General features: G+C 35.0%; 5 protein-coding genes across 6 annotated transcripts; 3 read left to right on the top strand and 2 right to left on the bottom strand.

Annotated features, from left to right (window-relative positions):
- Positions 1 to 23,742: 23,742 nt before the first annotated feature.
- On the top strand, positions 23,743 to 29,108 carry LOC129904251 (alcohol dehydrogenase-like 1). 2 transcript variants are annotated; one of them, XM_055979792.1, is made up of 10 exons: positions 23,743 to 23,915; positions 23,996 to 24,135; positions 24,221 to 24,267; positions 25,408 to 25,733; positions 26,304 to 26,389; positions 27,321 to 27,396; positions 27,529 to 27,593; positions 27,682 to 27,777; positions 27,975 to 28,136; positions 28,806 to 29,108. In XM_055979792.1, the coding sequence occupies exons 1-10, from the start codon at positions 23,864 to 23,866 to the stop codon at positions 28,920 to 28,922; spliced, it is 1,167 nt and encodes a 388-aa protein (XP_055835767.1). In that variant the 5' UTR covers positions 23,743 to 23,863; the 3' UTR covers positions 28,923 to 29,108. The 2 variants fall into 2 exon arrangements, with proteins under 2 accessions (XP_055835767.1, XP_055835768.1); XM_055979793.1 differs by having other exon boundaries at positions 23,745 to 23,915; positions 26,307 to 26,389.
- Positions 29,109 to 36,632: 7,524 nt separating this feature from the next.
- LOC129903366 (cytochrome c oxidase subunit 6b-1-like) lies at positions 36,633 to 41,420 on the top strand. The gene is made up of 5 exons (XM_055978902.1): positions 36,633 to 36,836; positions 38,239 to 38,526; positions 38,623 to 38,705; positions 38,818 to 38,899; positions 41,067 to 41,420. The coding sequence occupies exons 1-5, from the start codon at positions 36,795 to 36,797 to the stop codon at positions 41,118 to 41,120; spliced, it is 549 nt and encodes a 182-aa protein (XP_055834877.1). The 5' UTR covers positions 36,633 to 36,794; the 3' UTR covers positions 41,121 to 41,420.
- A 2,875-nt stretch (positions 41,421 to 44,295) lies between these two features.
- Positions 44,296 to 45,739, bottom strand: LOC129903148 (probable transcription factor At1g61730). The gene has a single exon (XM_055978651.1). The coding sequence runs from the start codon at positions 45,648 to 45,650 to the stop codon at positions 44,472 to 44,474; it is 1,179 nt and encodes a 392-aa protein (XP_055834626.1). The 5' UTR covers positions 45,651 to 45,739; the 3' UTR covers positions 44,296 to 44,471.
- A 5,724-nt stretch (positions 45,740 to 51,463) lies between these two features.
- Positions 51,464 to 52,386, bottom strand: LOC129902592 (histone H3.3). The gene is made up of 2 exons (XM_055977919.1): positions 52,284 to 52,386; positions 51,464 to 52,027 (listed from the first exon to the last, which is right to left on the bottom strand). The coding sequence occupies exon 2, from the start codon at positions 52,025 to 52,027 to the stop codon at positions 51,617 to 51,619; it is 411 nt and encodes a 136-aa protein (XP_055833894.1). The 5' UTR covers positions 52,284 to 52,386; the 3' UTR covers positions 51,464 to 51,616.
- An 8,303-nt stretch (positions 52,387 to 60,689) lies between these two features.
- On the top strand, positions 60,690 to 68,363 carry LOC129902857 (serine--tRNA ligase, chloroplastic/mitochondrial). Its single transcript, XM_055978289.1, has 10 exons — positions 60,690 to 60,967; positions 61,033 to 61,181; positions 62,116 to 62,209; positions 62,288 to 62,436; positions 62,521 to 62,613; positions 63,042 to 63,221; positions 63,873 to 64,039; positions 67,289 to 67,423; positions 67,557 to 67,650; positions 67,864 to 68,363. The coding sequence occupies exons 1-10, from the start codon at positions 60,778 to 60,780 to the stop codon at positions 68,140 to 68,142; spliced, it is 1,530 nt and encodes a 509-aa protein (XP_055834264.1). The 5' UTR covers positions 60,690 to 60,777; the 3' UTR covers positions 68,143 to 68,363.
- The last annotated feature ends 3,726 nt before the right edge of the window (positions 68,364 to 72,089 follow it).

Here is a 72,089-nt window from a genome sequence, read left to right as displayed (position 1 = left end):
TCTAGACCAAAATCAACATTCCGGACCTAACCGCGCTGTCAGAATTTTTATTCGAGCGCATTTTCCAAGAATGTTGACCAAAGTCAACTATAGGCTAAGTTTCAAAGTCAAAAGTGCCAAATAGCCCCAAACTCGTATTGATTGACTCGATAGTCATTCCAACAGTGCTACTAGCCTAATTTGGTCATTCCGGAGCTGATGGAACCATCAGAATTTGAATTCGAGATTTCGTTAGCCCAAAACTCAAAAAGTCGCAACTAAACTAACTTAGGCCTTTAAAATACCAAAATGGACTCGGGACTTCTAAAAATTCAACCAACACTTCTTCTAGACCAAAAACCATCTCCTGAATCCAGCGGAGTTGTCGGAATTCCATTCCGAGCATCGAAACTCCAAAAGTTGACCAAAGTCAAACCTTGGCTTAAAGTTCCTCAAATTCTCAATTCAAGGCCTCAAATCTTCGTTACAGCTCCAAAACTGATTCCGTAAAGTCTCCTAACCCAATTTAGACATTTCAGAGCTGCTGGAATCGACGGAATTCCGTTCTGAGATCTGTAGCTCCGATTGACCCCAAATACCACTTTTTAACACTTAAAACTTATGAAACTCAAAATTTCCAAGGACTTAACTTTTCATAGGATTTTCTAAAAATCAACACCCGATAACAATTAGAAATGACTCGGGGCATCTAAAGGGATGGGTAAAATGGTCATTTTACAAAAATTTCAAAAAAATGACCTTGAGGGTCATTACAATATCCACTACTAAAAGAACTTTCGTCCGCGAAAGTAAGGACAAGAGTATACCTGGAGGGTCCAATAAGTTGGGGAATTGCTCCCGCATCTCCTGTTCGGTCTCCCATGTAGCCTCCTCGATCGGACGATGGCGCCACTGGACCTTAATCACAGGGATGGACTTAGAACGAAGCTGGCGAACATCTCTGGCTAGAATAGCAACTGGCTCCTCAACAAAAGTCAGGCGATCATCTAACTCAACAGAGTCATACTGAAGCACATGAGACTCATCTGGAATGTACCGGCGCAACATAGAAACGTGAAAAACAGGGTGTATAGCTGAAAATGCTGGTGGCAAAGCCAACTCATAAGCAACCTCTCTAACTCTCCTCAGAATCTCAAACGGCCCGATATACCTAGGGCTAAGCTTACCCCGCCTGCCGAATCTCATCACGCCCTTCAAGGGCGACACCCGCAAGAACACCTGATCTCCTACCTCGAAGCGCAAGGGCCAACGCCTGCGATCAGCATAACTCTGGTGCCTACTCTGAGCTGTCCTTAACCTATCCTGAATAACCCGAACTTTGGTTATGGCATCCTGAAGTAAATCGGTACTGTGCGGCCTAGGCTCTGAAGACTCAAACCAACCAACCGGAGTACGACAACGCCTACCATATAAGGCTTCAAATGGGGCCATCTGAATGCTAGAGTGGTAGCTGTTGTTGTACGCAAACTCTGCCAAAGCTAAGTACTGCTCCCAATGACCCTTGAACTCTAATACACAAGCTCGCAACATATCCTCCAGAACCTGAATAGTACGCTCTGACTGACCGTCGGTTTGTGGATGAAATGCCGTACTAAGATCAACCCGGGTGCCCAACTCTCTCTGAAAGGCTCTCCAGAAATTGGAAGTAAATTGAGATCCCCTATCTGATATAATGGATATTGGTACCCCGTGCAGACGGACCACCTCCTGAATATAAATTCGAGCTAGACGATCTGCAGTAAAAGTGGACCGTACTGGTAAGAAATGCGCTGACTTGGTCAATCGATCAACGATGACCCAAATACCATCATTACCCCTGGATGATCGAGGCAATCCCATCACGAAGTCCATGGTAATTCGTTCCCATTTCCACTCGGGAATGGGTAATCTCTGAAAGAGTCCACCAGGCCTTTGATGCTCCGCCTTAACCTGCTGGCAACTTAAACAATGGGATACATACTCAGCTATATCTCTCTTCATACCGCTCCACCAGTAATGTTGTCTCAAATCTCGATACATCTTTGCGGTGCCTGGATGGATAGAATATTTAGAATCGTGGGCCTCGTGAAGGATCAACTGAATGAAGTCTCCAACTCTGGGAACACAAAGGCGACCATCGAACCGTAGTATGTCATCCGAATCTATAGAAGCCTGGCCACCCTCGCCTCGTAATACTAACTCTCGAAGCTTTACCAATTCTCCATCCTCAAACTGTCGACCACGAATCTGGTCCAATAAAGACGATCGTGCTCCCACAAAAGCCAAAATCGGTCCGGAATCTAAGATTTCCAACCTGACCATCCGATTAGCCAAATACTGGATGTCCAAGGCTAAGGGTCGCTTTGTAGCAGACAAGTAAGCTAAACTACCCATACTCTCCGTCTTCCGGCTCAAGGCATCCGCTACTACATTTGCCTTGCCCGGGTGGTAAAGAATAGAGATGTCATAATCGGCTAGTAGCTCAATCCAACGCCGCTGTCTAGAATTAAGATCTTTTTGACTCATAATGTACTGTAAGCTACGGTGATCTGTATATATCTCGCAATGGACTCCATATAAGTAGTGCCTCCATATCTTGAGTGCGAAAACTACCGCCGCTAGTTCCAAGTCATGGGTGGGGTAGTTGCGCTCGTGCACTTTCAACTGTCTGGAAGCATAAGCAATAACCCGGCCATGCTGCATTAGTACACACCCAAGACCTATACCAGAAGCATCACAATATACCGAAAAGATCTCTCCCTCAACTGGCAGAGTCAGAACAGGAGTGGTGGTAAGCAAATCCTTAAGCTTTCGAAAGCTCGACTCACACTCCTCGGACCACACAAAGGGAACATCCTGGCGGGTCAAACGGGTCAATGGGGCTGCAATGGTAGAGAAACCCTCAATGAATCGTCTATAATACCCAGCCAATCCAACAAAACTCCGAATCTCCGTAACAGATGTGGGCCTAGCCCAACCACGAATAGCCTCAATCTTCGCTGGATCCACTCTGATACCCTCTCTGGATACCACATGTCCCAGAAATGCCACAGACTCCAACCAAAACTCGCATTTTGAGAATTTAGCATAAAGCTGCTGATCTCTCAAAGTCTGGAGCACAACCCTCAAGTGTTGCTCGTGCTCCTTCCTACTCCTTGAGTATACCAGTATTTCATCGATGAATACAATCACGAAGGAGTCAATATAAGGTCTGAATACTCGAGTCATAAGGTCCATAAAAGCTGCGGGGGCATTAGTAAGCCCAAACGACATCACAAGAAACTCATAGTGGCCATAACGAGTGCGAAAAGCAGTCTTAGGAATGTCAGCTGCTCTAATCTGCAACTGATGGTAGCCAGACCTCAAGTCAATCTTAGAAAACATGATCGCACCCTGAAGCTGATCAAATAGATCATCGATACGGGGCATGGGGTAACGGTTTTTCACCGTCACCTTATTCAACTGCCTGTAATCAACACACATCCGCATAGTCCCATCCTTCTTCTTAACAAATAAGACAGGCGCACCCCACGGCGACACACTCGGGCGAATAAATCCCTTACCTAGAAGATCCTCAAGCTGCACGCTGAGCTCCTTGAGCTCTGCAGGGGCCATACGATAAGGTGGTATAGAAATAGGCTTAGTTCCCGGCTCCAAATCTATGGCAAAGTCAATATCTCTCTCTGGGGGTAGACCAGGTAGGTCAGTAGGGAAGACATCAGTATACTCCCTAACCACAGGAACTGAATCAATAGTAGGGGCCATGCTGGACACATCACGGACATAAGCTAAGTATGCTAAGCACCCGGATGCAATTAGCCGTCGGGCTCGCATAAAGGATATGATACCAGTCGGTGAGCGACTATAAACACCCTGCCACAAGACCGGGGGAATACCAGGAATGGCTAATGTAACGGTCTTGGCATAACAGTCCAAAACCGCATGATGAGGGGATAGCCAATCCATGCCCAGAATAACATCGAAGTCCAGCATATCAAGTAAAATAAGATCTGCCCGAGTCTCATGCCCCTGTATAATCACCACACAGGATCTACAAACCTGATCCACTACTAAAGAATCCCCTACCGGGGTCGAAACATGTAATGGGACCTCAAGTGACTCATAAGGAATACCCAAACGTGGAGCAAAATATATAGACACATAGGAATACGTGGAACCTGGATCAAATAAAGCTGAAGCAGTCTGCTGACAAATAAGGATAGTACCTGTGATAACATCATCTGATGCCTCAGCCTCTGCCCTCGCCGGAGCAGCATAGAAGTGGCCCTGTCGGCCTCCCCCACGAACATTCACCCTACCACCTGACCTGCCTCCCCGGGAACCTCCCCGAATACCCTGCTGACCATCGCCATGGCCGTGACCCCGATCTATACCTCCTGGTGGAGGTGGTACTACTGCCAACGGTCTAGCCCGGCCGGGACACTCTCTAGCCCAGTGCTCTAGTGAGCCACAATCGAAACATCCTGAAGCTGAGCGACCCGTGATAACTCGTCCGCGGTAGGAAGAAAGTGGACTCAATCCCCTCAAGCTCTGCCCTGCGATGGAACCCCCCGAACGGGGCTGACTACTCTCAACTGCTGGTAGAGCGGCCTGAATCGGCCGACTGGATTGACCCTGCTGGTACCTATCCTGCTGAAACCGCTGGCGGGGCCTGTCATAACTATCATGGCCTCTAGAATGTGACCCACTGAAGCTACCCTGATGCCTGGGTCTCTTATCGCTTCCCCCTTGGGCCTGGCGATGAATAATTTCGATCGTACGGGCATGATCCACCACATCCAGAAAAGAGCGGCCCGCAGAAACAAGGTGCTCGGTCCCCAATCTCAGGTAAGGTCTTAATCCACGTACAAAACATCGTACCCACTCCTCCTCAGTAGGTAGAATCATAGTGGCATGTCGGGAAAGCTGATGAAATCTAGCCTCGTACTCTGCAATCGTCATGTGGCCCTGCTCCAACCGAGTAAACTGATCCCGAAGTCGGTCCCGAACACTCCTAGGGATGTATCGAGCTAAGTAAGCCTCTGAGAACTGGGCCCATGTCAATGGTGGTGACCCAGCTGGTCTGGACTGCAAATAAGAGCGCCACCACTGTCTGGCTGCCCCTCTAAACTGGTGAGCAGTGAAGTCGGCGCCTCTGGACTCCACAAGACCCAAGGAATGGAGCTGCTCTTGACAGGTAGTCAAGAACTCCATGGCATCCTCGCCAGTGGCTCCAGAAAATATCGGGGGCGATAGCCTTTGAAATATCCCTAACATCTTCTGATCTTGTAATGACATCATACCCTCTGGAACTGCTGGCGGGGGTGCAACAACTGGTGGAGGCAGTTGAACCTCAGGTACTGGCTGAAAAAGCGGATCCCGCGGTGCTAGTATGCCTGATACTGGGGTTGGGGCCTGTGGTACAACTCCAATAGCCGTGAGGAGCTGCACAATCGCTGCCTGTAGTGCAGGGGTCATAACTGGTGCAGCTGGAGGCTGTGCTGGTGGTGGTGGTCCCTCTGGCTGAGTAGGAATAGGAGCGTCCTGATGATCCTCTACCAGCTCTGGCTCTATCTCTGGGTTGGGAGCTGGTGCTGCTCTCCTACCTGTCCCACGAGGACGACCTCTAGGCATGCCGGGCCTTGGTGCGTTATCATTACCGGTGGTACCCGCGCGTACGAACCATTCCTGTGAAAGAGTGAGTGGAACAAATGAGATTTCACAGAATTAATAAGACACAACACTGCACGAAATGATACAACATAGAGAATGTTCCTAATGACATCATGTAGCCTCCCGAAGATAAGTTACGGACGTCTCCGCACCTATCCGCGAGACTCTACTAGACGTTAGCTCTGTACAAGTGAGACCAACGAACCTGGGGCTCTGATACCAACTTGTCACGACCCAATTTCGTAGGTCATGATGGCACCTACTATAACCCTCTAGTAGGTAAGCCAACCCGTCAACCCGGAACTTCAAGTAATGTGTTTGAAGGCAAAAACTATATAAGAGCATTGAATTATAAAAGTAAACAGAATGAATAAGCGGAAGTAAACCAAAACATGTTTTAAACAACTAAAGATCCCTCCCAGAACCTGGAAGTCACAAGTACAGAGCTGCTACAAAATAAAATACGAGTACAAGTCCCGAAAGTGGACCAAAAAGATATAAAACAACTGGCTAGTCTCAGAAGGCAAAAGACGGGCCATCCATGCTGAAGGAGACAAGAATGATCTAAAAACGCCAAGTACTCACCCTAGTCTCCGAAGTTGACTGCAACAGGCTTGATTTATCCACGGCGATAACTGGTGCTCGGTCCTGCATCACGAAAGTAGATGCAGAGTGTAGTATGAGTACCAAGACAACAGGTACCCAGTAGGCATCATAGGCCGACTGAGCAGAAAAGGTAAAAACAATATGAAAAAGAAGAATAGCCTAAATAGGAGTCAACATAAGCATCAAAAGGAAAAAAAAGTACTACCTATGAAAGCTACAGCTAACTATACCCAACTGGGCCCCCATAAGCCCAACCGGGACACTCGTGCGCAAGTTAAATAAAAACTCGGACGAACCCCCATAAGCCCGCCGAGTACACAGAATAGCTACAACTACCAAGGCTAGGAACCAAGAATCTGCGATGTTAGGAGCCGAAGTATTATATCATTTCCAAACCCAGAATCTCTAAGAGTCAATCGATCTAGTGGTGACTTAGGGGTCGAGGCTGGGACTGAGACCCAGAGGCTCACCCGTATGTTCAAAGTGGTCAAGGCCAGGACTGGGTACCCGGATGCTTGCCATAATACATAAGTACGGTCGAGGCCGGGACTGGGTACCCGGATGCTCGCCATAACACATCGATATGATCGAGGCCAGGACTGGATACCAAGATGCTCGTCATACTACCAAGTCGACGGAGGCCGGGGCTGGGTACCCGGATGCTCCTCGATAATTCAGAATGGAGGCCGGGACTGGGTACCCGGATACTCACAGATATTTTATCTTATGGTGCCGAATATTCTCCTTTCCAACTAAACAATAATAGTACCGAGAATCTCATTTCCAATGAGTCAACCAATATGCCATCAAAACTAAAACCGGAGCCAAAGTCAACGATCACGAAATCTAGTGCTGCCGACGCCTTACAAAAGTCAAGATTATATCGAGTTATGGATGATGGTATTTTTAAGAGCAAGAGTAACGCCTAGCTAAGGCCAAACTACTAGGCACTAGCCCGCTACACCATTCTACAAGGATCTAAGTCTACCGGAGCGACGCCGGGACATCTAAAGCAAGTTTACATCCTATACTAAGGCCAACATACCCCACTGTATCAATAACATGCTCATTCAACTCTACTTATAAAACTTAACAAATAACGACAAGATACACATGCTTCTAAATATCCGAAAACCCGATAATAAGCCTAAAGCATGATTTCTAACGCCTAAGATATACAATCAAACTACCCAACCCAAATTCCAACTATTTCAACATGCTTTCACACATTTCGGCTCAATCTAAAGAAAGGTAAACCGTAGCCTACCTGTAGGCCAAACACGCGGGCTCCAAATCACTGTGCTGGAGTTTTTCCCTTTCGAACGACCTCGGAACGCTGCCAAGCTGTCAAAAATAGAACCACAACGTCGATACGGTCGTTTAGACACTAATTTCATAATTTTTGGAAATGGACCAATTTTGGGGTCGAAAACGGGAATTGTGGGGCCCACATACGAAATTCCAGATTTGACCCCCAAAACAGGTTCTAAACGTCACCCCAATCACACAAATCAGATTTATAACATAATTCGGGGTGGGAAATTACGTAAGACGATCAAAAATCAATTCCCACATTTTTAAACTAAGAAAACGATATAAGGCAGCCTCTTTACACGTCGATTTCTCAAAAACGACATACTGTCAATCAAAACAAATTATACCATGTCGTTCCTTGCGAAAAACCCCACTATCTAGCCTCAAGAATCACTCAAAACGGAGTTATATTGACCAAGATACACTCTTTCAAATTTCAACAAAATTTCATTCCGAAAATGACTAAATCTGCTGCTTAAAATCAATTTATTACCTCGAACGACGTGCCAAAAATAGATTCTGAAACTTCCACGATGTTCTCCTTAAATTTCCACGCAAGATAGCCTCTGGAATCACCCAAATCGGATTTATATTGGTCAAGATATAACTTGTCAAAGTTCTTCAAAAATCCATTCCGAAAATGGATACTGCTGCAAATAAAATCACGATTTTTACCAGAATCGAATACTCCAAATCAGTTTTCAATTTCTCCAATGCATTCTCCACGAAAAACCTCACAATTTTGCCTTTTGAATCACCCAATTTGGAGCTCTAGAACTCAAGAAATGAGGGTTCAAAGTTGAGGAGAAAATCTGAAAATATTCTGCACTGCTGCAGATTTTTTTCTGGTTTTTACCACAATTTAAAGTCTCCGAATGGACCCTCGGAATTCGTTCGGAATCCGATAAAAATAAACCAGATATGCTACCCTACTAAATTCGATATTCCGGACTCAATGGCGCATTCAGAATTTCCATACGAGATCATTTTAATAAAAAGTGGGTCCCACACCCAAGAGTCATTTTAAGTCATATTCCACAACATGCCTCGATATTAGTCCGGAAGCCTCAAAAAGCGAACGAAGGGTCGTTCTAGACCAAAATCAACATTCCGGACCTAACCGCGCTGTCAGAATTTTTATTCGAGCGCATTTTCCAAGAATGTTGACCAAAGTCAACTATAGGCTAAGTTTCAAAGTCAAAAGTGCCAAATAGCCCCAAACTCGTATTGATTGACTCGATAGTCATTCCAACAGTGCTACTAGCCTAATTTGGTCATTCCGGAGCTGATGGAACCATCAGAATTTGAATTCGAGATTTCGTTAGCCCAAAACTCAAAAAGTCGCAACTAAACTAACTTAGGCCTTTAAAATACCAAAATGGACTCGGGACTTCTAAAAATTCAACCAACACTTCTTCTAGACCAAAAACCATCTCCTGAATCCAGCGGAGTTGTCGGAATTCCATTCCGAGCATCGAAACTCCAAAAGTTGACCAAAGTCAAACCTTGGCTTAAAGTTCCTCAAATTCTCAATTTAAGGCCTCAAATCTTCGTTACAGCTCCAAAACTGATTCCGTAAAGTCTCCTAACCCAATTTAGACATTTCAGAGCTGCTGGAATCGACGGAATTCCGTTCTGAGATCTGTAGCTCCGATTGACCCCAAATACCACTTTTTAACACTTAAAACTTATGAAACTCAAAATTTCCAAGGACTTAACTTTTCATAGGATTTTCTAAAAATCAACACCCGATAACAATTAGAAATGACTCGGGGCATCTAAAGGGATGGGTAAAATGGTCATTTTACAAAAATTTCAAAAAAATGACCTTGAGGGTCATTACAACCAAGCACCAGCTATCGCCGTGGATAAATCGAGCCTGTTGCAGTCAACTTCGGAGACTAGGGTGAATACTTGGCATTTTTAGATCATTTTTGTCTCCTTCAGCATGGATGACCCGTCTTTTGCCTTCTGAGACTAGCCAGTTATTTTATATCTTTTTGGTCCACTTTCGGGACTTGTACTCGTATTTTATTTTGTAGCAGCTCTGTACTTGTGACTTCCAGGTTATAGAAGGGATCTTTAGTTGTTTAAAACATGTTTTGGTTTACTTCTGCTTATTCATTCTGTTTACTTTTATAATTCAATGCTCTTATATAGTTTTTGCCTTCAAACACATTACTTGAAGTTCTGAGTTGACAGGTTGGCTTACCTACTAGAGGGTTATAGTAGGTGTCATCATGACCTATAAAATTGGGTCGTGACAATAATATATCAGCATAGAGTGGAGTTTGTGACTTTCCAGCTATAGGGAGAGGCCAAGCAGCGGTGGAGGGCCTATTTAGAGTGTCGTTCGTCTGTGTTGCATCCACTCACTTGAATTCAGTTCCTTGCTCTATTTTTAGAAAAGTATGTGCCCCACACCTTGAGGGACAAGAAGAAGGATGAGTTTATGGCCCTTGAGCAGGGAGGGCTATCAGTGGTTGTTTATGAGGTCAAATTTCATACACTGTCCAGGTATGCTACTCAGCTGGTCACTACTGAGAAGGAGAGGATCAGGTTGTTTATGAAGGAGTTGAACCCTGAGTTGCAGGTACTCTCTGTCTATATGACTTCGTCTGGAAGAAGCTTCAAAGAGTTCACAGATTTTGTTAAGAAAGTTGAAAGTGTGAGAAAGAATAGGCAAGCTAAGACTTTGGCTGAAAGGCCCAAAAGTACAGGTAACTTCCAAGGGTCTTATTCCAGAGGGTCAGGCAGGTTGGTGATTGCTGCCCGACTAATTCAGTTAGCATTGCTTGCTTCTATTGGCAGCTTTTCAGATACTCTGTTGTAGCATTAAGCCCATGAGGGCCAGGAGCATCATTTTTAGGTAGCTGTCCGTCTTTTAATCGCGGTTGTTTTAACTGTGAAGATCTAGGCCATGTACGGAGGGAGGGCCATCACCGCCATAGGACAGTTTCAGCACCCTAGCAAACCAGAGCAGTGGTTCCAGCAGCTGGAGGAAACGGTGGCAGAGGACGTCCACAAAATGGGTGAGAAGGAAATTTGAGAGGTTATGGGGGCCAAGACAGTAGTAGTGCAAGTCAGAAAGAAGTCCAGCCAGGTAGGGAGGTAGGCGGTCAAGATGACCGGGCTCGGTTTTATGCATTCCCAGGCATGATCGAGGTAGAGGCATTTGACGCGGTTAGCACAGGTACTATTCTTATCTGTGATCAGATGACTGCCGTTTTATTTTATCCGAGTTCTACTTATACCTATGTGTCTGTAAGATATGCCTTGGATTTTGATGTATTGTGTGATATATTGGATATCCTTGTTCATATTTCTAACCCTGTTGAAGAGTTAGTCATAGTCACTCATGTATATCGTTCTTTTTTTGTTGATCTTAGGCATGACTTGATTGTCTTCCTACTTTGTTGTACTTAATTGCAATGTAAAGACTGTGGCTCTAGAGATCCGGGAGGAAAAGGTTAGAGTGGGAAGGGATGTTTGGCCTATTTGGTCATATTCTTTCTCCAGGCTAGAAAAATGGTAGGGCAGGGTTGTTTGGCCTATTTGGCCCATATCTAAAATATGGAGGTAGAGTCTCCTTCTATTGAGTCTATTTTAGTAGTGTGTGAATTTTCAGAAGTTTTTCCTTCATACTTATCTAGTATGCCTCCTGACCGAGACATAGACTTCTGCATTGATTTAGATCTGGGTACTCATCCAAGTTCCATTTCTTTCTACCGTATGGCTCCGGTAGAGTTGAGAGAACTTAAGGCTCAGATTCAGGAGCTTCTTGATATGGGGTTCATTCGTCCTAATGTTTCCTCTTGGGGTGCTCTAGTGGTTTTTGTCAAGAAAAAAAAATGATAGTATGAGAATGTGTATTGAATACCGACAGTTGAATAAGGTCACCATCAGAAATAAATAACTTTTGCCTTGTATTAATGGCTTGTTTGACCAGTTACAAGGTGCTTCAGTCTTCTCAAATATTGATCTCAGGTCTGGGTATCATCAGTTGAAAAGTAGACCTGAGGATATGCCCAAAACAACTTTTAAGACCAGGTATGGTCACTATGAATTTGTAGTAATGTCCTTTGGGTTTACCAATGCACCTTCATCCTTCATAAGGTTGATGAATGTGGAGTTCAAATCATTCCTGGATTTATTCATGATAGTGTTTATAGATGATATATTGGTGTATTCAAAGAGTGAACAAAAACATGCAGATCATCTTCGAATTATGTTGAGAGTTTTGGGAAGACAAAGGTTGTATGTGAAATTATCTAAATGTGAATTTTGGCTGCCTTCAGTTGCCTTTTTAGGCTAGTTTTTTCTAAAAAAGGAGTAATGTTGTACCCACAAAAGATTGAGACAGTTAATAATTGGGCTAGGCCTAGTTCTATGACAAAGGTTAGAATTTTTATGGGACTGGCCAGTTACTATCGCCGGTTTATGAAAAACTTTGCTTCTATTGCTACTCACTCGACCAGATTGAATAAAAAAGAAGTACCATTCGAGTGGACTGACAAGTATGAAGATAGCTTCCAAAAGCTTAAAACTCTCTTGACCACAACACCAATTTTGACCCTGCCGATCAAAGATAAATATTTCATTATTTATTGTGATGTTTTACATTCTGATTTGGGTACTGTATTGATGCAGGATAAGAATGTTATAGCATATGCTTCACAACAATTAAAGGAGCACGAGAGACTCTACCCGAATTATGACTTGGAGTTGGCAGCGATAGTGTTTGCTCTAAAAGTTTAGAGACATTATTTATACGGTGTCAAGTGTGAGATTTTTACTGATCACCACAGCTTACAAAGCATGTTCACCCATAAGGACTTGAATTTGAGACAGCGAAGGTGGATGGAGTTGCTTAAGGATTATGATGTCACTATTCAGTACCATCCAGGCAAGGCTAATATGGTAGCATATGCATTGATCCGAAAGCTGGTGAGTATGGGCAGTTTAGCTTGTTTGGGGGCCCTTAAACGACCTTGACTAGAGAAACTCAGTCCTTGGAGGCCAGATTTACGAGGCTAGGCATCTCATAAAAGGTGGGATAATGGTCGGAGTTGTTCTAACACCCACTTTCATAGAAGAGATCAAGACTAAGCTGTTTAAGGATGTATACTTAAATAAAATTAGAGAAAAGGTGTTGATGTTCAAGGCTCCAGACTCAACACTAGATGCAGGCGGGGTGCTTCATTTTAGAGAAAGGATTTATGTTCACCGGGTAGATGGACTAATTTAAAATATCCTGTTTGAATCTCATGGTTCACGATACTCTATTCACCCTAGAGTGACTAAGATGTATCAAGACTTGAAACGCCTCTATTGGTGGTCGTATATGAAAAAAGACATAACTGAATATATAGCCAAGTGTCAAAACTGCCAACAAGTGAAGTTGAGCACCAAAGACCTTCAGGTTTGTTGCAAAAATGCCTATTCCTAAATGAAAGTGAGAAAGAATAGCCATGGATCTCGTGGTGGGAGTTCCTAAAACTTTGGAAAAGCATGACTCTATTTGGATGGTGGTTGACAGGTTAATGAAGTCAGCACACTTCATTACGATTAGAGTAGATTACAATGTACAACAGTTGGCCAGAATATATGTAAAGGAGATAGTAAGGCTGCATGTGTGATAGACTTTGGGGGACATTGAGATAAGTTCTTGCCCTTGTATGAGTTCTCCTACAACAATAGCTACCATGATAGTATTGATATGGCACAATTCGAAGCCCTTTATGGGACGGGATGCAGGTCTCCCATATGGTGGTTTAAAGCTAGAGAAGTGGAGCCATTGGGGGTTGACTTAGTGAGAGATTCTCAAGATAAGGTAAGAAGCATCCAAGCTAAGCTTCTAGTGACTCAAAATCTTCAGAAGGAGTATGCTGATTGCAAGGTAAGGGATATGACATTCGAGGCTGTTAAGCAAACACTTTTAAAAGTATCACTCATTAAAGGGGTGATGAGGTTTGGCAAGAAGGGAAAACTCAGCCTCGCTATATTGGTCCTTTTGAAATTTTTTATTGTGTAGGGATAGTGACATACAAGTTGGCCTTACGACCTAGCTTTTCTGGGTTACAATCAGTGTTTCACGTGTCTATGATAAAAAAGTACCATAAGGATGGGGACTACATCATTAAATAGTACTCGGTATTATTGGACAATGAACTTCAGTATAAAGAAGACCAGTTGTAATTCTTGATAGTAACGTTCGAAAATTGAGGACTAAGGAGATAAATATGGTTAAAGTGTAATGGAAACATCATTCGGTAGAGGAAGCTACTTGGGATACTGAGAAGGACATGCGAGATAAGTATCCTCAACTGTTTGACGAAACAAGTACTACTCTATCTTTACTTTAGCCCTATTTTTCCTAATTAGTCACTCGGGGAAGAGTGTTGGGAAAATTAGTATCTATTGTAATGAACTGTTCTCGTCATTAGGGATAGGCTAATGGGAAAGGATTTTGGGTCAGAAAACTTCGGGTAGTAACTTCAGAAAATTTTAGCCTAATCCAAACTTGGACGAATTCTGAGTTAGGTGAAGTCTAGGGTGATCACGTATATGATAAGAGTTAAAATCTCTAATTTAATTGGATAGACTGATAACCAAGACGTTACGGATCATTTACGATTTTGCGGAATCGCATTTGGGCGATAAAACTCTCAGAATCGAATTTGGCATAAAGGGTATAATTTTAATATATCTTTGGAAGTGATGTGTTGAGAAATGGGGGCTTGAATCACAAACTCCAAGATCACTATTTCCGCATATTCTGCTAGAGTGAGATTATTCTCACTAGAGCAGGATCTGTCCCGCTAGAGCGGGACAGTCGTCACTTAAGTCGTGAAAAAGATCAGAAATGGTCTTTTCTGCAATAATTAATTTTTAAAACCTCAAGATGCGACCTAGGGCAATTTTTATTGATTTTTCATGGAATTTCATGCTTAAAGTAAGATTTTTACTCCCTATATTCATTCTTTGATTCCTAGAAACTAAAAGTATGGGTGACAATCATTGGAGGAGGGTTTGAATTAAAAATCTATGATGGGAAATAGCCCTAAGGTAAGGTTAGGATTATGGGTTTAGCCTAAAGAGTGAAATTGTGTTATATTTCCTGATAATTAGGCTATTGTATTGATGCTTGATATATATTTAATATTTTCTAGACCAAGAATGAGAAGAACGAACCCAAAAAGGGAAGGCTTTTGCATTATAAGGTTGTGAAAGCTTGAATTTGATGTAGGTGATGGTCTAATTTCCTGTATGTGTTTCATATACTTGTTAAATTGCTTCATGATATATATGTGTGTATATGAATAGGAAAACATACTAGGTTATGTGTGAAATGATCACTTGCCGACCTGTTATTATGATGAACCTGTTCTTAGTGGTATAAATGTTATAAACATTGAATGTTTTTGTGATTGTGATATCTTGGGATTGGGTGTCATATTTCGACACATAATTTGGACCAGGTGTCAGGTTCCGACACGTATTTGAATCGAGTGTCACGTTCCGACATATAATTGGATCAGGTGCCACTTTCCAGCACAAAGTTGATTGTTTGTACGTCCCTTGAGAGGACCCTTATATGAAATTATAGCATGTGGAAGACATTGAGTTGTGATATTGAGATGTTGTTGACTTATTTTGTATATGTATATCTATTGTGTTGAATTTACATGTCTATGATCCATTTACTGGCTAACCACGTAATTTTACTAGTATACCATTATTTTTTGTACTGATACTACTCTTGCTCCGCCTTTTTATTGAGTACAAGGCATATTCAGCCGAATACGAAGAGACCTCGATTAGAAAATTAAGTTTGTTCGAGTTCAAGGGTGAGCTGTTTGTTTTAAGCTGCCATGGACTCTTCCATGTTCTAGTCCTCCTTTTCAGGACTAAGACTTTAGACACTGTTTTATTATTAGATTTTTTCGTGGGAGTGTTTTTCTTTATTTTTCAATCATTATTTTAATTTACATCCCACTTCCGCATATCTAAGCTCATGTATATATTTTGATTTTTATTGTTGGGCTGTTAGAATGGTTCTCCCACTGGAGAGTTAGAATGAGTGTCAGTCACGGTGGGTTGGGATCATGACACAGACAACTTGACAAGATGATGCAGAGGAAGCAATGTATTCTGCTTCGAATGACGACAATGCCATAATTTCTTGTTTCTTTGAACTTCAGGTTATAACACCTAAACCAAGAGAGAATACATATCTAGAAGTACTTCTCCTATCAACTAAAAAACTTGCCTAATTAATGTCAGTAAAACTAAACAAACTGAAATATGTTATTTTAGATTACCAAATTCTAAAATCAGTAGTTCCTGCAACATATCATAAAATCCGCTTTACTACCCCAAAATGATGCTTTGTTGGGTTATGCATGAATTTGAAAACCACACTAATAGGAAATACTATGCCAGGCCATGTGTGTGACAAATAATTCAGACCACCAACTATACTTCTAAAGCATCGATCATCAGCTAAACCCGTACTATCATCAGATATGAGTGTCTCATTTACATTCATAGGTGTAGAAGCTATATTACAACCCAACATGTTAAATCTTCTAAGAAGATCAATTGCATATTTTCTTTGCGGGACAAAAATTCCATCTAAACTTTGATTAATGTCAAGACCAAGAAAATAGTGCAACAATCCCAATATAAATAAAAAATAAGAGATTCACACGAGCCTATATAAATCATATCATCTACATAAAGACACATCACCAAGAAATTAGTTTTACCTCGCTTTTTTACATAGAGAATTGGCTCATTTTTGCTTCTTTTAAATTCATTCTCCTGGAGATGAGAGTTGATCTTGCTATACCATGCTGGTGGGGCTTACTTTAATCCATATAAGGCCTTTTTCTACCTACAGACTTTACTTTCTTATCCACTTACAATAAAACCTTCAGGTTGAACAACATAAACTTCTTCCTTCAAGTCTCCATTTAAGAAGGCAAACTTGACATCAAATTGATAAACTGGCTAACAGAGTTGAGCAACAAGAGCTAATTGAGTTCTCACCATTTCAAAGCGTGCTACGGGAGAGAATGTTTCATCAAAATCAACTCATTACTATTGTACATGTCCTTTTACAACAAGCCGAGCTTTGTGCTTCCGAATCAATCCATCAGCATTGTACTTTGTGCGAAACACCCACTTTAGGCTAATAACATTCGTACACTCTAGTAAGTTAATTAATTATCATATTTCATTTTTTCGACAGGTTCATCTCTTCCACCATTGCTTGCTGACACTCTTATTTTTCAAATGCTTCTTCATAACATATAGGATCTGAAACAAGAAGAGAAAATTGATAAGAAGTATACATGTTGTTAGAGTATTTGGGATTTAGTTTTATTTTCCCTTATTGATTTTTTTAGTGGACTTGTCTATGCTGAAGATTCTTCAACCATTTCAAATGTTACTGGTGCCAACTATTCAGCTACAAGTGACTCGGGTGCATTATCAAGAATTAGACAATTTGCTGGTGCTGAAAAATTTCTTTCATTTCAAGCCCAACTTCTTGTCTCATTGAACCTAAATCCCAGCTTATACTAATTTTTCCACTCATCGGATTATACAACTTATATGCTTTGGATTAAGGACTATAGCCCACAAAAATGTATTTTTCTAATTTCAGATCAAGTTTGCGACGAGATAGAGAAGTATCCAAAACATATGCTAAACAACCAAAACCTTTTAGATGGCTTACCCGTGGATTTCTGTCTCTCCAAGCTTCATATGGGGTTTGATTCATGACTGCCTTTGTAAGTGAGATATTGAGAAAATATGCTGCAGTTGCTACTGCTTCTGTCCAAAACTTCTTTTGGAAGTTCTGCCTCTTTCATCATGCTTCGAGCCATTTCAACCACTGTTCGATTTTCGCTCGGCCACTCTATTTTACTCCAGTGTGTGTGGTGTTGTTAACTCCATGTGAATATCATTTTATTCACAACAATCATCAAATTCTTTAGAAGTAAATTCATCACCTCTATCTGAATGAAGAGCCTTTAGAGAACATCCACTTTGCTTCTCTAATAATGCCTTGAATTTTCTGAAATTCTCAAAAACTTCAGATTTGAACTTCAAGAAATAAACCATACTCATTCGACTATAATTATCAATAAACAATAAAAAAATATTGACTTTCACCTAAGAATTCAATACTCATCGGACCACAAACATCAGTGTGCACCAATTCAAGACAACTTGAAGCCCTCCAAGCCTTATTTACGAGAAATGAGACTTTGCTTTCCGTAGACACACCCTTCACAAAAATCAAGAACATCAATTTTAGGCAGCGCAACAACCATATTCTTTTGACCCAACAATTTCAGCCCTATAACATTCAGATATCCATACCTTAGATGCCATAAACTAGTATCACTAGTTTTTGCAATTTAAGCACAATTTTGCAGACTAGAGACTTCTAAAAGGAACATCTTGTTTTGTGTCATGGAAATGTTGACAATGCTTTGCCCAGATTTCTTATCATAAACAATGCAACAACAACATCAAATAAAATAGAGTAACCACCAGTTATCAATTGTCCAATACTTCACAAATTATGAGCTAAATTAGAAACATATTGCACATCGCGTAGAAGCTTTATATTATCCTGAGTGGTTTTTATGGCAATTGTAACTTTCCCTTCAACCTTCATTGGCTTGTTGTCTCCAAGTCGAACTTCACTTTTCTGGAAATTGTCAAGTTCTTTAAACACTGACCTTGTTCTGGATATATGGTTTGAGCACCCATTATCCATGAACCATACTCCATTAGGGCCATTATTGGTAGAAGATTAAGTCATGAATAACTTATTTCCTTCTTCAACTTCCTTTGCGAAATTTGCTTGCTTTTGGTCATCCCGCTGCTTGGTTCAACAATCAACTTCTATATGGCCCAACTTCTTGCAATATCTACATAGAATGTTGTTTCTATTTTGACGTTTGTCACCAAATTCGCCTTTTCCTCTGCCGTTGCCACGACCTCGACCTTGATAACTACCTTTTTCTCTGCTGCGGCCATACGAATATTCTGATTTTCCTTAAAAAGGATCCCCTTTTGCCTGAAAAGCCTTCTCCTTCACCCTTTCATAGGACCTACTGATTCGAACTTCATGGAGTGAACTCATTAATTCATAAAACTTATAAGTAGATAGGTCCTTAGATTCTTCTATTGCAGCAACAACATGGTTAAAGACTTTAGTTAAATTTCTCAACACCTTACTCACAACAGTTTCATTACTAACATTTTCACCATATATTTTCATGTGATTAACAATTCCAGACACCCTAGACATAAATTCCTTCACAGATTCTTTTTCTTTCATGGCCAAAGTTTCAAACTCACGACGAAGTGTTTGTAATTTCACAGTAATTACCTTTTTGTCGCCCAAATATTCTTGCTATAGAGTATCCCATGCTTGTTTGGAATTTACTGTTGTTGCAATTCTAGAAAAAATTTCATCATCCAATGTCGATTGGATGAGAAATAATGTCTTTTCATCTTTCTCTCGAACCTCCCGTAGTTGATTATCAGGTTGAGCTGGTGCTGGATTTGGCTCAACATACCCGTCTCCACCAAATCCCATAGCTCATGGAACTTGAATATTGTCTTCATTTTGAGACTCCAAAAATGATATTTTTCCCCTTTAAATATTAAAATTAGGGGCTGAGAAGAAGAATTGGAACCGTTGTTTTTCATGGACAACTCTCAATTTATTGTCTAATTAATTTGACCTCACCTACTGAGAGAAATGATTATATCTCTCTATCTCTCTGATACCACAATCTTGTTGGGGATTTAAAAGCACGTAGAAAACAGAGAGTGTTATTTTCTAAAGTCTTTGAATTGCAATAGAATAGCTACAGCAGTGACCTATTAAATAGGATTACAATTAACTAACATTAGATAAAAATTAGCAACTAAAAAAAGAGAGTGGATAAACATGCCCACTAACTCTACTCTATCAACTGGAAAATAGCAAACAACTTTATGCTAATTAACTAAACAAACAACTACTTTTATTGCCTAAAAACTAGGATTTAAGTTGATTAGTTTTGAAGCACTAATCAACATTTTTGCCCTTTTTTTGCTCTAGGGATAACTATTTAGTAAATACGGTTCTCATTGTATTTCTCTTCCGAGTTATGAATTATTAGATCATAATTATGAAATAGTTGAGAAGACATTAGATCACAATTATGAAGTAGTTTTTAAAAACTACTCACTAATTGCATTGTATATACTTATTTTTTGTTTTTAAAAAATGCTATATATAATGTTAGTTTTTTGTTTAATTTCGGTTGGACATTTTACCAAATCAATTATGATTAATTTTTTTCGTTAAACTCCAATGCGAATCAAATCAAATTATTAGTTGGGTTTTTTTCCGGTTTAACTCAGTTTTGTTATTTTGGTATGATTCATTGGTTTTCTTTGAACAACTCCTAAAATACAATTTACACTACTTTATTTAAATATAAGGACAATGTCTACGCGATGATCCAAAAAAGTAACACTTCCACAAATGATACAATGATAAAGGTTTAATTCAAGAAACTATATATGCAACAAGACATCAACGGACCATAAGAAACTATGCATCAAGACATCAACGGACCATAATTTGTTCTTTATTTTAGGATAGTTAAAAAGTTTATAATTGTCTTTGTCTCGAATGTTTGTATGTTGAACTAGGGGATAAGCGCAGAGATAAGGAGTTGTACCTGTTTGTCAAGTCAAGAGAGAGGAAGGCTCGAGATCTGGATCAAATGAAGTGCATCAAAGATGAAAAAGGTAAAGTGTTGATGGAAAAGACACTCATTAAATGAAAATGACAAACATACTTCTGTATACTCTTGAATGAAGCTTATTATACTTCAATAAGCTAATATATGTTACTATTACTATTCCAGAAGTGAAATTATTGTAATGATCTTTTCATAAAATTTTATGAATGATTAACACTTCAATTTCATTCATAAGTTTGAAATTTATTGTTGTTCTAATTGCATTTATAAGTTTGATAAGCTTGACACATATGTGATAAAGTTTGTGTTGAGACTTGTGAGAGTGGGCCTCAGATGCTTCTTAGGAGACCATTCCCAATATTAGCCCAACATTGTAATTGACCTCAGCCTCCTTCATTACTGGGCATTTAGTGCAGATGTCTGTACTCTAAGTTCATTCCTCTGGTCCCTTATTTCCCAAGTGAAAAATATTTACGCCGCTCAATTTTGCTTTAAAAATCAAATTATTTCCTTATCTTTGAATGATAGATATTATCCTTGATATTTTCAATCATTCATAAAAGGAGGATACGTTTTATATGATTAACTTATTTACGTAATAAATATTTATGTGCTTTGAAATTATTCCAAAATATGAGCTAGAAGGAGGGAGAATGACTATTTCTCAAAGTTGAGGAGAGAATTTGATTTTTAAAATAAAGTTGAAGAACCCATTTATCAACACTATCGATATTTTATAAGTTCCACTTATTTAACAGAAAGTTTAACTAAATTATTTTACATAAATTGAGACGGGAGAGTGTTAAAAGGTTTGTTGATGGCGTGAAAAGGACGCGATGCCGCGGAAATAATTTCCATAAAATGCATAGTATTTTTTCTAAATCTAATTTGGTTGAAATATTTCTATATATAGAAGCAAAATCGTGTAAGACTATTTTTTATTTATTTATTTGTCCACTATTATAAAAATAGATTTGCATTTTTAATTGTCATTTTTAACATATTAAGAAAATACTATTTTTTTTTAATTTTACCCTCAACAATAGTTACTTATTGCACAAATTATTTCTCAAGACATAAGACTATAAATCAATTAATACAAGTATTATAATAAAATAGTCATATTAATCATTATTTCTTACGGATATGCATCCAAAATAAATAAATAAAAGTAAACAGAGGGAGTAGTATTTTCTAAACCTACGGCTAAAAATGTATCCAGCTTAATAATAAAACATGTTCTAATTTAGGCAAAACTTGAGTCTGGACGTGTGCTTGTAAATTTGGAATGAACAAAGCCAAACAAATTACCTAGTTCCACAAGGAAATAAGCAAATTAATAGTTCTCTTAAAACGAGTTTCCATATATTCAACAAAATTACCAAAATTATTTTTTCAAATTAATTTAATAAGTATATGATTTGTTAATCATAAGACATCGCATAAGGGAAATATGAAATGTAATCTTCCTTTGCATGGCATGGCGTTTATTTGGGACCTTTTTATATAAAATTATACCTTCTTAATAATACTTTGAAGGTGTGTTATAATGTCTTATTAATTCAGATAACATGATATTTCAATAATATCTCTAATACAGCCATGAGTCCAAGAAAAAAACAAAGTTGCTACATATGATATATAATAATGATTATTCAGTTTACTACGTATATTTATTAGTATGAAGTTTGAACACATGGCTACATAAGATAAAACTATGCACAAACTAATATTATTTAGAAAAATAGGGAAACTGAATTGGAGAAACTTTGATGTGATACACCACTATCATTAAAGAGAAATTATCCTTAAATTTTTTAGGGTATTATAAGCAATTTCCTCATAACTGAACAAAGTCTGGTGCATATAGCTCAAATTAAGGAGAATTCTTTTATATATATTTACAGAACTTGAAAATTGACTTTTCAGAAAAGTCCTTTTTTAAATAAATAAATGTGTCTGTTTAATTTTAAATCTCTAAATATTAAAATTGACGCAAACAACTTCAGTTCACCTATAAATGCATGCTTCAAAATGAAATTCAAAAATTTTGCTCAATCCATTTAAAAAAGAATGACCTAGTTTTGACTTAGTACGAAATTTAAGAAAACAAAGAAAAATTTTCAATTTTGTGATTCTAAATTAGAGTTACGTTAAATATACCGAAATGTCATTTAATTTTTCGACCTTAAATATGTCACGTAAAAAATTAAAATTAAAATATCATTAAAAAAAGCATCATTCTTATTTAAAAACACTAATAACAAAAATAGATCTTTCTTTCTGAAGCCCGAAAAAAGTGTAAAAGAATGCAATAGGAAGAAAAGGCAGTAATTATCTCAAAACTATCCATAATTAAGAGTTCTCAACTAACAACGAATTATAAATATACAACAATAACATATCCAAAAATGAGTTGTAAATGTTATGATATAAACTAAATTATCAAAATAAGACGGAAGGAATAAAGGAAAAGAAAGAAAAAAACAAAGGAGGTAAATATATTTTTCGTGTATATCTGCAATCTAATTTACATTGCATCTTTGGGCTTAATTTATAACCAAAGAAATGATTAAAAAAAATACAAGTGGAGAAATTAATTAAATGGTAATAGACATTCCACTTAACATGTGGACATTCCACTTAACAGTAAAGATATTATATGGTTTTGTCTTGTTTAAAAATTACTCTAATACTTTCACTATCGAAATTAGAAATTCTTACTCAATTTTTGAGGATACGTGTCTCTTCTAAGGCTGAAGGTAAGGAAGTATCTGTCACATTATTCGTGGAACGGTCTTCTTAAAAATATTTTTTATAAATAAAGATAATAATTTAAAAAAATTTAATAGGTCAATTGATTGACTATCTAAAATTTCACTTTATTGGTGAAGATTTAATTCCCCACCTTATAATTCCTCTCTCATTTTCCCTTCTCCTAACCCCATCTACTTCTTTTTTTAAAAAAAAAAAGAAGACAATATCCCAATTCAGGGTAAGTAAAAGGAATTCAGTACACAAAAATAAAAATTAAGAAAAAAGATTCTTTATTTACTTAAAAGTGGCTTTGTGAATATGATGACAAAAACTGTCACAAATTTAAAAAGCCCACGAATAACAAAAGAGTGAAACTCACACTAAAATTCCAAGAACGTTGCTTTCTTTTTATTATTTATGTCTTATTTATTTTCTAAGATATATTCTATAATAATTAAATATGTACTTTATATATGTGTCATCCCTTTAAAATTGAGGTGTTTATTTACTTTTTATTATGTGTCATTTCACTACCAAGGTTACAATGGAAAGAAAAAAAATTATCATGAATTTTTGAAATGATAAATAGTTTAGAATAACTATTTTTAAAAATTACCGTCACATAACTTGAAATAGAAGAAATATCTCTATAAGGACATTTCTTTTTGATACGACGTAGTGGCAACTGGGAGCTTATTTGATAATAATAAAGAAGTTCGATCAGGACAAGAGCACTACTCTCAATTATGGGGTCGAATTCTGCATCACAGACAGCAGGAAAACCCATTAGATGCCAAGGTTTTCTCTTCTTTTTTTTTAATATTAATTACTATAAGATTTTTGCTTTTTAATTATTTGTGTGTTGTTGGATTAAACAGCTGCAGTGTGCAGAAAAGCAGGGGAACCTCTGATTATTGAAGAAATTGAGGTTGCTCCTCCTAGTTCTTGGGAAGTTCGGATCAAGATTCTTTGCACTTCCCTATGTCATACTGATGTTACTTTCTGGAAATTATCAGCTGTAAGTTTAACAATAATACTTTAAATCAGACAAATTAATCTCTATGTTCTTCATAATTAACTGGTAAATTAATTAATTTCCTCAGGGACCAGCTTCCGCTTTCCCCAGAATTCTTGGTCATGAAGCAGCTGGGTAATTAGCTTAATTTCTCTATCAAGAATTCCTAATTTTGCTTCTATAGTTTTTTTTTTTAAAAAAAACATTTTTCAAATAAATTCTCATTTATGTATAAACTGCTCCTCTCTCATTCTTCTAATTAAGGCTTTAAGATGTAACATATGGTTAAGGAAATGAATCTTGAGTCAAATTCAATCTCAAAAATTAGCTTATGAGAGCAACTTGAATATTTTATTGACTTTCTTTTGTAGATGGAATCTTCAATCAGTAGAAATAAATAACTATTTTGAATGAGCCTCTACCAGTATTAGCAACACAAGTCCAACGTCAAATTATGTGGTTATGTTAGAGATCCATGTTGATAAATTGAAGTCTTGAGGGAGAAATATGGCCATATGTGCATATTGCTGAGTAAAATGTCTAATTTCTCTCTTCTCCATTCTTAGTCTGAACTTCTCATTCCCCTTCTGATTTTCATCTCATATATTATCTTCTTTAATTATTCCCCAAATTCCTTGTAAGTTCCGGTTCTAGTTCATAGCCTCATTAGAGTTGATAAGATGGTCTAGCCCTCTCGTTTGTACTTCTTCCTAAATAGGATTTTTATTTTGGAAACGGGTCTAAAATATCCTCGAATTATTAAAAATGGTATAAAAATGTCTCTCATTCATTTATTGGACCTAAAATGCCCTTGGCATTCACCTTTAGCTCCAAAAACGATATTTTCTTTAACGGAAAAGGGCATGAGGGACATTTTTGTATCATTTCGAATGGTTCGAGGGCACTTTAGGCCCATTTTCATAATTAAAATTATGTTAAAGAAATTTTAATTTATAATTAATTTTAAATAATTAAATTGTAACTAGATGGCCGTCACGTGTTTAAAAAATTATTCAAATTATTTAATTAAAATATGTTAAAGAAATTTTGTTTTATAATTGATTTTAAATAATTAAATTGTAATCAATACATGGTCGCCACATGTTTAAAAAAACTATTCAAATTATTTAATTAAAATATGTTAAAGAAATTTTGTCATTTTTAGAACTAAAGGTGGATGATTATCATATAAAAAAAATTGTAATTCAATAGTTCATGCATATGAGTTTAATTTCCTATATTTTATGAGTTAAATTTCTTCTTGTTTTGGTTTAGTGTGGTGGAGAGTGTAGGAGAAAATGTGGAGGAAGTGAAAGAAGGGGACATGGTAATACCAGTATTTCAAAGAAACTGTGGAGAATGTAGAGATTGCAAGTGCGAAAAGGGTAATATTTGTTCAAAATTCCCAGAGAATTTTCATTGTGGAATGCCAAGGGATGGAAGCAGCAGGTTCAACGACAAAAATGGAGAAAAAGTGTACCATACACTATGGGTCTCCAGTTTTTCTGAGTATACTGTTGTAGATGTCACACATGTGGTGAAGATGACCCCTCATTTTCCCATTGATAAGGCTTCTTTACTTTCTTGTGGGGTTTCTACAGGTTTGCTTCTATATATATGCATTTTTTCCCTTTCAATATTCTATCCAATAATTATCTGAAATTGTCTTAAACAAAAAATATTTTCTTAAAACAACCCATTTTCAATCAATAAAACTTAAGCCAAGTGTGGCCTTTGATCAATGAAAAGGTCACCTCCTTTTGTGTATAGAGTAAAAGGCAATTTCTGGAAAAATTACCTTGGAGCAAAAGTTACCCTTGTTTAGGTCATCCTAAAAGGCCCACGTCTTATATCAGAATATGACCTTGTAATCAATATATTACATTTACAACAACATAATACCCAGTAAAATCCCACTAAGTGGATCTGAAAATGGCCGAATGTACGTAAATTTTATCACTATCTCAAAAAGTTAGAAAAATTATTTTCGAAAAACCTTCAGCTCAAGTACATCAAACTCATGTAAAAGGAGGAGAAAACAATCAAATAGTTTAATCAATATATTGCATTTAATCTTTTAAATAGTTTAAGCCACACTTTTCAGGCTGGCTAAAGGCGTTATATATTGTAGTTCAAATAAATTTATATAAAAAAAATTAATTCTATTTTAGCAGGATTGGGAGCTGCATGGAAAGTTGCCGATATTGAGGAAGGTTCCACCGTGGCAATATTTGGACTTGGAGCTGTGGGACTAGCGGTAACTCCATTTATTTGTTCTTTAATTTATACGTGCATTTTATTTCACTAGAAAAATAATAATTAATTAAGAATATTTTTTATCTCCAAACAATAAAAAATAATTTCATTTAACAATAAGTTTTGCAATTAATGATTAAAAAATCATGTTAGCTGCGGACGATATAACAATATTTTAGCAAGGAGTAGCTAATTGTTATTTTTGGGGCAGTGGTTTGTTTTAAATATATTGCAAGTAGAATTTGAATTTTGTATACTTATGAGGTTGTGTTTCCATACTAGTAATACAAACGCACCTCTTCGTCATTTTCAATTTAGTTATTAATTTAACATAATTAACAATTATCACATATCAATATGTTTAGATGATTTCTTTTTAAAAAATGATTGATCATGTTTTACACGTTAATACTTTGGTCCTTTTCTTCTTTCCTTTTTTTTTGTTGCTATGGTCCACTCCCTTCCCAAAATACTTTTAGAAGGATACATGTTACCTCCCCATTTCATATTAAGTGAATTTTTGAGGGATTTTTTATTATTTAAAATAATTAAATTGTTCAAAGTTCAAAATAGTTGTTTGAAATTTTTTTCATATTTGCCCTTTCATTTATTAAAATTTTATATTTTCTAAGAGATAAATCAAACTACTTGCAAAGTTATAATATTCAAATTATGTACGTAATTAATATTGATAATACGAACTTATTGTTCACATACTTTTTACCTTTAATTGTGGCCCAATAAAATGTTGTCTGCATTTGTTCGATTTGCTTTAAACCCACCAAAATAAAATAATATAGCAATATAAGGTACCCGACTTTGATCACCTTATTATAATATTTCTCTAGACAGCATATGTAAACAATATATATTCTTTTATTTTGAATTAAGTAAATTATAATTATTCTTGTACGTAATAAACAATTTAACAGGCCGTACAAGGAGCTAAGTTACGTGGAGCTTCGAAAATAATAGGTGTCGATTTAAATCCAGAAAAATCTGAAATTGGTACATATTATTACTTTCTTAATCATACTTTATTCTACATACAAAAAACTATACTTTAAAAAAAAGGAAAAAAAATAAGATCATATTAATTGTTATTGAAAAGTGGATTTCAAATGTATGTATGATGAATAGGGAAGAAGTTTGGACTAACAGATTTTATCAACCCCGCAACCTGTGGTGAAAAATCGACTAGCCAGGTTTGTTTAATTTTCTTGTTTTTCATTCTTTAATTTGTGCTAGACATGTCTTATTAAATTATCAATTAAGTGTAGTAATTAATGACAGATAATAAAAGAGATGACTGATGGTGGAGCTGACTACTGCTTTGAGTGTATTGGATTGGCCTCCTTAATGCAAGAGGCTTTTACTAGCTCTCGCAAGGTTTACTTCTCTTATCTTAATTTTTTTATGAGTTCGATTGATTTCAGTAGTTTTGATTCATATTAAATTTTGTATTTATCTTTAAAAAAATTAGAATTCAGAACTAATAAATTTTAAATCTATATCGCTTCTAAACGTCCACTAATCATATTATTTTCTAATGAAGTAATTAATTATTTTGTTTCCTAAAATGGTAGGGTACTGGAAAGACTGTAATACTTGGGGTTGAGATGCATGGCACACCGTTAAGCATTAACCCGTATGAGTTAACGGCCGGAAAAACTATCACAGGATCCCTGTTTGGTGGTGTCAAAGCTAAAGTTGATATTCCCATTTTTGCTGCTCAATATTTAAATAATGTAAGTTTCCTTGTCCTTCTTATTATTTTAATAATTGCCTTTTCAATTCAATGAATCTAAATTTAATTAATCATTGTGAATATTATATACCAAAAAAGTCTAACGAACCAGCTACCACTTATATAATTCAAAAAAATTAATCATTGTGAATATTATATACCAAAAAAGTCTAACGAACCTAGCTACCACTTATATAATTCCAAAAGGTTAATTGCACTTTTAGTCTCTCGATTATTGATAAATTTTGACTTAGTCCAGACAAGATATATATTAGCTTAAGAATAAGAAACTTTCTAGTCAATAGAATATGCATTTTATCTGTTTGGTGCTTGTGGTGAATATTTTATACTCATACAAATTTATTTTAATTATACTAATTTTTCCATTTATTAAATTCCAATGTGTTATATATGTTAAGATTGTATTGTTACTTCATATTTGATAATAATTATCAATAATTTAAATATGTAACATATTCTTTTTATGAGAAGGATCAAAACTATACATCTGAACTAATTCAAATTAAATGTATTGAGTGAATCGTCATGTATCAAAAGGATCAAATTTAGAATTTAGTAACAATCCAGGGACTTACAAAAGTGTTATTATTCATATGCCAAATGATAAGTAGCTGATTCTATTTTATTTTTTTGTCGGAATATTGGGCAGGAGTTGAACTTGGAGGGATTTATAACACATGAAGTTAACTTTGAAGATATTAACAAAGCATTTGATTTACTTCAAGCAGGCAAAACGCTGCGTTGTATCATTTGGATGGACAAATAATCCTGTTAATTTAATCTTTCTATCATGTTTGCGCTTTGGGATAATTAATAAATTGAAGTTCTATTTTATTGCTATTATTTAATTTACTTAAAGGACCTAAATACTTTTGTATGTATCTCTCGTTTCAGAGATTTGAATCTGGAAAAAAATATCTTTAATTATATTATATTCTAATTCTGTGGATGAGAGTTATGCTTGTTTGGATGGTTTTTACCTATTCTATTTTATTGTATTTTGTGGTTAGTTAAATACAAATATTATTTTAATTATTACTTAAATTTTGTTGCATCGTATCGTAAAATATATTGTTATGTAATGACTCAAAGACTTATTTTAGGTAATAATACTCCAAACAGTCTTTAAATTAAGAAGATTTTGTTCTGATTTAAATTAAGCTCAATTATTGTCATGACAATTTCGGATCATAATCTTCAACTACCAATAAGAGTTACGTTAGTACATATTACTTTCATTGACAGCGATTAGAAATACTTAATAATGTGTCACATGGTTGATATTTCTAGTATATTACTTAGGTCAACAATATACTTGTGAGGGGAAACGGGTGAGGAAATATAAGTTGGAAATTGAATCCTCATTAATACTGTGAAAGTTGGGAATTGAATCCTCATTAATATTGTGAAATTTTAGATAGTTAACTAACTGATTTACTATGATTCTCAACAACGGTGTTGTTGGAAGCGTAGTGGACCAAAGTAATATTTTTATTACACAAGGAGCAAAAATATTACACACATAAAATAAAACTCTTATAATTTTCTCACAATAAGTGCTTCTGCATTTTACTTTATAATAAAAACTTTGCTCTCTAATTCTTCCTCTCCAACTCTCTAAGAAACTTTGCTTCTTCTTTCTGAAACACACCATTACATGCATACAAGTATCTATTTATAGCTAACCTACACCTCCATATAGAAGACCTTTCCAAGTTGAATTTCTCATACTTTAGTTTACTTCTCCAAGTTGAATTCTTCCTACTTTAGTTTACTTCGCCAAGTTGAATTCCTCCATCTTTAGTTTACTTCTCCAAATTGAATTCTTCCTACTTTAGTTTACTTCGCCAAGTTGAATTCCTCCATCTTTAGTTTACTTCTCCAAATTAAATTTTTCCTACTTTTTAATCTTGCCAATTTTGACTTCATTGAAGTCGGTTTGAATTTTAACACTCCCCTTCAAATCAAACTTTTCATTCCAAACTTTTCTTTGAGTATGTGGAATATGTCTGCTTTCAATGGCTTCGTAAATATATCTGCCAATTGGTCTTCTGTGCGACAATAGACTAACTCCACTGTTTTGTTCTTCACTTATTCACAGATAAAATGATACTTTGTATCGATGTGCTTGCTTTGACTGTGCGACACCGGATTCTTTGCGAGTGATGGTAGACTTGTTGTCAACATAAATTGTGATCGGATCTTCTTGAGCAAAAAATAATTTTTCCAAAACATTTTTCAACCAAATTGCTTGACAGGTTCATGGTGCCGCGGATATATATTCTACTTCACATATTGAAAGAGCAACAGTTTGTTATTTCTTTGATGACCATGAAAATGTTGCTGAGCTAGGATGGAATAACTATCCGGACGTTCTTTTTCGGTCATTCAAATCTCCCCCATAATTACTGTTTGAGTAACCAACCAATTTCAATTTTTTAAAGTGTGTATAAAAGAGACCATGATCCCCCGTACCTTTGATGTGTCTCAAAATTCTCTTTGCGGCAATCCAATGATATTTGTTTTGGATTTTCCATAAATCTGCTAACCAGTCCAACTGCATTCATAATATCTGGCCGTGATATAGTCAAATACCTTAAACTTCCAATTACGCTTTTAAAGAAAATTGAATTAACTGGCTCGCTTGTTGAGTCAACACTTAACTTCATGCCTGGTTCTGATGCCATGGCTACAGGCTTACAATCTTGCATTTTGAACTTTTTCAGAATTTGCTCTGCATATTTTTTTTGAGACATAAATATGCCATCTCTTATTTATTTCACTTCGTCTCCAAGAAAGTATGACATTTCACCAGTGTCTGTCATTTAAAATTATTTAGTCATAGCTTTGTTAAAGTCATTGAACATACCTGGATTGTTTCCGATGAAAATCATATCATCCACATATAGACACACGATCATGATGTCACCATCCTTATTTTTTTCGTGTATAATGCATGCTCGTATGGACTTTTCATGAATTCATTCCTCTGAAAATATTCATCAATTCTGATATTTCATGCTCGAGGAGCTTGCTTTAATCCATACAAAATTTCTTCAGACGGTAGACTTTGTCTTCATGTCCTTGCTTTATATATTCAGGCGACTGCTCGATATAAACTTCTTCTTCCATGTAGCCATTTAAAAATGTTGACTTCACATCCATTTGTTAATTTTTCATTGATTTTGTGCTGCAATTGTTGTAAGAAGTCTTATGGTATCAATCGTTGCCACCGAAATAAATACTTCATCATAATCTACTCCATATTTTTGTTTATAGCCTTTTGCAACGAGTCTTGCTTTATACTTGTTCACTTTACCTTCTTTGTTGTTTTTCTTCTTGTACACCCATTTGACTCTAATAGGACTATATCCTTGTGGCAGACTTGTTAGCTTTCATATGTCATTTCTTCTAATGACAATAATTTCTTCGTCCATTGCCTTCGTCCATTTAACATTTTTAGTTGCCTCTTCATATGTTATCGGATCAGATTCAGCCATTAAACAAAATAAGAAATAGCTGAAAGTTATCTCTATGGGTTCAATATCATCATAGACCTCACGGAGACTACGCATTTTTGTTGGAGCTTCACTTGAGTTGTTGCTACTTAGTGATGCAGATGCTGAAGGAGTTGTTGCAACAGGACTTTGTGGTGGACTTTGTTTATCACCTTGTTCATTTTGATCAACATAATCATCATCATCTTCATCACAAAAAAATAATCCATCAACTTTATTTTTTTCTTCGCTTCATTTCTAATAATCAGCTTTGTCAAATTCAACATCTCTTGAGATAATCACCTTCGTCGTGAGAGGATTATACAACTTGTAAGCTTTTCTTCTTTTATCATATCTAATGAAGATGCTTTTTTCTCCTCTATTATCGAGCTTCTTTCTTAACTGTTCAAGACCATTAGCATATGCAATACATCCAAATATCTTGAGATGTCCAACTCCAGGTTTTTGACACTCTATACTTCATTTGGTGTCATATATTGTACACTCTTTGTTGGACAATGATTCAACAAATAAACTTCACATTGGACAGCTTCAGCCCAAAAATTTCATGGTAAATTCTTACCTTTCACCATACTCCTTGCCATATTGAGAATGGTACGATTTTTTCTTTCTGCGACTCCATTTTACAGAGGTGTATATCTGACTGTCAACTGATAAATAATTCTATGCTTTTTAACGAAATCTTCAAATAGATTTGCAGTGTATTCACCTCCTCTATCTGATCTGAGTATCTTCAGATAATACTCACTTTATTTTTTCACCATCGCTTTAAACTCTTTGAATCTTTCAAGAGTTTTTTTTTTTCTTTAAGAATATATACCCAACTTTTTCTACTATTATTATCAATAAAAGTTAGGTAATACTTGTTTCCACCAAGTGATGGTATGTCAAACGGATCAGCTAAATCCGAGTGCACAATCTCAAGTGGTCTTCTAGCTCTTCTAGATTTTCCAACTTTAAAACTTTGTGAGTGTTGTTTTCCTTTGATGTAGGCTTCACATAGTTGATCAGATAAATTTATTTCAGGCATACCATTCACCATTTTTTCTTTTGCTAACAGCTTTAGCCCAGAAAATTAAAGATGTTCATATCTCAAGTGTCAAAGCCACGAGTCATCTTTTATAGATGTTTTCATAAACTTCACATATCCAGACTCGATATTAATAGAGAATAGGCGATTTTTCATCATATTAACCTTGGAAATAAATTCTTTATTTTTGTTTCTCAATGTCATTGAACAATCATTTATCTGCACTTCGTATCCTATTTCAAAAAGTTGGCCAAGGCTGATAATGTTTCTTTTCAAAGTTGGTACATAGTAAACACCAAGAATAAATTTCTTTTCCCCATTTTTCTGAGTAATTCTGATTTTGCATTTTCCTTTGACAGAAACTTGTGATTCATCGCCAAAGGTTCTTTATCATTAACAGATTTATCTAGTTTAGAAAAAAATTCCTTTTGGCCAGACATATGGTTGTTGGCACAAATGTCCAAATACCAAATATTCTTCTTGAATTTTTCATCTCCCTTGTAGGTGAGGAATATTCGAGATTCTCTATTTTGATCTTTAATATCTGCTACATGACTTCTTTCTTTTTGTTTAGGAGTTGATCTACACTCATAGCTATAGTGACCATATTTATCACAGTTATAGCATTGTACCTGAGATTTATATTCCTATTGAGATCTGTCTCGAGCTCCTCGTCCATGACTTGTGGTATAATAGTATTCACTTGTTTGTCATCTACCATATGATTGATTTCCTCGTCCATGTTATCCACATCCACCTTTGTTGCTACCTCTATATTCTCCATGGTATCTTCCACGGTTGTTTGAACTTTGTTGTGAGCTGCTGCTCATTTCGTCTTTATTTACGGACAACTTGCTTTGCAAAGCTTGATCCAGACTTTCAGAATCATCACTTTGCTTCATCTTTTGCTCATGGGCTTGAAAAGAACCCACAAGCTCATCAAAGGATATATGTGATAGATCCTTTGATTCTTTGATGACGACAACCACATAATTGAATTTGTGTGCCAATGACCATAAAATCTTTTTCATGATTCTAACATCATCAAGAACTTCTCCTTTCCTTTTAATTTCGTTTGCCACCGATTCAACTCGGGTGACATAATCATCCACACTTTCTGACGTTTTCATTTTCAACATCTCAAATTCAGCTCTAAGGATTTGCAAACGTACCATTTTCGCCTTTTCTGCTCCTTGAAGAGATTTTTGCAAAATCTCCCACGCCTCATTTGATGTTTTTGCTCCAGAGATTTTTTCAAATGTTGATTCATCAATACTTTGATGAATTGTATTTAGCACCTTGCTATCTCTTTCTCAATTTTTCCTCAACACTCTTTTTTCTTCATTTGACAGAGCCGCTTCAACTGCTGCATTTACTGGCATATCATAACCAGCTTCAACCATATCCCAACAATCTATTGCACCAAGTAAGACTTTCATCTGGATACTCCAGCTGCCATAATTGGATTTTGTTAATTTTGGAATTTGAAATTGGAACATATTTGACATCGTGGCATGTATAAAACCAAAGCTCTGACACCACTTGTTGAAAGCGTAGTGGACCGAAGTAATATTTTTATTACACGAGGAATAAAATATTACAAACATAAAATAAAACTCTTACAATTTTCTCACAATAAGTGCTTCTATACTTCACTTTATCATAAGAACTTTGCTCTTTATTTCTTCCTCTCTAACTCTCTAAGAAGCTTTGCTTCTTCTTTCAGAAACACACCATTACATGCATACAACCATCTATTTATAGCTAACCTACACCTCCATATAGAAGATCTTTCCAAGTTGAATTTCTCATACTTTAGTTTACTTCTCCAAGTTGAATTCTTTCTACTTTAGTTTAGTTCTCCAAGTTGAATTCCTCCATCTTTAATTACTTCTCCAAATTGAATTTTTCCTACTTTAGTTTACTTCTCCAAGTTGAATTCCTCCATCTTTAGTTTACTTCTCCAAATTGAATTCCTCCTACTTTTTAATCTTGTCAATTTTGACTTTGTTGAAGTCGGTTTGAATTTTAACAAGTGTTAGGAAGTTAGTAACTAAATAATCTTGAAGTTAGCTGTAACCAGGGGCGGACCTACCTTGTGCCGAGGGGTTCATCCGAACCCCCTTCGGCGGAAAATTATACTATTTATATATGGTTAAAATAATTTTTTATGTATATAAAATAGATGTCGAACCCCCTTCGACTAGCTCGTGTGTATACTTATTTAGATTTTGAACCCCCTTATTTAAAATCCTGGGTCCGCCACTGGCTGTAACTACCTCTTTAATGAGAAATCACATAAATGCCCTTAAGCTATTTCTAAAAAAATTTCTCTCAACACTCCCCTCAAGCTAGGAAAGGGAGAAAATATCACGCATTCCCTAGTTGGAATTGAGATAGCTACGTTGTATCCTGGCTGCTCTTGTGTTGCAATGTAGTTTGTAGTGATGATCTCTTGAAGTCGGTAATAGTCAACATTAATGTTTTTTGTTCTTTCATAACAGACAGGATTTGCTCCTATTTCCATGGCAAATTTGCTATCATTGTATACACTAGCTGGATGTGTTACTTCACTTCCAGCTTCCTTCATTAAGCCTAGTATGCACATTAGTTCTGTAGTTCTGCTATAACAGTTACAAGACTCCTGCTTCTATAGAGCTTCTGAACACTATTTTTTTGGCTTTCAAGATATATACTACGAAATCACCAATCTTCACAAAGTATCCAACTACAAACCTTCTAGTTTGTGGACAAGATGCCCAGACGGCACAATAAACATTGATATTTCATTTGAGCTACTAGACAATAGAATGCCTTGTTCTGATTGGTTTTTGACATGCCTTACAACCCTGCTGCTTGCAACTTTCATGTGTGACTTCTTAGGATTTTGGAGGAACTGACTTAGTGTTTGTACACTAAATGCAATATCAGGTCTAGTCATGGTTAGATAGAGTAATTTGTCAATCAATTTTATATGCCCCTTGATCTGCAAGAGGATCATCACCTGATTATATGTGTTTAATGATCATCAAACTGTTTTGAAGTGAGCTTCACATTGTAGTCTATAGGGGTTTCAGCAGGTTTAAATATTCATATCTAATTCAGATAATAGTTCTAATGCATACGTTCTTTGATAATAGTCCTTTTATTGTATCTTACAAATTCTATACCAAGAAAATATCTGAATTCTCTCAAATCTTTCATCTTGAAAACTTGTTGTAAAGTTGCCTTTGTTTCTTCTATCAATTTTACGCTATCAATAGTACCTAACATGTCATCCACAATATACATTAATACTAGTGTAACCCCTTCAGTTATTTGATAATACTGACTTTGGACAAACATGAATTTCAGCAATGCCTCTGACAATTTTGTATTCCTTTGTGTAGAGGCTTGATTTAATCATATAGTCATTTAACTAGCCTATGTCTTATTCTCCCCCCTGGCTTGCAAATTCCTGAGACAAGTCCGTGTAGATTTCATCAGTGAGGTCACTATTAAGATATGCATTATAGACATCTATTTAGGTTTCGTTTACGCAAATGTCTCTTTTTAATTTTTGTTTAGATTTTATTTTATTCTAAAAAAATTTCTATATAACATTTGAAAAATAACCATTCTAAACAATGTTAGACTAAAATATTCTATAATGTTTGCTCATATATTATTCAGTCTTACAGTAACAATATTAGATTGTTGTTCAATGTTTGCAATATAATTTAGATGGCAATATAATATATTTTCAATAAGTTTTAAAATTTTTTGAATAAATTTTTAAACCGTAATCTAAAAGATCCATAAAAAAAAAAAAACTACAAAACATATATCCAAACAACACAAATTACCCTGATTTGCTTTGCCCACTCATTGGGTCATACAGCCCAATAACGACAGAGATTTCAAGGCCCATGGGCTTTACCTCGAGATATGAGCCTTTTCCAACGGCAGATCAGATGCCTCTCCATTTTCTATCGCCATCGCTCCCAATGACTCAATACTGACGAACTGAGCATTCTACCAGAAAACCTACCTTTGCTATTGTCTTGGTCTAAGCTTGGCCCATCGGCCGCCGTCGCAGCTGAATTCAGCAATGGCCGCAGTCGAAACCTCAAATGTTGCATCCTTATCTGAGGTAAATAACAGTTAGTACTTCAATTTTCATCGTTCTATTTGGTTTGCGTTTTGTGATTATAATTGATGATCTATTTTATGCTATCTTTGTTCATAATTTGTTTTTTGAAATACTTGTGATGCACTTGCTTTCGTTATGAAGTTTTGAATCTGGCAAAAAAAGAGGATCGCACGAGCTCGATCTTCAATTTGGTTTTAGTTCTGTGAATGAATGTTTTTTTTTTATTGAATAAAGGCACTAGTTTTGGAGAAACAAAATTAGAGCAATATAAGGAAGATGTTATTCTCCAGTATTGTGATTTTACTAGGAATAGTTCTGATTTAAAAGAAATTCATTATGTTGTGAATTGCTTGAGTCGTTTCTTATCTGTTAATGAGATTTTGATTTACACAAGCAGTTGATGGAATTTGAGGTTCATCTAGTAAAGAGAGGAAAAGCCAAGTAGCTTATATGCTTGTTGGGTTTATGAGAAAACTGTGTGCTTTTGTTCGTTTTTTGAGAGAAATAGCCTAGTGTATGTAAGAAATGTAAAGACAAGTAAATTTCCATAATATGGTTGTCAGATATGTGTAAGGACTTAAGATCTGTGTGTAACCAATTTGTTTGAGCATATCGTAAGTTAAATTTCTATAATATGGTTGTCAATTCTTTACTTTTGCTTAGAATTTCTTCACAAAAGGAAATTTTGATCAAAGCAATTAAATTACTATTAAAATCAAATCCTGAAGTAAAACATTACTAAATACATAGGATTAGGCTTAAAGTAAGTAAAGTCCAACCTTATCAGCTCCTGTTCCCTGCTGTTGGGCATCTAGCTTGTTCTAGCTTGTTCTAGCTCGTGTAAAGAGGTACACGTTGTTTGGTGCTTTCATAAACATAATACGGAATCATCTACTGCCAGAATGTTGCACCTTAAAAGGGACAACAAGGAGAACTTGAAGTGTACTTGAGAAGAGCCCTAGTAACAGATAGCATAAGAACCCATCTTTTATCTAATTTTTCTCTCTTATTCCATCTTTTAATTTAGATACGAAATTGTGATCCTTCTCGCATGGTTCACTTAGTGGCTCACTTTACGAACTGCGCACCTTCTTGAAATTGCTCACTCCTTGCGTCATTGTTTTGTTGGAGAGGCACTTTGTATTGATCATCAAGTAAAGAAATGTGTTCTAACATCTTTTTTTCACCTAATTGTGAGCTTGTAATTTCTTTAACTTTTCCATATTGACATGTTTCTCAAGGACTTAATGCTATAATAACGTCGTTGACTTTCTTATCTAAAAGTTTCGGGGCATAGCATAATAATAGCCTTTGGATTACTATTTTGCATTGAAATTTTCTTTGCCTTTGATTGATTTTTTTGCTACAAATGACAAACTTTGTCCTATTCATGGATTTGCAGCAATACTTACTGAAAGACCACGAAGAGAAATCCCTCACGACAGCAAAACCGGTGGAAGAAGCTGATGTTAAGACCCCTTCAGCTGCTCCAGCTGAAGAAGTTATTTCCAAAACTGAGGAGAATCCAGTGGTTGAGAGCACCGAAGTTGCCCCTGCACCTGAGGAAAGCAGTGAAGCTGTAGCTGAAGCCCCTCCTGCTGTGGAAACTTCCAGTGATGAAAGCAGCGAAAGTACTGAAGATGAGACCTCAGGAGATCAGGAGTCTGCTGTTGAAACCCCTGAGATTAAGGTTAGATATAGTTAACCATCAATCTGACTCCAACTTACTAGCCAATAGCATATGCATTGACTGTCTCCTGTTCTTTATGTTATGATTGGCAATCAGCTTGAGACAGCGCCCGCTGACTTCCGCTTTCCTACCACAAATCAGACGAGACACTGCTTTACAAGATATGTCGAGTATCATCGGTCAGTAAACTCAGCTATATACTAGCCATTCCTCTTTTGTGTTTCTTTCTGTGTGTGTTGTATTTTATCAAATAAGAAAGTTTCACTTATGTACCATTGGTTTGTCTTTCAGGTGCACAGCTGCAAAGGGTGAAGATGCACCTGAGTGCGACAAGTTTGCCAAGTACTACCGATCCCTTTGCCCTGGTGAATGGGTATGTTTTTTTTAAAGCTTTAGACCATATTATGTTTTTGGTAGTATTCTAAGTCATCTTGATTCCCATGTTTAACTAAGTTTTTGGCAAACATGGGATAGATTACGATGTGGTCATCCACTAATGAGACGGAATTCCTGTCTAGTATTGGCTGGATATATTCAGGAAGAATTATGGATTGAGACCCTATGAATTTGAAATTGATAGAAATTATTATCACTGGGGATGTTTGGCTTATGAACAAGTAATACTGGAATTGTGATGCAGAGGATCACATGATTATTTAGTGCAAAATATATTTACTTTTAAATGTTCGGTTCGTCATATTAATATTAGATATATGGTGTATAATTTGAAAGTGTGTTTAGTTTTAAACTGAATAAAATTTTCTTACAGTCATATCCTTGGCCTTCTTAATAGTTTGTGTAGCAAATCGATACTGTTACAAGATCCAGTCAGATATATCTTCCATACATGAGTACAAATTTAAATTTCATAATAAAAATAAAACAATTGAAAAGGATAACGTTTACAGAAGAGTGAGCAGCAAACGGCTACTCTCCCTCTCTCTCCCTCTCTCTCCCTCCCTCTCCCCCCCCCCCCCCCCCCCCTCTCTCTCTCATGCAATAAATTTTAGGAAAAGGAATGACATCACATGCGAAAGCAAAGCAATACTCCTAGTTAATACAAGGAGGATATAGTAAAGTTAATTTATGCTAGGGAGGGAGAGAACGGACAATATAAGGAAAAACACAAGAGACAATTGCCTTGGTACAAAAATTGAGCAAAGAGATGTCTATCGTGAATTAAAAACACCAAAACAAGTGAATCTAGGGAAGAAAGGAAGATGTGATTGACACTTGTTACAGACAGAGTTGGGAAAATCCAAATAGGAAAAGGGGGTTTGGGGGGGGGGGAGTTATAGGCCTGCTCTCATTATCCCTCGCTAAAGAGGAAGATGGATACTCTTCTGTCTTTGATATCAAAGGGAGCAAAGCTATGCCAAAATCTTGGTGCATGATTGGAGATGACACTCTTGGAGATTATTCCATAACAGTGTGAAATGGGAACCCTACATCCATTGGCATTTGAGTTTAGTTTTACAAACTTTTTGCTTAAACTGTAGGAAAAGACTTGGGCTTGTGGATTTTGAAATCCCTATGGCCATCCAAGGAGGCTCAAAATGTCATCCTAGTTAAAAAACATTAGGATGCAGTCGGGTAATATGCCAGCAGAATGACATCTTAACCCCAGCCCCACCTTCCGCAATGTGGATTTGTAGATATTACTTGAAGAAGATGCTTTTGTCTCGATCAAATATACATTCTGGAAGTCAGTGGTGAAGGGTTAGAATTAAATGATGTTGGCAGTGGTTTCTGGTGTTTTTTATGGCTGGGCATTGTTGTCAGCAATTACAACAACATACCCAGTGAATCCCACAAGTGGGAAATTGTCTGCAATTAATAGTCATGAAATTACTAGTAGAACTTGATTTGTCGTTGATGCTAGATTGGTCAAAGGTTCAACTGTTCAAGAGTAGCAGAGTAGTGAAATAGTATATGGTTGTTCAGATCTAAAGACACAATGAAGAAGTTTTTGGTTGGTTGTTTCCACTTCTTTTTCACAAAGGAAACATCTACTACATAATGAAAATCCCCTCTTTTATACTGTCTTGTGGTAAAACAAGCACTTTTAACTGCCACCTGCAAGTGATGTTAGCAATTGTGTATCCTCCGGGGGATTGTTTGTGGTGGACTTGGCTGAAATGTGCAGTATTGAAAAGTTTACAGCTATGATCCAAAGTGCAAATCAAATCAGCCAGGAGCAAATGGTTGAGTGTGGACCTCTTCTTTTTTTCTTTTTTTTGTGGGGGGGGGGGGGGGGGGGGGGGAGGGGGGAGAGGGAGCAGAGCAATATTTAGTGAGGCGGATATAATATTAAACTAAAATAGTGCCTAATAAGGAGTAAGGATTAACTGAAAGAAAGACCAGTTTTGTGTGTGTGTTTTCCGGGAGACCAAATCAGTTCTTAATAGACTGTTTTTATGGCTAACACGTGATATCTTCTTAAGTCAAACTTTCTACTGGTAATTCTTTTTTTATTACATGCCACTAATACTTTCATGTTGTCAGCTTCATGTGTTCTTTGATTTTGATTGTGGCTGCAGGTTGACAGATGGAATGAGCAGAGAGAGAATGGAACCTTTCCTGGACCATTATAAATTGTGGTGCCCAAATTGTTCTCGTTCTTTCTGCATCTGAATTCTCAAATGCATGGTGGCTCCATTTTTGTTATGAATAAAATTTGGCGTGCTTATTGGATCTAGCTCAAGCCTTCAATGAGTTCATTGTTACAACAAAGTTATTTTGGATCATCACTTGAGTTGTCCTCTTCCAAAATACAATTTTATGCATCGATGTCCTGTAGATTATCGGTGATGAATCATCTAGTGAAACCTGTTGACATTTTTATAAATGATGCGAACTGATCATTAATATCACACAAATAATGCTTATTTTTTCATCAAGTCTATTTTTCTCCTTCCACGGGGCATCTGCAGCATTCTAGCTCATGCCAAATATTTGCGCATCGGGTTTATAGCCATTGTCTTCTTCGTTATACGAATAAGTTTATTGTTTTAACTTTTAACCGAACGAATGAAAGCCTGCATTTCAAATTTGAGCTTTTGCCAGTTACAGGACTTTCTTAGGTTATACATCATCATCACCAGTTGTTCCTTATTAAGAAGTACCTGCGATTTTGTTGAATGTGATATATGATGGAATAAACGGTAAGCTTTTTAGAGAACTATGACAATCGTTGCACGAATGAGTACCCTCGACCACAGAAAGGTTCTGAAAATCTTTACTAATGGTCACAAAGAGGGTTAAATTTCGTTTTTTTACTTCTCTTTTTCGTATTTTGCTCCCTTAACGTATGGGAGACTCTGGAGTCCTTTGCATCTTGCAAAAAACTACTGATTGTTTAATTTGCACATTAACCTACATATTACGTTGTCCCTTTATGGATTTATTTACTTGCAACCCATAAAAGACCCAAGAGAACTATTGTGATGAGCAGAGTAGAAAAAGCATCATGATAGTCGTGCACCGGTGGGCGACCGGCATGTATTATTTCATCAAACTAACAAGGCATAGAAAAAATAACATTTTTCTTGACATTCGAATAGAAGAGTAGATAGGATAATGATACATGTACTGGGTGTTTACACGAAACTATGTAAACTTACAATAGTTAATTGATGAATGGGGTGAGAATGCACTTTAATTAAATCATGCCAAGTATTAAAGGTCTCTGGCAAATACATATCATGCATATATAAAATTGGTACAAACATTGGGTCCGAGTAAGTTTTTACTTGGGATAATTTCCTTGGCAGATGAACTGATCGCCCCTGTGCTTCGCCTCTATGGGCAGCAATATTGGCTCATGCAACACATTAGTCCGCCAGGTCTTCAAACATTTGGGAATAGCAAGAACCAGAAAATTCTTAGTGGGTAGCCAAATGATTAAGAATTACCAGAACAAGAGAGAGATGTTTACATGGAGATGCAACTAGCAGAAAAACATGATGAAATTGGGGATATGGTCTGCTGTGAAAGTAATTGTCATAATTTGATTATACACACACACAGAGAGAGAATAGATAAACAAATTGGAGTGCAAACAGAATGAACTCAAGATACCAGGCCTTATGAAGGCATTCCATTTCTAAATTTAAAATCTAACTAGAATCACAACAGGGACCAGCAATTGAAGCAAGAAGGTGCAGGTAGAAGTTTCTCACGAAGATTGTTGCCACTCATTATTTCAAATATACAAAGGAAGAGGGAGAGAGACAACCATCATCTCTATTCGGTCATTCATTCGTTGAACCTTGAGAATCACCATTAGCATTGAGGTCAATGAATACAAAGTCAATGGCATTTACAGAGTCAAACTCCGCCACATCCTTAATTTTAAATCAATCTTCCTAAAGGGCACCAAGTATTCTTGAATGGAGCCCTAAAGTACTATGTGGGCCCAATTTATTTAACGTGGACCCTCCGTTTTAGAAAAGGAAGTGGTGTAGAGATCCACTAAGCACCACCATACTAGAGGACATTTTGGGTTAAATCTATAAAATTCAAGAGTTCTAAAGCCAACTCGAACCCCCCCCCCCCCTAAAAGAACATCGTAATACGTATCTTGGAGGTGTCTTGCAATTCAAAGAGCCCAGTCTCCCATAATAGCCTGAATAAGATCTGCTATGTTCTACTCTGGCGGTAATTCCCTACCTCCGAGTTGAAGCACTCTGCGCTATTTTTGCAGATGTCATCAAATAATTGAGTTAACTCAGATGGAATGGTTTGCACGTCCGACCAAGTTGAAGAAGAGTTACTAATGGAAAGGAAAATAATCATGGAACCATAGACTGTCACACCAAACTCAATAGTCAATTCCACCATATCCTTGGTTTTAAGCTACAAGTCTCAGCAACAGTCCAAAGAACTCATAGTAGCATGATAGAGGAAGCAGTAAATGATAACCAATTTTATGGAGCAAGACATTGAAATGAAAAATTCAAACATAACAATGATACAAAATAAAATTTCCAGTACCTAACATTCATCAAGATCTACTTATCAATATCCTTGTTTCAGAAACAACAAAGATGAAAGAACCTCCTGGTTGCAGTTGCAACAGATAAAGAATTCTCTCCATCAAGACTTCAGAGTGACAAAAAGGGAACAATCCTAACCCCTCAACTAGCCAAATGTACATCGGACTTATCCTCTCAAAGCTAGAATCGTTAAAATTACTAGAACCAAGCAGTAAAATACAATGGCATTTTAGACAATCTCCATTGCTTCGACACTTATCATTACTGTTAAGTGTCTTCACAAAAGTATATTTTTACAGACTTCCTCCCTCAAGTTAAAGACACTATCCTCTAAGAAACTCTACAGATCTAGAAGCAGATCAAAAGTTTTTAAAGAAAATATTATTTGAAGAAACTGATGTGGGGATGAAAAAACTACATCCAACTAAAGTATTTGCATGAGAGGCTGAGAAAAGAGCTACATCCAACTGCTCTAACAATGTTCTTTTCTGACATCCCTATTCATACAAGCAAATCAATATGTTTGTGGCCATATTGCATCACAGAAAGATGCATACCTGAATTCAAACTTCAATAAAACCTCTGCACATAAGATGATCCAAGAAGGAAGCTCACTCAAAGCTAATTCATGTCTCCTCACAAACCAACATAAATGACTGTGTCAAAATAGAAGCCCTTGAGTAACACCAACTATGGTTCTGTAACCCATGAATCAGCAAACTTAACAGGCAAACATTCAAATGCTAAATAAGCAGCTGTGACTACTAGAGAGTGCGAGACAAATATGGTTTATATCCAAATAGCAAATCACACATAACAAGCTCCAATTTAGATAAATATGCTACTTGTAAAGACAATGAGCTAATACTACAGAAAATGAGCAATTAACAGAACTACAGGCAGAAACAAACCCAAAAAGGAAGTTTGCCATAAATTAGTTTACTCTTTCTAGATCTCAATCCCAGAAGCTTTCATAGCTTCGCGCAGCACCTCCCCTTGCTCAGCAATTAGATTCACCCTCCTCAAGCACAAATCAGCCTCAGCTACCTTCAAGAATGTCGAGTTTTCCTTAATCTCATTCCTCTTCTCCGTGCTAAGCAATCCAGAATACTCTTCAAGCCACTTCTCCAGAGCAGCAACACTTCCACCACAAGAAATCAAATTCAAATTAGGTGTAACCTCCACTGTCTTCTCCACCTCCGCGCTCAGTTTCTCTTCCTTCACTACAACCAAAACCCTATTATCTTTACCTCCACTGTTGTTTTGCCCCTTACTTGCAGTTACATTCTCCTCTTTAGCAACTTCAACTGGAACTTTGTCACTTTTCTCGTTACCCCAAATCTTTTGGGACAATTCGTAGGCTTTTTGCTCGTGGGGCTTGGAGAAAGTCCTCTCCTTTCCCTTCTTCTCTTTCCCAGCATTGTTTTCATACTTCTTCTTCAATCTCCTTATCTTGTCTTGCAACTGGGCCTTAGACACATCTACGTGCAAAGATTTTTTGATGAATTCATGAAATGCACTCAAATGCGCAACTGGGTCGGCTTTTTTCTTCGACCTGTAATCAGTCATGCCCTTCAGGATAGCAATTTCATCATCTTCACTCCACAATCTCTGAAACAGCTGCCTTTTCACGTCATCAGTGGGTGTTTTCTTCACTGGAGTTTCAATCTCTTTCTCTGGTTTCTTCTTAGACCTCTTCGATTCCTTTGCTTCACCATCATCCACCGGCCGTTTAGCTCCCACAACAGCAGTGGACTTCTTCGGAGAAGTGAGTTTGGAAGTAGCATCTGCTTTGGATCGAGGTTTCTTCTCAATGGTAGGCGCAGCTTTTTTTGGCTCATCCATGGTTTTGGACGCTATGGGTTTCACAACCGGGTTTGGTTTCTGTGTTTCCGGATCCGGTTCAGACTCGGAGTCGGAGTCGGACTCCTCCTCTGTAGAAGAAGAATCATCTTGAGGTTGTGGCTTCTTTGGAGATGCAACTGGTGGCTTTTTCGGGTGTTGTTCTTGTTCAGGTTCTGATTCTGATTCCGATTCCGATTCCGTATCGGCGTTTCCCGGCGAAGAAACTTCCATCTCCTCGCCGGACTCTTCTTCTTCTTCTTTCTCGGGACGATTCTTAGCCATTTGAGAGTACAAAGGGTTTAGCTATTAGGGCAAAAGAGCGTACGTAGCTGCCTCCCTCTCTCTAATTTGTTTTAAATCAAGCTCCAACTAGTGTATAACTATGATGAAAAAATAAAAAAGTTAAAACAATAATAAGTGGGAAGGCCATTGGAAATTAACCACTTGTATTTTCAAGGTTTATCAAATTTAAAATTCAATACTACCTTTCCATCCCACCAAATTAGATTCAAATTATTTTTCAGTTTCAAATTTTTTGTCATATTTTCCTTTTTTTCATATGAATTAAGAAATATTAATTATCCGAGATTTTGACTATTTTTATTCTTATCTATATCTTTAAAAAAAATTGAATGTTTACTCTCTTTGAGTATCATCTCCATATAATTGAGGTGCTTATAGTTTTCAAGGAAATCACTCCACTCAGAAAATAGAAATATATAATTAATTTTATTTTAAATTTTTAAAGTGATAAATAATTTAAGACATTTAATTTTAAAAATCACGATAGATAATTTAAAACTGAGGAAATATTGACTGGAAGAGTGATTTGACCAAGTTATTCTTATTTAATATTTTTTATCTCAAATTAATATTATTATCTTTTTCTCCACAAATAATTAATTATATTTTGATTTTTTAAAATAATTATTTTTAAATCAGCTATTTTTTATAGAGTTATTTAAAATTGAACTTTTACTAATATTTTAATCACAAAATAAATTTATTGACTTACTGATATCAGATTATTGAATTAACGATCAATAAACAAAGTAAAATTTATAATTAACAGATATGGACGGACATATTGTAAAATATGAAATTGATGGACAATTAGTAATATATCATGACAAACGTGATTACATGAGTTACACTAAAAAATAATAATCATGTTATTGTCAATTTATTTTCACTGACATATATATTTAATAGTTAAATTTAATATTAAATACATAAACGCCAACATAAATTAATTATGGCGCAAATCCAGAATAGGTTCGAAAATGTATAGTCAAGGATTAAAAAACACATTTTATTTATTACTTTCAAGAATATGTTAAAATATTTTTTAAAAAAATGATAATCCACTATTTTCTTCCTTCACTTTTAGTAATCCTTCCTAGATTTCGCAGGTTCCTTAAAAATAACAATTAATATGCTATTACATCACAATTATGATTAAAGAGTAAAGTAGAAGAAATAATTATTTTTCGATATGTTGAAAGTAAAAATATATTTTTGAATTGACATGTAAAAATAAAAATTTATTTTGAATTACTAAACAAATAAATAAACACATAAGAATATATTATTCTTTACATGTAATAAATTCAATGTAGAAAATTGTTTCTCGATATCATGAAACTAAAAGTATATTTTTGAATTGTCATGTAAAAAATAGAAAAATTATTTTGAATTACTAAACAAATAAAATTAAACAGATAAGAGTATAGTATTCTTTACATATAATAAATTCAAGATTGAACCTATTGTTTGTGTTTTAAAGTTGACATCAATTTCACTTAGACACCTCAATTAGGCTTTGTTCATTTTAGACACCTCATGTCATGCCCCGCTGTGTCATTTTGACATTTTTTTCTGAATTGACAGAGTACGTGTGTTGCACTCATTTTGAGCGCGTGAAAATCATTTTTGGTGAAAAATATTTTTTTCCTTTCTTCTTTTTCCATCTTTCTCTTTCTGCCTTCCACTGCCATTCATCAAACCACCACCACATTAATTTGAAAAAAATCTTATAAAAACATACCAATGCTCTGATTTTTGAACAAAATTAAAAAAATCATTACGCTCATTTTAAAATTTTTTACAAAAACGTAAACAATAAAACATGAATAAACTTCATCGAAAAATTACTAACGATAAATACACCTCCAAATCAATTCTACAATGTGCCGAAAAAGATGGAGATCCACAATTGTCGTCACTCTCTTTCTCTCTTCGTTCCTCTCTTCCACCAAAACACATTTTATCTAAAATTAAAATTAATAGCTCTAAAAATAAATATGGAAAGTCATTGGAGAAAAATTAGGTCTGATCTCATAATTTTTTCCGACGAAACTCTATTTTTTTCGGTAAGGAGGAATTCGTGTTGATTTAAATGAATTTTTTAGAAAATAATTTTTTTTCTTTTATTACTGAAATATTTTTTTAAAATAAATTTTAAAAGTTTTTCTTTCTTCTTCTTATAATTAATTTTTAAAATTTTTTCTTGAACCAAACTGACATGTTCTTCTTTTATTAGTCAGCATGCTACGTCACCCGTGGATGAACAAAAAGGCGTGAAAATGACACAGCATGACATGACATGATGTGTATAAAATGGGGAAAATCCTTTCGGCCAAAAAGATTTGGCCCAAATTTGGCCAAAATATTAAAAAATCCTATTCACACTATAAACTAGTTTCTTTTTTGACATTCTTGTACTTCCCTCTCAAATCTGAATTTTTTTAATTATTTTTTCATCAATTATTTTTTCATACATTGAAAACATTTTCAATGCATGGGAAAGGGAGCATTTATAGCATTGTAAAAAATGTTTTTAAGTAGTAGAACCAAATATATATGCGAAGTAGAACCAAAAATGTTTTTCCAATTAATTTTATTGAAATAGATGAAGTTTTATCATAAACCACTTTATTTTAAAAAAAGATTATGATTATGACTTTTAGCTAAGTAATTTTATCAATTATTGTATCTAAACAAATTAAAATTATTATTTATATATATATATATATATAATTTGAAAAATCACATATTCTATAAGTGTCAATTTTAGTTAATAGCAATTCAAGAAAGTTACACAATGTTGTAGTCTTCCCCAATTTAATAACTTACGAATCATTAATTATGTTTGTTATTAATATGTCCTTTAATTCAGTATTTTATTAATTATTATGTTTAAATTAATTTAAACTATATATTTAAATAATTTTTAAATATACTTTGATAATATTTCAATAACAATAGTTTAAATTTAAAACAACTTTAATTATGGTAGATATCGACACGTCATAGAATTATAATAATAAAAAATATATAGTTCATAACTGTCGATCATAATTAACAACAATCCAAGAGAATCACGCATTAACGTTGTAGGCTTGTGCCCTTATATTGCACTGATTTAATATCTTGTGAATCACTACTTATATTTACTATTAATATGATCTCTAATTAAATAATTTTAGTAATTATTATGTAAAAATAAATTTATACATATTTAAATAATTTTTTAAATATAATTTGAGAACATTTCAATAAGAACAGTCAAAACTCAAAACACTTTAGACATCAACACATTGTACAAATCATAAAATTCATAAAGTGCATAAGTGTCGATCTTAGTTAACAACAATCCAAAAGAACCACACATTAACATCATAGTGCTTGTGTCCTATATTACACCGATTTGATAAGCTACGAATCATTACCTATATTTCTATATATATAATTTTATTAATGATTATGTTTAAATAAATTTAATTACATATTTAAATAATTTTATTTAATATAATTTAAAAATATTATAATAACAACTGTCAAACTAAAAACACCTTTACATGATAGACATCGACATATCGTAGAAATCATAAAAAAAAATTAGTTATAAGTGTCGACCATAATAATAGCAATCCAAGAAAGTCACACATTAATGTTGTAGTCACACGTTAGTCCTGAATTGCTAATCTTATTACAAAACTTTAGGGTTTTGTGAATGATGAACATATCATTATTGAGGTAGGGAGAAACAATGATTGTAATGTTCTATTTTAATAGATAAAGTAACAATACAATATAATTAAATTATTTGTTTAATTATGATTTGTATATGTATATATTGATTTTTTATCTACTTAAATGCGAGATGGTACAAACAAATAGAGTCAAATCAATATTATAAATAAAAGAGACCAAAGATTTATAATTTTCTCATATACCAATAAAAGATTAATATAAATAATAATAAAATATTAACTATAAATTATTTATACGGGTCCTATATATTAACTTACAAAAATAAAAATAAAAATCCCAAGAGAACTATAATTAAGCGGTACAATTAGACACTTATCTAATCAAGAATATACAATATATATATATATATATATATATATATATATATATATATAAATTTTGATTATTTAATTAAGAATTCGGTCTAAATATATATAAACATATAGAATATATACATATACAATACATACATATACATATGATTTTATTTCTATTTTTTATTTTGAAACATCTTCTTAATTAATATAATTGAAGTAACTACTCATGTATTCATGGTTAGAATTGGTGGAACAATTCTATCAATTACTATAAATTATTATTATTTTGTGTAAGAACAATTATAATATACGAAATTTTATATGTTATTCAATGTATAGTTATAAATGTTTTAATATTTTTTTTTCATATTTAAAACATCTAGTTTTTAAAATTATATTCTTATTTTATTTTTTTTTAAAAAACGTACATGTTGTATGAGCGATCTATTTATTATTGTAGAACTGTATACAATTTTATTCATTCATTATATTTAAAGAAAATTCAATTGTAAATTTGAAAACCCATTCAATTTACTAAAGTGTCTATTACTGAGTAATTGGTATTTTTTAATTAATAAATGATTTACTTATATCTATTATTAACATAAATTTCAATTGTCTCATTCGATAGAAAATCCTATATTATACAAAAATAATTTTAAAAATATATATATATGCTAATTATGTTATACTTTATTTATAGACATTAAACATATTGTAATTTAATATATAGTATCCTACATAAAATATATCTATTTTAAAAGTATTATAAATGATAATTAGATATTGAGTGATCTTTTATTTACTTGTTTTTAAACATCCTTCAGATTAGTAAAGTATTTTGGAGTAATTATATTTTTTATTTGTGGTTAAAATTGGTGAAATAATTTTACCAATTTCTATGTATATTAATTCTTATTTGGAATGAATGATTATCATATAAAAAAAATTAATATGTCATTCATGGTATAGTTATAAATGTCACATCATCAATTATTTTTAATAAACATCTAATTTTCAAAATTACACTGTTTTTTCTTTTGAAAAACATCCATTGCATAGACTAATCTATTTATTTGGTTATATTTAAAGAAAAAATTCAATTGTAATTTTTTGATTTAATTACTATAGTATATTTTACAAAATTTGTATTATGAAATAATTATGTATAATTTTAAGTAGATAAGATATTCACTTATAGTTATTAATAACAAAAAAATTAATTGTCTTCCTCAATAAATGATTTTATTTCAATTTTAAAATAAAACCGAGTACAAATTAACTAAATGTTAAATTTTTAGTGAAAAATGTTTTTAACTTTTCAAATTCGTTGTGTTATCGAAAGAACTAATAAATTAGTCTCTAACTTTTATCATTCGTTTAAGTTTTACAGAGTTAACGTTTGAGAACATGATAAATTTTGACAGTTAAGACAAAAGGGATTGGCTTTATCAATAATTCGGGGTTATATTTGACAGAAAAGTAACGTTAAAACGTTAATTTGAAGGAGTCAATAGAAATGTCGTCGAGAAGAGTTTTGGGGGTATCCAATAAACGATGACACCAAAAATTAGGCCCAATTTGCCAAAACCCTAGAGCTTCGACGACGGCGGAATTGAAAAATTCAAGAGACATCTAATTTACTTCCAAAAACATAATTTCACCAAGAATTGCTTTAGGGTTCAAGCAGCTTGCTGTTAAACATAAACAGGATGGAACACTCAAATTTTGAGAAGAGAAACATCAATAAAATCGACTATATATCAAATGCCCAGTAATCCACAACCATTCATATCTATTTATGTATCAATATGAATATCCTAAAGAACAAAGGAAAGAAAACACAAATTGCAAAAGAGGCTTTTAGCAATCTAAGCAACGACAAAGCAGGGCATTCTAAGCCCTTTCTCCCCTAATCCTTCGGGCAAGTTGGATATCCTTTGGCATGATTGTGACACGCTTGGCATGAATGGCGCACAGATTTGTATCTTCAAACAAACCAACAAGGTATGCCTCAGCTGCCTCCTGCAAGGCCAATACAGCATGACTCTGGAAACGCAAATCAGTCTTGAAATCTTGCGCAATTTCACGAACAAGCCTCTGGAATGGCAATTTCCTGATCAAAAGCTCAGTACTCTTCTGGTACTTACGGATTTCACGAAGAGCAACAGTTCCAGGCCTGTATCTGTGAGGCTTCTTGACTCCTCCAGTTGTTGGGGCAGATTTTCTAGCCGCCTTGGTGGCGAGCTGCTTCCTTGGAGCCTTCCCTCCAGTTGATTTACGGGCAGTTTGCTTCGTACGAGCCATCTGATTTTATGCAAACAACAATCTTCGGTCAATCTCAAGAAATTCATGGATTTAAGTATTAAAAATTAAATCTCAACGGCAACACATCTCCAAAACCTAGGGTTCCTATATTCTAGAGTTTGATCAAGTTTCAAACTCAACAGATACACAATGAAAACAATTTCATCATAATTGGAGATCCAATTACGCAGAACTAGTTGAAATTCAAATAATCAGAACACAATTGAAGATAAAGAAGAGAAAAAAGAACTCGAACCTTAAATTTACTTGAAGTTGAAGGCTTCTGCAAAGCTTGAAATTTTCTGGAAGAAAAGCTTTTCGGTTTTTGAGAAGACGTGGTTTGAGGTGAATAATGTTGGATGCTATTTATAGAACGTGTGAAAGCCGGGGTCAGTTAGGATTTCTTTTACCGTGTGTGTTTTTTGAAAGTACGGTTCGACGGTTGATAGTAGCTCTTTTTGTGTTTTCTTGTTGTAAAATGAACGGTCGCGATCTGGAGTTACTTTCTGACTCGATCCGCGAGGACTTGTACTCGCTCTCTCATTGGTTCTTATTCTATCACGAGGATTGAAGCTTCATTAAAACGGTAAATTTCCACATTGCGTTACAAACACATCCTGACTGGACCCAGAATCTCAAATATCCGGATCCGGACCTTTTGGTGCATCGGGTTATCTAATGGTATAAAAAATGGAAAAATTATCAAAATTTCCTATGATGAAAAAAATTACAAAAGCCTCTACTCTCTCCACTTCTCGGATACATCATGAAAAGTGATGTAAACTCCCTACTCTCTCCACTTCTCAGATTATACCAAATTTAAGAGATTTTGTAATTTGGAAAAAAATAGGAATAAAATGTAATTAACTCTTATTTTTATGATTAGTTGTCTTTTGAATATTACATGTATACTATAGCTAATTTTACCTGAATTAATAATCATACACAATGGAGAAAATTTCAGTATTCTAATAGATTGTGGATTCATTCATTTGCTGTATCCTCCAACATATAATTGATTCAATTAGTCTTGATGTGTGAGACCTATACGAGAGTAAAAAGATAATTGTGACGTGATTATGCATGTATATACAAGTTAAAAATGATTTGAAGTGGAGGAAGATAATTAAAAAACATCATACGCTTTGTTTTGCATGTCAGCAGTGATTACGGATTTGGACGATATGTGTCTTCAAAGTGATTCAAAGTTAAAATGTTAAATTAGTGATTCATTGAACCCTATAAATAGTGCATGATAATTAAAAACTCTGTATTCAGAAGATGCATATTGCAAAGATGAGGATATGTGGTTATACTATGAGCAACAAGATTAGAAAAAGGATGTTTGTAATAAGATAAGAGTGGCGTTCATGGTGGATACGACGAGGGAAGCGAGACTGAGATAAAGTAGACATGTGAAGATTAGATGTGTAGATGCGTCATTGAGGAAGTGTGAGGGGTTGGTTTTACAAGCTATGAGGAGAGACAGTGATAGGTCGAAAAAGTATTTGAGAGAGGTGATAAGAAAGGATGATTGGTGTTTGTCATTGTCATTGTACTAGTTGTATTACTTCAATTCTTGTTTTTGATATTTGTAAGACCCCAGAAATTTGGAAAGTCCTAAAACAAGGAACAAATGATGAAATCCTAAAAAATACAGAAAACTGGCACCAGGTAATGACCACGAGGGGCCATCACGGGTCGTGGTCCGCACCACGGCTCATGGCAAGCCACCGTGGTAGAGATTCTGAAACACAATCCTGTAGGAAAGGGACACGACGAGGGACCACGGACCATGGTGAGCATCACGGGTCGTAGTGCCCTCCGTGGTGACCCCTCCTCTAAGGCCTCAGAAAACTTTTCAAGGCAGGCACCACAAACGACCACCATGGGTCGTGAATCGCTTCACGGATCTGTTTCGCGGTGGTCACTTCTGCAGGTCCTATTGCACCACGGCCACGAACCATGAAGTTATCCGTAGAGGAAGTTAGAGACTTTCCTGCAAACCCCAAGATTTCCTTCTCCAAGTGATTTACCACGAGATACCACACCACGGACCGTGATGGTCCTCCATGAGGCCCAATTCGGCCAATTTTTAAAAAGGATATTTTGATCTTTTTCTGTGTTTTAACACAAAGTGGGGTCATTTTGAGGGTTGAATTCACTTATCTAAATGACCATAAGCCTTTCCACACATTTATTCTCACTCACATTATATGACTCAAAACCCCAACCTCTCAAGGTCTTCTTCTTCACCAAGAAAGCTAGGGTTTTATTCCAAGATCTTCAAGCCTTCATTTTCAAATTTGCATTGGGATTTATTTCCCAAGGTATGTGGATCTCATTCATGAGTTCTTCCACCCATGGAGTTCAAGTATTTTCTAAAGCTAGCAATTAAATTTCAAATGGTGAATTCTATGGGTTTTAATTGATGCATACGTTACTCTCATGCATGTTATTATGGATTTGAGTGGTTTTAAGTTGATTGAATAGAACTCACTTAGTTTCACTATGTTTCATTGAAGTTTGAATTGAAAGCTTTGACTCCAAAATAAATATTTATGAAAGCAAATGTCTATGATTAAAAAGAGTCTTATGAAATAAAAAAATGATGAAATGATGTATTCCACTTACGAAAGGTCAATTCTCACTTGTATGAGTCAATGAATGGTTTTTAATGAGTTATTCCACCGAATGGTGTTTTGATGATTTAAAGCTCCGTAAATGATTACATTCTTATGTGATATGAACTATTCTGTGAGATTGACTTAGCATCGAATGGGGCATTGAGGTGGGATTCGGTAAGGGAATCCTAGTAGCAACCCCTTGTCTAATTAACTATGCGCTAACATAAGAACCCTTGTATGCTTAGACTAGTGGATCCACAAATAGCCCTTAAAGTTAAAGTTAAAGAAGTGAATGAAGTTGATGTAGCTCTACCCGGCAAGTAGTCTCCCGTGCTAATATACGAGGTTATGTTGGATTCCATGTAATAGCTCACATGGTCTTAAATATCGGTTATGGTCATTCTCCCACAAAATGAATATTTCAAATGTTATTTACATGATTGATTATGCATGAATTCCACTATATTTCGTACTACATTAACGTTTTAATATTTCTTAAATGTCCATGCATGGATGGCTACATTTTTAGTACATTGTAAATACTAACGCATACTCTTTTGCCTACATGATATCACCATGTAGGGATAGGCGTTGCTCCACACTCACCTCCACGTGGCTGGTTGATTACGCTGAAGGCTACTACTTGGTGAGTTCTCATGTTTCGGGAATAATATCCCTACCTTTTCTAGCTTATGATATGTATAGACTTTTGGTTACCTTTTTGGTACTTTTGACACTTATGTTGAGGGTGAGTTAGGGACATGTCTTAACTCATGCCAAGTCTATTAATAGAGGTATGTTTGGACGAAACTGTATAATGATCTAAGATTGTTGTTCGCTTTTATTCTATGTCGTTTCCCTTAGACCCATTATCCCATTCATTTCTGGTTGCACTGAATGTCATTACCTATGAAAAGCTAAATTAATGCTAAGAGGCTAGGGTGAGGGACCTCCGGGTGTCTCATTCGTCGTGTCACGTCTAGGCCCTAGGCTTGAGTCTTAACAATATTTCTCAATGTTTATTATTATTTACAATGATCTACCCTAGTATGTTATTTAGTGTGTCTTGATTATCACACTATTTTCTTGTTACTTCTTATATTTTCTCTATTGTCTCCTTTTTTTTTGTACTTGAATTTGTTGCGCTTGAGCCGGGGACCTTTTGACAATAGCATTTCTACCTTCATAAGGTAATATTAAAATCTGTGTACATTTTATTATCCGCATACTATACTTATATATGAAATTTCATTAAGTATATTATTGCTGTTATTGAACCCTACAAATAGTGCTTGGAAATAGATTATTTGGTAATTGGAAAAAACAATAAATAATAATGAATCGACAAGTTTACCTTTAAACTTGCGAAAGGGTCTAAAATTGCTTTTGATTTTTCGAAAAAGGTGATCACTATTCTGACAAAAGTACGATCGTCTCTTTCAAAATCAAGAATCTTTAACATTTATGCATCTATCCTCTTAAAGCTCAGATTAACTAATTTTTAAACCTTAAATCATTTGAAATATAATTGAATTTTCACTGCTACTGAACTTTTATCGACACAACTTCATTTTCTCATTTTCTCAAATCATCAATAATAATGTCCAAACTCTATAACAATCTCATAATGTTGAAACAAGTCTTGGAAATACTATTTATTTTTAAAATTGTCTGCATCGATATTTTTACAATTAAAATCATGTTATATTGATTTAAGAGGGGTTTTTTTATATATGGTTGAGGTAGTGATGGAATGAAAAGATGATAAAAATGAATTTTGGAGAGGGATCATTCGAATGACGTTTTCTTGGTGAGGTTCTCATGTATCTTTTCGTGAGTAGTGTCGTAAGGGTGAAGTGGTGGTATAGTAGCATTAATTTTCAACTAGTGTTTTTGAAATTGAGGATAAATAATTATTATAACGATGATTAATTTAGAGCAAAATGAATCTGACACAATTTAACAAAATATTCCCGACAGTTCAACAAAAAATGAAACACGTGTTTATCGTGTTTATTAATAATAAATATATATTAAAAAATATTTATATTATTATGTGTGCATTATATTATTGAGTATAAAATTTTTAAAAATTAATGTTAAAAAAATGTTAATTTACTATCATAGTAACAATTAAGGAGCAAAATTAAGTATAGTGAACAAAATTTTATTTAAATTTACATATTGATGAGAGAAAATCTTAAAACTCTTACCATATATTAAGTTTCTTATTATCTTTTATGATATATTTTAGGACTTGATCACAACACCAACTTAACCTTCAGAAGCTTTCAAATCGAAAAAAGCTATTTGCAAGACATTTTCAGGATTCAATTGATCTTTGAATCAAATGTTCGTAATTTTATCATATCAAATCTCTTGTGATTAATATTTTGTCATGGCGCTTCAAGAATCAGAAAAAGACCCAACCCTTAATTGTAAAATTTATCCGTGATCATGCATCGTCAATACTTTCTGGCCGTAAAGAAAAGTGAAATAAAGATTAGAAAAATGAACAAGGACTAATAAACTATTGCATTCAAAACATGACGTTTTTTCGACGTTTCCGTTCAAACAACATAAGCCAATTAGCTTAAGATGATGGAATAATAGATCTTCTCGATCCACCCGTTGAATACATATTCAAGAGCAACAATCTTATAACAAAGAAATACTCATAAATCCAAAAAATATTGAAATCTAAATAACATAACATCAAGCGTAGGCTAACAATTGTAAATATTGACAACATTAAATTAGATGAAAAAAAACTATAATAAGAAAGCATAATATTTAATATGATTTCATCAAGTGACATAAATATTAGAATTAAACAAATATTTAAAACATAAAATTTATGGAGAGAATAATCTTCTCCTAAACAAAACTCAACAACGACTACATTGTAGATGTTATTCTATTATTTGTGAGAGAAAAGAATCCTCAATTTATAGAGGTTAAAAAAATTTCCTTTTGCAAGAGAGAATTGATCAAATATGAAAGAGATTATTTCCAATAAAAAAAACTTCCACCAAAAATGTAATTCTAATTATAATAAAATTAATTCAAAAGTCAAAAAAAAAAAAAATTATAATAAAAAAAACGTTTTAGTGTAAGGGTAAATATCAATGACTTACTTATGAAGAAATAAATTAAAACACTTAACATAAAAAATTAATGGTACTAAAATATACTACTTGAATAATCTCGGATTCTTTTCAATTGAAGAGTCGTCTAATAATACCAATTAATAAAGATATGAATTGTTACAATTTCAATATTTTAATCTTTAGATTTTTATTATATATATTTTTCTTAATTTTTAGGACTCTTAATTATTTTACTCTTACCAAATATTTTAGGACTCTTTAGTTTTTAAAATATATTTTCTTCTTGCCATATATTTAGGATTTTTTAATTTAAAATATTATAAATATAATTAACTAATAATTTTTAAAAACGAGTAAAAAAACGATTTTGTCTAAAGAATATATTTTTTAATAAAGAGTAAAAAGTTCAATCAACATTTTATGGATCTTAATTCTTTTAATATAGTATAGATAAATGAACATGTGTTGAAAAGTTTTTGTCGTTACAATAAGGGTGAATTTGGACAAACCAAACAAGGACAATTATATATCTAACCTCAATTACTAATAACTTCAAATTTAAACCATCTCATAAAATTGCCTCTCTCTGTTACTTTTTATAAAGAAATTTTCCCAAGTAACTCTAGTTTGGAGCGTAATTGTCATTAATAGTCATAATTCATCTAATTATGATTCATAACTATAGATTTGATATTGTATTTGGTGCTCAAATTCATTGTATCAATTGCTCAAATGTCTTGTATCTGTTTACTCAATTTTGATATACATATTGTTCATTTTCGTTGTATTTGTTCATTCAATTTCATCGAATACATTGTATTTATTCACTCAAATATAGTTGTATTAACATATACAATTTCGCTAGATACATTGGATTTGTACTTTAATTAATTAATGTAGTTTTAGTATATGTACGTGTATGTATCGTAAATATATCTGCGATACATGTATATACTATTTTATGTACACTATTGGATGTATGCATTATTTTATTTTAATTGTATTTCATTGAGTATATCATTGTTGATGCAGGTGTATGCTTTATATACACTTTTGATTGTGTACATTCTTTTATTTTGATTTTGTTTTAGTGAATGTATCACTATTAACTGTTGATATTAATATATGGTACAATCAAGGCAAAATATAAAAATACAGGATATATATATATTGATTGTTGAACTCATGAATACAAATGTGAAATGCTTGCTCTTTATTACTATATTCATCATAACTAGGGGGTTCAAAATCGAACCCTAACCGATAAGTCAACCGCAAAATTAACCTATTGGCTTATTGGTATTGGATTATCCAATAAACGGTTAGGGAATGAATTAAAATTTTATAATTAACGGCTTATTGGTGTGGGGGCGGATTATTAAATTTTTTTATCGGATAAACTGTTAACCCGTTAAGAATTACCATATACTTACACTTTTTTTTCCAGTCTTTAATCAATTGACATGAGTCTTTTGCTCTGGTTGTGTGCAATTCTGTAAAAATATGAGTTACCAAATTGAAGTCAATATATCCTTAACTTTTGCTTGCATGCTATATCTTCTCTTCAATCAGCTTCACCTTTTCAATGTCAACTTAAATTCTTTCTCGTTGTCAAATAGTCTACGAACTTCTTATAGGTTATTTGATACACCGCTCAATAACTATCCGACAATTGGTAATCCCTTATCGAACCAACCAATATCTTATAGGTTGGCTAGCAGATTAATAAATTTAAAAATCGATATCCAATAGGCCAAACCGTTAAGTGAAATTATCGGCCCAATCCGTCCGATAAACAGCCCTAATCATATCTGATCGATTGTACTTTGTATCACTGCATTCACCACTATATTCACGGTTATAAAAAGCAACAATCAGCTATAAATAGAAGATTCACAACATTATTGCCGTCAATCATGATTTTTAGATATAAAAATACAAGTATATTTTTGAATTCACGAGTATAAGTTGACGTTGGGCAGCTCTAACTGTTCATCTTCAACCTTGATTTTTTTTTTTTTAGAAAAATCATCAAATTCACCTCAAATCTGCATCAAATTCCTCAAATTTAAAATATGAATTTCTCGCGATGTACCATTTTTTTAAAAGAACACCTACAATTTAAACTTAAGTTTCATAACTTCATCCCATGAATGTCATTTGAATTTCCTTTTCAAATCTCTCATCAAATTATTCCAATCTTCAAATCACGATTCCAAGACCCTTCAAATTAACAAAACTCTAAATTTGAAATCTCAATCTTCTCTTGTTTCCTTCAAAATAATCAGCAAAACACATTTCTCCATTTTTTTTTCAAAACTTTCTTCTCCATGCCTTATATTATTTGTTCATGTTATTAAAATATTTATCTTAAATTATCTCCCAATTTACAAAATTGAGATAAACTTAATTGTTACTTTTCCATTTTTTCTTTAATTTGTGTATAAAAGTATATATTATATATTTTCATTTTGAATGTATAAATATTATAAAATTTCAAAATAGTTTGTCTATTATTAATTTTGATATGATATATAAACATGCATTAAAAAGAGTTAAATAATAAATTTATATACATATTTTATGATTTCTTAAGAACATGCAAAGTAAAACATGGATGAGTAATATAGAAGAAGGGAGTAACAATTCTGATTTTTTTCACCAATAACCATTGCAGTGGAGTGGTCCGTAAGAACTTTCTTTTTATTAATTAAAAGTTTTAGATTCGAATTTCGAATATAAAATTGTCTTTGTTAAAAAGTGCCTTACGTCCTAATAAATTTTTTTTTATCATAAATTTAAATTTAATCAAACTTCAATATAGAGAAATCATACGTCAAATTGAAAATTCAAAAAATAATAATTATGATTATCCCCTTTCAAATAATAGGATAAGTGGAATATCTTTTAGAAAAATAAAAAGAAAAAAGGGCTGATAAATTGGCGAAAGAAAACCAGTCGCATCTTTCCTCTTACTAGTACATCGTCGGCCAACGAAGCAGAGAGCGGAGCTATGGTACTGCACTGCTGCTTCACCGGAACCACTCTCCATTCCCTCAAACTTGCTGCAATCCCTTACTTCTCCAGAACTCTAACCTCCCGTCTAACGCCCTTCTATAACAGGCCTCTGTTCCCGCTTGTCGTTAGATCCCTTTCTGCTCCGGCCGTCCAAACTTCCGGCACCGCAACAGAAGAATATCAAGGTAAATTTCTACTGTTTTTTTGTTTTGTTTTATTTAAAAACTGAACTGTAGGACGGTGAATATAGTGGTGAAGCCTCAATGGAAAGCTGCAATTGATTTCAAGTGGATAAGAGATAATAAGGAGTCAGTTGCGGTTAATATTAAGAATAGGAACTCCAATGCTAATCTGGAGCTTGTTCTTCAGCTCTACGAGAAGTTGCTCAATGTTCAGAAGGTCAATTTTCTATCTCACTTTTTCACTCTTTTGACGATAAAGTCTCAACCTTTCAATATTTTGTATTTATCTTCAAAATTAATACTTCAGTCATGCTGTTAGTGAAATTTGTTAAATTGAAAATGTAACTTAAGTCGACCTTTTAGCCAAAGGATTCTGAGCATTAGCGACTGCATTACTGTGTAATCTTCGCGGACATTTAGCATTTTACAGAAATATACACATACTATAATGGAATTAATGGAAAATGTAATTCAGAAGCAGACACCTGTATGTGACTCTATAATGTGGATAACGAGTGTGATGATATCAGTTTGAAAATCCTTCACGAAGAGTAAGAGCATTTCTCTTACGTTTCTCTCTTGTTTTCTTGTGGTTGGTTCTGGGATTCCATCCTCCCTCCTGCCAATTGTGTAAATTGCATTTTAAAGAAGTTCAGAATTAGTGTTTCTCCCTCCTGACAACAGTGTAAATTGCATTTTAAAGAAGTTCAGGATTAGTGTTTCTCCCTCCTGACAACTGTGTAAATTGCAGTTTAAAGAAGTTTCGCATTAGTGTTTCTTACTTTTGGCAAAAATGATTGCAGATATAGGTATAAGGTGTCTGTTAATTGATTAATGAATGTGAACTGCTGTCTACTTCTTATAAATTGCATTTATATTCCAGATATGGTCCCGTTCTCTGTAGAGATTCCTTTCTCCTGTCATCTTGCTCTATCTCTCTTGCATTATAGGATAATTGATGCATGACAAAAGGAGCAGAATTTGTGCATATATTACCATTGTCTTGATTATTTCAACGTTTTTTTTAGTGCTTTGTGTCGCATTCTTAGAGCTTTGATTTGTTCATTGAAGCAACACATTCACATGCTTGAATGGTTTTTTATGGAACTGGTTATTCTCAATTTTAGCTAATTGTTACTCACAGATAACAGGAGGTTGAAAAGCTACGAGCGGAGAGAAATGCAGTTGCAAACAAGATGAAAGGAAAACTAGAACCCTCAGAGCGCCAAAAGCTCATAGAAGAAGGTTGATGTCTTATTTTATGTCTACCTTGAAGCTTTTGGTGGCTAGGTTATTCATTGTGTGAGTTGTATTTTTTGTCAGGAAAGAATCTGAAGGAAGAACTTGTTACTTTGGAAGAAGACCTGCTAAAACTTACTGATGAGCTGCAGCAAGAAGCACAATCCATACCTAATATGACACATCCAGATGTTCCATTAGGAGGGGAAGATTCTTCAACAGTCAGGAAAATGGTACTTCTAGTTTGATATACACAGGCGTGCAGACCACATTGTTTTGATCCTGCTCAAGCCTCATTTACTTTCCCTGTGTTTCAGGTTGGTAAGCCTGCTGAGTTTAGCTTTGCTGTTAAGGACCACGTCCAGCTGGGAAAAGACCTAGATCTGTTCGATTTTGATGCTGCAGCTGAGGTATTCTTTCTCACCCAAGGTATTTGTTTTGTAACCTAGAACTAACTTAGCAGCTGTATATTATCAATACAATCCATTTTGTTTTGAAAAAAATCAGTCTATTCCTCACCATGTTACCCTTTGCATACTGGACCATGTTCTTCCCAATATCTTTCTGCTATCGAGTTATCAAACCTAGTGTTATAGCCATTGGCTTTCAAACAGTCTATGCCAAGCTGGTAGTAAACTGTGTTTTCTGGTTGTATATCTAGTCTTCCACTACTTCATTTCTTGGCAGAGTGCTTGCATCCAAATATTGAAGGACATGACTAAGTTTGTATGCCACATAGGAAGATTGATCTGCTATCACTACTTACTTTCAGGAGATGGGTTGGTTACAAGAAATCTTGATTTAGTTTGCTCATGGTTAAGTTAAATTTGCTTTTCAGGTCAGTGGGTCCAAATTCTATTACTTGAAGAATGAAGCAGTTATTTTAGAGATGGGTCTTGTAAACTGGGCAGTTTCAGAGGCCATGAAAAGAGGTTTTACACCTCTGACAACTCCTGAGATTGTACGGTCATCTGTGGTGGAGAAATGCGGATTTCAACCCCGTGGAACAAACACTCAGGTTTGTCTTTCACTAATGTTGATACCGTTTGGATGATTTCATCCACAATCTGTGATGTGTCCTTTTCATCTTTTATTTGTGAACATTGTCATTGTGTCTGTTGATGGGTGTTGTCACTTTGCTTGAAAATCAGATTGCCACTAATAGTTATCTTGTATTTTTTTTGAAGAGTACAATGTCTTCTCTCTTTTGAACTGATTTTTGATGGTGACATGGATTGTTTTTACTCAAACCAAGTCTTGAGCTACCAAGGTAACCCTGGTTTTACTGAAAGAAGAGTTGAATGATCTTGACATTGTTATTTGAAGCTAGAGACTTATTTTCCCTCCATAGTTTGGGTTTTGAACTTCATATGCAGATATATTAATTGATAATAGAGAAAGATCTTTACATGAATCATATTTGTTGTACAGATGAATCATTTTCTGAACGACTTATGCAACATGTTAGTCTTTAGTGTGATAAATGTATAACTATGTATGATTTACTTTTCTTTCTCCCTCTTGGTTATGTTTTTCATTGTTTTAGGCAGGTTTGTGATTTTTTCACCTTTCTTTTGGGATGAGGGGAAGAAGCAGCGATATCAATTACTGAAATGAATTGGTTAAATTGGTTTAGCTGATCAGTGATATTTTACTAAACGACTGGTAGGTGTACTCCATCGAAAATAGTGATCAGTGCCTGATTGGCACCGCTGAGATTCCAGTAGGCGGAATACATATGGACTCCATCCTGTCTGAGTCGTCATTACCATTGAAATATGTGGCTTTCTCCCATTGCTTCCGGACTGAGGCTGGTGCTGCAGGAGCTGCAACTAGGTTACTTGTGACTTCTTATCTTTCCGTTCATTCTTTTCTATTCCTGTCTTCTTTTGAAGAAAACCTTTTCGTTCTTCACCTTATATATACGACAACATATGATGTATATAAAGAGAATACATATCCATGTTTTGCAACTTTCATACTTAAACTGTGGGGTGTTGCTATTACCCCTGAACTACAATTTTTCCAATTTAAACCCCCCCGGAGTGCCAAGTGGCATGGAAGAGTGACTTTACTCTCTTTGTGGCGTGTGTGAGCTAACATTAGGCAAGACACGACATGACACAACTTCAACTTACCGAGGACATGGCCTTAGATAGGAGGTTATGGAGGATACATATTAAGATAGGAGGTTGGTTAGTTAGTTGAGCATTGTCTTGCTTATTCGTCTTTACTATTAGTCGTACTATGAGTTGTGTCACTCTTATAGTTTCTTTGTCCTTTGAGTTTGGTTATTATTATTTTATTTTATACTTTGATTATCATTGTAGCTTGTTATGACTGCTGTTTAGGATGATCTGACAGGTTGTCTGTAATATTTTGCCGTGACTGTCTTTATTTGCATTATTTCTCTGTATTCTACTCTGGACTGTTTTTTCTTGAGCCGAGGGTCTATCTGGAACAACCTCTCTACCTATAAGGTGTTGTAAGATTTGCGTACATTCTAACCTTCCCAGACCCTACTATGTGGGATTACACTGGGTATGGACTGCGTCAATTCATCCATCACCAAGTCAAATATATTAACATATAATAGAAAAAAATTTTGAAAACAAATTCTTCTATTTGTTCACTGATTTTTTCCTTATCCAATTTTCTAGATCTTTTCTTTTTCTTGATAACCAAAGATTTCTTTCTCTTCTTCAAACCTAACAACTTTGTGGCCTAGTGGTCAATTAAGTGGGTTGAGAACCACGAGGTCTAAGGCTCAATTCCCATCAGAGACAAATAACTAGGTGATTTCTTCCATCTGATAGGACAGAGTTACCTGATACTTGTTGTTTGTGGGAGGTGGTAGGTATCCCGTGGAATTAGTCGATGTGCGTGTAAGGTGGATCGGATACCATGGTTATTAAAAAAAACAAAAACCTAACAACTTTTTGTTGATAACAGTAAAATGCATTTGAAAAATCACATCCCTGAGGTAACATTAACACCAAAAAGAAATTAATAAATAATAGTGAATCCAATTGCAAATCACAAGAAAATTTAACCAATAATAGTAAACCCAATTAAAAATCCAGAACTCTAAAATAACTGTGACACAAAAAAGAAATCAATCACTAACAATAAACCAGTTGCAAATTATGACATAATTGTAATCAATAACAGTAAGTGTACTTAAAATCTATAATCCTAAAATAACAGTAACAATTTTTTTTAACATAACAAGCAAAAGTTGGAATATCGAAAGGAGAACCAAACAATAATTTCGGAAACACTAATATTTTTTAAGGGAAAGGGTCAAATTTGTCCCTTTACTGTGCGGAAAGGATTAATTTTACCCTCCATTATATTATCGGTACAAGAATACTCCCGCTATTACCCAAATGGTTCAAATATACCCTCGTCTGATAGGATTGTCCAAGGTGGACGCTCAATCCCACGTGACACTGACGTTTTGATGAGGTGGATGCCACATGGCATGCCACCTCAACAGCCCAACCAAAATTATCCCTCCCATCCCCTCCACTTGTTCTTCCAGCACTAACATTTCCTTCCCCTCCACCACAATTAACACTATCAAGTATCAACACTGCCAAAATTACAACGGTATCTTTTTTTTTTCCTTTCCTTTTTGTCCTTTTGGCAATAAACTACTATAAGTGACAACTAATAGAAAGCAGAGAGTTAACAAATGTGATGCCAATCTGTGAACATCTTCCTAAATCAGGACTATGTTTAGACCATTAGTAGACCTATGATGTTTCAAAGCCATGAAAGACATGTTTGTTACACTTGAGTAGCTACATGCAGCACATCCCAGGATTTATTGATGATACATAAAGAAATACTAGCATCATTCTTTGCGGTGCCAATGGCAATCATCAAGTTTGATGCCATTGAATGATGGAGCTATTCAGTTTCTAATTTGCTTCAATTGACTCTCCTGTTGACTTCATAAAAGTAACTCAATATTACAACAGCAACTCCAACACCTTGTCTCATTAATACTGTGCTGTTCTTTACTGCTAACTTGAAGCAAGATGAAGGTTGTATATATCCAAGGTGCGACAGCTTCATGTGTTACTCTACATAGTCTCTGAAAGAAGATTCTGTCTCACAGAAATAAGAAGATAAACAAAACAGTGGTGTTAATGGTGGTGGAGGCAAATGAAATGCTAGCGGTGGAAGAACAAGCGAAGGAGAGAGGTAAAATTGGTTGGGCACTGAGGTGGCATGCCGCGTCGCGTCTACCTCATCAAAACATCTAGTGTCACGTGGGGTTGGGGGTCCACCTAGGACAACCCTAACAGAGGAGGGGTATTTTTGAACTATTTAGGTAATAACGAGATAGTTCTGTAATAATAGAGGTAAAATTGATCTTTTTCGCATAGTAAAGGGGCAAATTTGACCCTTTTCCCTTTTTTAAACGATCCAAACTTTTATTAAGCCCTAATTCATCAAAAATCTTTATTCAAAAAAAAATATTTCTTTTAGAAGTTCATCCCATCAACCAATTCGACCCTAAAATTTGTGTAGGATTTGAAGTTGCTTTTCTTTTGTTTAGTTTAATTTAGGGGGTAGTAAATAAAGAAAAAAAATGAAAATTAAGGGGTAATAGAAACACAATTTAGGTATGTAAGTTGCAAATGTGCCAGTTTTTTGGGGTTTTAGTCTCGGAAAATACCACGTGTCATGCTACATGTCTTAAGCTGAAACGTATGACTGGTGAAAACTGAAATGCACACATTGACTTAGTTTCGTTCACGAGGTTTTAAAGAGGAAACACTGTAGTTCAGGGGGTAATAACAATATCCAACAATCCAAGTATGAAAGTTGCAAAACATTGAATAGTTCAGGTTTAATGTATTATCTCATATATAAATTCCATGCGTCCACTAAATGTATTATTTACTTTAATATCTAGGGGTTTTATGACCATTTTTGCTATAAGTTTGTAGTTTCATCACTGATTGTCCATGAAAAATGGCAAATCTGCTGAAAATTATATATGTGAGCACATTCAGTTATACATATATTTCTTTTCGGCATCAAGTAATTAATGTCAGTGATTGGCTGCAGGGGACTTTATCGAGTTCATCAGTTCAGCAAGGTGGAAATGTTCATACTATGCCGACCAGATGAAAGTGATTCATACCATGAAGAACTCATTGAAATTGAAGAAGAACTCTTCTCATCACTCGGATTCCATTTCAAGTGCGAATCTTAATTTCATATCTACTACGAACAATTTATGCATGTTTAGTTAATTAGTTGATCACTTTTGTGCACCGAACGTGCACCTGCTTTTCTTTCTCCATTTCTTATAAGCAAAGCATACCGTGTGCAGGACACTGAACATGGCATCTGAGGATCTAGGTGCACCAGCATATCGTAAATTTGATGTGGAGGCCTGGATGCCAGGATTGGGCCGTTATGGAGAGGTAGGAAATGACATCAAGTCTATTTTTTTTTCCAGATGTACAATTACACATATTTAACATGGAACTGTACTGTCCATAATTTCTGCAACTGTTGGATCGTTTGGAGGAGCGGTTGAACAAAACTAGAACAACTGAATCACTGCTCTACCTTAACTTGATATTCTTTATATTCTTTTTACAATATTCTAAGCTGCTACATTCTTTGTTCAACAGATATCAAGTGCATCAAATTGTACAGATTATCAAAGCCGTCGGCTGGGAATAAGATATCGCCCCGAATCATCATCATCATCAAGTCCTAAAAAGGGCAAAAACACAGCTCCGACACAGTTTGTTCACACGTTAAATGCTACAGCATGTGCAGTTCCTCGAATGATAGTCTGCTTGCTTGAGAGTTTCCAGCAAGAAGATGGATCAGTTATCATACCAGAGCCATTGAGACCATTCATGGGCGGGCTTCAGATTATTAAACCAAAACATATACAGAACTGAAACAGGAAGCAAATTTGGTATTAGATACTGTATCTGCATCATAATTTTTTTCCCATCATTTTTTTGGGTAGTTTTCATGTTCAATTCGGCAGCAGATTGGGCAGACGCTTCAGATGAGTTTAAGTTGATGTAAAAGTTGAATATTTATTGTCATTGCAAATTGCAGATTTGCTGTTTGCTTTTGAGTTTATGGCATTCTGACATGAGGTGTTTGTTTCTTACATTTTCTAGTTAAATACTAGAGTTGATTTACAAAAGGATTTGAACTCGTCATGTGCGTCCATTACACGTCTTACACCGTATTACCCTTGCTATTGAACCAAATCCTGATGCAGTGGGGAAGTACATTTTTTTCAGTAACGATTAATAGCACGTTTGATCAACCTATCAGGTTACCAAAATACTTCTTTTTAAAAAAGTGAAGTGTTTGGGCAAGCTATGGGAAGAAAATAAGTGTTTTTGGGGATTAATGTAAACTGTTTTCCATAAGCTAAACAATGTAACTTTTCCCTAAAAGCACTTTGAAAAATTTACACTTAGCAGCATTTTAAAAAAGTTTGATCAAACATTAATTGCTGTTCAAAAGTGCTTTTTAAATTTATTGATCAAAAACACTGCTTCTTACCAAAAGTATTTTTCCGAAAAACTTTTGAAAATAAGTTGATTTTAGAAGATTGACCAAATAGGCTTATAGGTGTTGAGAAAAATCGGACTAACACAAAAAAATATATATATAATCAAAAATAGTACAAATAAAATGGAAAAATAATAACACCAATAATTTTACGTGGAAACCCTTTTAAATAAGGGAAAAATCACGGGCCAAGAAGAGCAACTGATATCACTATAGTAAGAAATTTTACACTGGATAGTATCAAGTACAATACTCAAAAATGACTAACACACACTCAAACGCTCTATTTTTCTTCATATACTATTTTCTTATATATAGTCTATGAAAACTTCACAACTCAAATATTTTTCTCTCTGTCTTGGGTTTTTTGTATCAAATGAGGAGCTGAAGAGCTTCTTTTATAGGAACTCTTCTCAGCAACCTCGCCACTTTCTTTGCCAAACAACACGGAGAAGCTGCAAATTGCAGTAATTTTTGACAAAGGAAACAAATTGGCCAGCCAATTTTGACAAAGAAAATGTGGCCAACAACTTTTTGAAAAATTGGTGAGGACTGGACCCTACAAATCTCTCCCTCCAATCTCATTCACTAGAAGGAAGTATCTTCATCTTCTAAGATAGAGCTCATGCCAAAAAGTTCTTTGCACAATTCGAACTTGTCCCTTGTTACCATTTTTGTCAGCATATCTACAGGATTCTCATTTGTAGAAATCTTTTCAATCTGCATAAATTCGTCTTCTATCTTTTCTCGAATCCAGTGATATCTCACGTCTATGTGTTTTGTCCTTGCATGGTACATAGAGTTCTTGCTTAAGTCTATTGCACTTTGACTGTCACAATAGACAATATACTCTTTTTGATGCAAGCCAAACTCTTGAAGGAATCGTTTGAGCCATATCATCTCCTTGCCAGCTTTAGTAGCCGCAATATACTCAGCTTCAATTGTAGACAGTGCAACACACTTCTGCAACTTTGACTGCTATGATATAGCTTCTCCCCAAAAAGTAAACAAATATCCAGTAGTGGATTTTACTGTTATCAAGGTCATCTGCCATATCAACATCTGTATAGCCTTTCAAGATTGAATTTAATCCTCCAAAACACAAGCATTTATCAGAGCCTCCTCTCAAATACTTGAGTATCCACTTTACAGCTTCTCAATGTTGTTTTCCTGGATTGTCGAGAAACTTGCTGACATCACCAACAGTATGAGCAATATCAGGTCTAGTGCATATCATTGCATATATTAGACTTCCGATGATGGAGGAATATAGAACTTTGGCCATGCTCTCTTTTTCCTCCCGAGTTGTAGGACACATCTTTTTGTTCAACTTTATATGATCAGCAAAAGCTGTGCTAACAGACTTAGCATTCTTCAAGTTCACTCCAGTACACGTTCAATGTACTTCTCTTGTGACAGATAAATCTTTCTTTTATCCTTAAGACGAGTAATTCTCATGCCCAAAATTTGTTTGGTATGACCCAAGTTTTTCATAGTAAAAGACCTACACAAGTCTTTCTTCAACTTGTCAATCTTGGAAATATTCCTGCCCACAATCAACATATCATCCACATATAGCAAGAGGATGGTAAAATCACCGTCAGAATTTTTTTGTATAAATACACAATGATATGAAGAAGTCTTCTTGTAGCTTTGCTCCCTCATAATAGATTCAAAATTTTGTACCACTATCTAGGAGTTTGCTTTAGCCCGTACAGACTCTTTTTGAGTTTGCACACAAAATTTTCTCTACCATTTACTTTGAAGCCCTCAGGTGTTCCATATAAATCTCCTTTTCTAGGTCACCGTAAAGAAAAGTCGTCTTCACATCCATCTGCTTAATCTCTAAATTAAGACTAGCAGCCAAACCAAGAACTGTACGAATGGAGGAAATTTTCACAATAAGAGAAAATATTTTGTCAAAGTCAATACCCTTCCTTTGACTAAATCCCTTAACAACCAATCTAGCTTTGTACCTGGGCTTCAAGCTGTGTTCTTCAACTTTTACTTTGAACACCCACTTGTTCTTCGAAACTCTCATACCCTTAGGTAATTTCACCAACTTATAAGTGTGATTCTCATGCAAAGATTTCATCTCATCTTGCATGACATCAATCCATTAATTCTTATGCTTATCTTTCATGGCCTCCTCATAACACTCAGGTTCACCCCCGTCAATGAGTAACACATACTCATTAAGTGAATAACGAGAGGAGGGAATACGTTGTCTTGTGGATCTTCTAAGAGGAATATTTGATTCGTCCACAATTTTATGAGCAGGTGCATCATCAATAATAACATCATTGTTATTATCAATATCAACATATTGATCTGGGACTTGATTCTGAGCATCACCATCATCAGGCCCACCAACGTCATGCACACTTGTATGGGGAACTTGATCAAAATGGACTACGCCATCAGAACTTGAAGGTTCTAACTTTTCCTCTTTGTCAATATCTTCAATGGTTTGATTCTCCATGAAGATGGTATCACAGCTTCTCATAAGCTTCTTCTTAATTGGATCATATAGCCTATAACCAAATTTATCAAGGCCATATCCAACAAAGATGCAATGCCTTGTCTTGTCATCTAATTTTGACCTCTCATCTTTCGGCACATGTACAAATGTTTTGTAACAAAATACTCTCAAATGGTCATAGGAAATATTTTTTCCATACCAAACTCTATTTGGAACATCACTTTGCAAAACAACCGCATGAGATAAGTTAATAACATGTGCAATGGTCAATAAGGCCTCACCTCAAAAGGAGTTCGGCAATTTTGCTTCAGAAAACAAACATCAAACTCTTTCCATCAAGGTCCTGTTCATCCTTTCAGCCAACCCATTAAGTTGAGGAGTCTTCTGGTGTCTAATACCTTGATACTTGCAGTATTTGTCAAATGGTCCACAATATTCACCACCATTATCAGTACGAATACATTTCAGTTTCCTTCCAGTTTCTCTTTCAACTGAAGCCTGAAACTGCTTAAAGACACCCAACACTTGGTCTTTAGTCTTCAAGACAGAGAACCAGAGCTTTCTTGAGAAGTCATCAATGAAAGTGGCAAAATAGAGTGCACCATCCAGAGTCTTTGTCTTCATTGGACCGCATAAATCAGAGTGCACCAACTCAAGCAACTCTGTCTTTCTTGAAGAAGGGTTAGACTTAAAAGAAACTCTATTTTGTTTTCCAGCCAAGCAGTGCTTACACTTTTCTAATTTAGCACTTTGGAAATCTGACAGTAATTTCTTCTTGGCTAGAACATTAAGTCCTTTCTCACTGATGTGGCTAAGCCTCTTGTGCCATAA

Source organism: Solanum dulcamara, chromosome 9, assembly GCF_947179165.1.
Source record: "Solanum dulcamara chromosome 9, daSolDulc1.2, whole genome shotgun sequence".
NCBI lineage: Eukaryota > Viridiplantae > Streptophyta > Magnoliopsida > Solanales > Solanaceae > Solanum > Solanum dulcamara.
This window is presented reverse-complemented; position numbering and strand designations above follow the sequence as displayed.

Excerpts from the sequence above, each read along its gene's own strand:
- LOC129903366 (XM_055978902.1), top strand. The coding sequence starts at position 36,795 with ATGGCCGCAGTCGAAACCTCAAATGTTGCATCCTTATCTGAG. Across the intron at positions 36,837-38,238 it reads ATGTTGCATCCTTATCTGAG|CAATACTTACTGAAAGACCA; the intron begins GTAAATAACAGT and ends ATGGATTTGCAG. Across the intron at positions 38,527-38,622 it reads TTGAAACCCCTGAGATTAAG|CTTGAGACAGCGCCCGCTGA; the intron begins GTTAGATATAGT and ends ATTGGCAATCAG.
- LOC129902592 (XM_055977919.1), bottom strand. The coding sequence starts at position 52,027 with ATGGCTCGTACGAAGCAAACTGCCCGTAAATCAACTGGAGGGAAGGCT.
- LOC129903148 (XM_055978651.1), bottom strand. The coding sequence starts at position 45,650 with ATGGCTAAGAATCGTCCCGAGAAAGAAGAAGAAGAAGAGTCCGGCGAG.
- LOC129902857 (XM_055978289.1), top strand. The coding sequence starts at position 60,778 with ATGGTACTGCACTGCTGCTTCACCGGAACCACTCTCCATTCCCTCAAA. Across the intron at positions 64,040-67,288 it reads GCTGCAGGAGCTGCAACTAG|GGGACTTTATCGAGTTCATC; the intron begins GTTACTTGTGAC and ends GATTGGCTGCAG. Across the intron at positions 67,424-67,556 it reads TCACTCGGATTCCATTTCAA|GACACTGAACATGGCATCTG; the intron begins GTGCGAATCTTA and ends TACCGTGTGCAG.
- LOC129904251 (XM_055979792.1), top strand. The coding sequence starts at position 23,864 with ATGGGGTCGAATTCTGCATCACAGACAGCAGGAAAACCCATTAGATGC. Across the intron at positions 25,734-26,303 it reads TTCTTGTGGGGTTTCTACAG|CAGGATTGGGAGCTGCATGG; the intron begins GTTTGCTTCTAT and ends ATTCTATTTTAG. Across the intron at positions 27,778-27,974 it reads CTTTTACTAGCTCTCGCAAG|GGTACTGGAAAGACTGTAAT; the intron begins GTTTACTTCTCT and ends CTAAAATGGTAG.